The sequence below is a fragment of the Miscanthus floridulus genome, chromosome 12, assembly GCF_019320115.1.
Source record: "Miscanthus floridulus cultivar M001 chromosome 12, ASM1932011v1, whole genome shotgun sequence".
Classification (NCBI taxonomy): Eukaryota; Viridiplantae; Streptophyta; class Magnoliopsida; order Poales; family Poaceae; genus Miscanthus; species Miscanthus floridulus.
In genome coordinates, this window is record NC_089591.1 from 13,044,740 (window position 1) to 13,107,060 (window position 62,321).

General features: G+C 48.3%; 1 protein-coding gene across 1 annotated transcript; it reads left to right on the forward strand.

Moving 5' to 3' along the window:
* The first annotated feature begins 42,234 nt into the window (after positions 1 to 42,234).
* On the forward strand, positions 42,235 to 42,537 carry LOC136495563 (uncharacterized). The gene has a single exon (XM_066491460.1). It carries the CDS (start codon positions 42,235 to 42,237, stop codon positions 42,535 to 42,537), a length of 303 nt encoding a protein of 100 aa, XP_066347557.1.
* The last annotated feature ends 19,784 nt before the right edge of the window (positions 42,538 to 62,321 follow it).

Sequence of the window (62,321 nt, forward strand, 5' to 3'; positions counted from 1 at the left end):
TGTTTATAACAAAGTTGTGAATGGTTTGCTAAGTTTTCTAAAAAGTCTAGAACCACCTGATTTGTGAAAGCTAGAACTCAACTTATTGCTGTCTGAAGTTGCGTGCCAGATTCTATCCATGTTTTGGATAGAATTGTTGCTTTGTGTGTATAAGGCCAAATAACTATTGAATTTGTCGGCACGAAAATGTGGTAGCCACGCTGGGTGGACACACAAGCTGGAATGATCAAGAGATCTACCTGGCTTCAATGCAGGACTAGTCAATCCTGCGAATTCCCAAGGGCAGCTAGTTAATTTGACCTACAATTGACAAGGAGAGAAAAATTTATCAGTAATTTAGGGTGGAACATACTGGTTTTGCCTAGATAGTTCCAAGTGTGCCACTTTAGGAGCAGGCATACGGGAAAACGACTAAATAGCCGATACGAGAAGAAATCAACTGTTAAGGACGGTAACGCACGTGGGTCATGATTGATTTTATCGTAATGAATACAGTGCACCCAGTTTTAATGATCCTTTGCCTTAAGCCATTGACATGTATGCATCAAAGATCCATCACTCGCTAAATTAGATTTGATCAATACATGGTATAGAGCCAATGAATCTGGTGGAAAGGGATTTGCCATGCAAACAATCAACTGTTTGATATAGATGGATCTACGAACCGTCTAGATCTAATCTATTACCATCAACAGTGAGGTTCGATCGGATTGATGCAGCTATGATGATGATGATAGTCGAGAACCAGAAAATCCAAAGAACCGACCATACTTCAACAAGTTCATGAAAGCATGCCATATCTATGAAAGCATAGGCGAATCGCCCAAAATAGTCGATTCAAGTAGAAAAGGGATTACAACATGTGAACAATCGACTGTTTAATATGGATGGATCTATAAACTCATCAAATCTAACCTATTATCCTTAATAGTGGGGTTCGACCGGATCGATGGCAGCCATGATAAAGATAACAAATCAAACCTTTAAAATAAACAAATCTATTCACATTTAATAGAATCATGAAGACACCTATAAGCGTTAAAGTACTGGCAATCGGCTATTTAGCCGATGCAAGCATAGCAAATAGCCGATGCAAGCATAGCAAACAGCCAAGGTCACGCCTAGTTGAAAGCAAATCTTCCAACTAGCATGCTCCGATTTAAAGTGCTAACAGTGGGGATCGACCGGATCATTACAGCCATAATAGCAAACTATATACCAGATTTAGCTAGCTAGTAAACCTTCTCAAGATCAGACATGCCTTAGCCACGTACTATGCATGATCAAGATCAAAGTAGAATGGTCAATAAAACATAATCCATCATTTAAAGTAAGAACCATCGTAATGTGACAAAATAAATGATGGACTAAAAGGATGTGAGAACGATCTAGATTGATCTTGATCGGGCAGGTTGATATTACTGAAACTAATGACAACAAGAACATCAGCAAGATCGGTAACTTAATGAATCTACTCGAAGGATGCCACCTTTATGTTGAGCCAATAACTTGGCCTTAATCTAATTTGAGGAGTGGAGGTTGAACTTAACCGATGCAGCCGTACTTGAACTAGATAAAGATCAATAACTAACTTATACTAGAGCTCATAAGAGGTCGGCCGAACCAATGCAGCCTTACAAATAAAATTATAAGCCATGACGGTACTTATAGACACACCGGAGGTTGATCGGATTGATGCAGCCCTGCTTGTTGAAGAACTTGCTGAGATCTACAGTACTCCTACTCCTAAGGGTTGGCGTGAAGACAAAAAAAGTAATTTGTATTGATTGATTGGATCCTTTTTTTACAATAGTCGGGGTCCATTATTTATACCCAGAACCTAAACATGAATCCTATTCAAGTATGACTCATTACAATCTTTGGTATAAGAGAAAACATTCCTAACTTAAGATAACTTGGACCCTAATCTTTCCCTTTTTGTAGAGTCCGACATGTTTCCCTCTCGACACCATCCGTACGTAGTCCATTGATATTGTCTGCTGACGTCATCTATAAAATAGCCAATTCTGACACTGCATCAAAACTAGTTGATCCTGATTCACACTCGATCAATCCCTTGATGATATAGTTTTATAAGCCTTGTGTTCCCATGTTCTTCTTTTCCAAATTTTGGTGTAAACACATGCCCTCCAATTTTGGGATAAAAGTAATTTTATTCCAAAATTACCACATCTGTACCCCCAATGGGTCCGTAGTCACGGGTAGAGAACCTTGATCTAGGGCCTACCAATGTCCTTGCCTGCTTATGAGCCTACACTTTAAAGCTTCATGAGAGAACTATTGCTTCACAGGCGCTTGGATTCAATCTTCTAGACCAACTATAAATGCTTATCCGACCCTAGCGAGAGCAACCCAATGACTCAATTATGTTTCCCTTTTGCTTGCCTCCTTGAGTGCCCTTAGCTCTGCTAGACCCTCCATGGTCTAATTCCTTATGAGGGTCTTGAGTGGTTAGAAGAATCCTTATGCATAGGGCGATTGTGTTGCTCATTTTAGTGCCTTGTCATGCAAGAGGATCAGCTGCTGTGGTTAGAAGAATTCTTGTGATGGCACCTGAGTTTTCACACCATTAGCGTAGAGCTGTTCTAGTGTTTACAAGGGTTCAAATGTGTGGACACCTTCCCTTTGTTCACTCTATCAAGTGCTCATGTCGGGAAATCAGTTGGATATAAGGGCATTCTTTTAGCAGGTGACCCTTTCTCTCCCCTGATGCTACTTCTATCAATGGGCCGATTTGACTTGGTTCATGATGACCTTCGACCTTCTAGGGATTCAGACTCCCTTCAATCCAAGGAAGTCTTAGTGGGTTGATCGTTGGTCAATGTAAACCCTTTGTATCAATCCCATGGTATATGTAATTATGGGAAGCAATAAGTCTGAATCTATTGTGCTTCTGTGAACCATTCCCTAAATGTTTGGAGTGTTGATCCATTTCCATAACTGACTTCAATTCAATACCCCTGATGAAGTCTATCTTCTCATCTCCTAGGCTATATATAAAGGCCATGGTTGTGGATCAAAAACAACCTGCTTTGTCCCAAATCTTCTGTGCCTTCGGTGCATTTTGCTTTCTAATAGGCTCAAAGACATGGAGAACAGCAGGAGGCTTGCTGAAGAGGCCCTTGACAAGCCTGTACGATGTCCCAAATCATGTCAGAGAAGTTGCCCTTCATGGTGTTCATCATGGTGCTACCATGGCAATGGCTATTTCGCAAGCTTGCTCTAGTCACGAGCTTCAACTTTTTCCCCATGGTTTCCCAGCCACCGAACACCCTAAGGACCATGAGCGCCTGGTCAAGGACTTCTTTAACACCACCAACTCCATAGCCCTCACTTCCTAGGCCAAAGACATAGTGAACAAAGTGTTCTCTATCCCTTAGTTTGTAATAGGAGAAGCTAGTAAACAATTTCTTCATTGTAAGTGACTCCTCTTTTGCCCCATGTGTCAATTTCCAAGCACCCGTTGTGTGTCTCCCCAAGGCTTAGTTGAATAGTCATTTTGGATTAACCGATTTCAACTTGTGATTTGATCTGACTCAATTAAATCTGAAAATGGCTCTCATGGCAAAACTTTTTCAAATTCCTCCATAGTCATCAATCGCCGCTGTTTTCCCTTGGTACTGGCAAAATAGTGTTGCATCTTCCATTAATTGGGATTGCCTTTGCATATTCTGAGATATCGACCATCCTGTCTCCATGGCTATAAATACTGGCTAAGGGCTCTGGCTTCAAGCATACCTACACCTAGAACCACCTATGTTCTCTATACTTCTCCACCTTCACAAACCCTATAGCAGTTTCCCTTCTTCTTCCACGATCTAGGCCAGTATCCATGGTAGGAGAAGATCACCATGGCAAGTGTGCAACAGAAGATCTCCTAGAGGAAAAGGTCCTGGTCAGCCAGTGGCTCTGCCACATGAGGTAAGACTGAATGCTCCCATCCATAGCGAGAATCATCTGCTAATGCATTTGTAGGCTCAGTCCTCAATGATATCCTCTAGATGCTTCCTCCTAGGGCCAGCGATCCCTCTAATGTTGCATTCGATGCCGCCTCTGCACTGGACTCATCGTCGGACTCCTCCAATTCTTACAATGGTGAAGATGCCCGGTGTTTCCTCCGAGAGTGGAGGGCAGCCTAGGACTGTTATTCCAAGGCAACTCGGTAGAACGATTAGCTTGAGATCCGCCTTGGAACTTCTCAAGCCTCCCACCTCACCGCCGAGGAAGAGGCTAGCACTCCTTGGGCGTGGCTGGCCAAGTGTGATGCCACTGGTGGCGGGTAAGATGAACTCCAAGAAAACTCTTCTTCAAATTTCTAGTGTCTTTGCCTTGATATCTTCTTTATTTCTATGATCGCCAGCCCTAACGATGCAGTTGGAGAACCTCCAGCTAGCGGCAAACAAGGCTACGATGGCTATCAATGCTTAGGGGCCCTTCATCAATGCCCATCTCCATAATGTTCTAGCCCATGTCTAGGAGATCGCCCTCCATGGCATCCATCATGGCGCATCGGTGGCGCTAGCTGCGGCGCAGGTTCAGATCGAGTATGAGCTCCATACCATGGAGACTGGTTTCCCAATGGGCGATAGCCCCAAGGAGCATGAAGAGTTGATCGAGGACTTTGTCGATGCAGCGGAGGCCATCATGGACATTACATCCGCTCAGGATGTGATAAACAATGTCTTTGACTAGTTTCTCCTTAGGGCAAACTAATCAATGAATAAAGTCTTCTATTTTTCTATGAGTATATCTCAGTGTACTCTCTGCAATGTCTTGTGTATACCATAATAGTTTTGTGTTGGTTTTTTGCTCTATAGGCGATACATATCGTAACGACTTTTCCCTCTTTTGGGGTAATTTTTTATCTAAAGGCGATACCCTCTGGTACTAGCTATTAGAGCCAATGACTGAATGAATCGGCTGTCAAGTATTAATCCAAATGCTAGGATAATATTCCTTCAGACATTTTCCATTGATCACTTCTTGATGGGTTGCACATGACTCTTTAGACCAAAGAGCATTACAACCCATTCAAATAAGTCAATTGCGCCAGGGCACCTGAAAGTTGTCTTCCTTAGCCATTATATTCTACATGGTCTCCCATAATAACTAATGACCTTGTGCGTAGCTGCTGCATTTATCAACATATTGGCTATCGGCATTGGATCACCATCCATGGGTGTAGCCTTGTATAGATCTCTAAAATCGATGCAAACTCTTAACTTTCCATTTTTCTTATACACAGGAACAACACTCGATATCCACCCTGCATATCGGCATGGTCGAAAAATTTTTGCTCCTAGTAATCCTTCAGTCTCCTTTTTGACACATCAAGAACATTTGTGTTAAATCTCCTCGGAGCTTGTTTAAACGGCCGATATCCAAGTCTGATTGGTAATCGATGTTCAACAATTGATTGATCTAGACTAGCCATCTCATGATATTCCCAAGCAAAACAATCTTTAAATTCCTTTAATAAATCCATCAACTCTTGCTTATACTCAGGGATCAAACTTAGCACTCACATACATTGGCCTAGGCCTGGGACCAATATCTATCTCCTCTAATTCATCGACCGACGTAAAGCCATGTCCTAGTTTACCATCTGTACCATCTATTGGATTATCCATTAAAACAAACTCTTAGAGCTGACAACTTGGATCGGCTGTTGGCTTTCATCATTGATTTTAAGGAAGCCTCCTTCCCATAGCTTGCCAAAAAAACATTCAAAGTCTTCCAGTTCCTAATACATTGGATCAGTTGTTGCTATACTCACAGAATCATTAGCATGAACTAGTTCAACATCATCTCTATGCCACTAAATCAAGCATTGATGCATAGTTGATGGTACACAACAATTTGCATGAATCCAATCATGACCAAGGAGTAAACTATATGAACCTTTTCAGTCAAAGATGAAGAATGTGGTGAGCAAAGTCTTACTTCCAATTGTCAATTCGATGTTTATTGCCCCCCTGGTCTTGGATGCATTACCCCCAAAATCCTTAAGCATCATGTCGGTCTCAATCAAATCTCCTAGTCCCTTGCCAAGCTTGCAAAAAGTAGTATAAGACATAAGATTAACAGAAGCACCTCCATCCACCAACATTTTGCTCATCAGCTTCCCATCAACGAAACCTTTTACATATAAAGCTTTTAGGTGTAGATGCTTTACTGACTTATCGAATATAGCTTGTTGTATAACTGTCAACTTGGCAACTATCTCCTCATACTCTGATTCATCAAAATATGAATAGACTTCTTGGTCTGCTAGAGCTCTAAATTCTAACAGCAACAGAAAAGCCATTTGAATATTTGCCAATAATTGACCCCTATCGGCTATTTGTTTAGCACGCCACACTTGAGGTCTACCAGATGCCTGAGCCTGTTCTAGCTCTCTGTTCCTTAGGCATTGTACATTTCTTTTCTGGCTTCTTATCAAACCTCCTGGATGCCATTGCCCTTCCTGCCAAACATATTCTTCGTCATCACCCTCTTCTTCATAATCAGCCCAGTTTTGATCAACAACTCGCTTCCCGAGCTTATCGTGAACACTTCTATTTTCTAAGTGCCGATTCATATTATTATGATGATACTCATTTTGAGCACAGATAGACCGGCGATTGGCTTGAGATTACCTAAACTCCCAATATTGTTTACTACACTCTGGGAAATTATTTCAGGTAGGCAATTTCAAACCTTCATTCCAACAATGTCTTAAAAAGGACAATTCCAATGTGATTCAGCTTGTTTTATTTCATACCTCTCCTCTTTTTGTTGACGCTAGTATTCTTTCTTTTCTAACCAACGTTGATAATCATTTTCCTTCTATCATTGTCATTTATTCAACAAAATTCAAGATGTGACACACGGCCTTATTGCCTCATTCCTTGACGTCTCTCCCTAGCTCATATCGGCTCTTCTGTTGGTTATGACACCTTTTAATCTCTCTATATTCATCAGCCGATATTTGCATCTTTGGATCGACGGTTCCAGTTTCTTTTGCCCTAGTTGATGTTAGGACTTTAGTCTTTTCTTTGAGCAACTTAACATCAACCATATTTTGATCTCTTGGGAAAGGATTATCATCAACTTTCATCTTTCGAGGTGTATCAAATTTAAGCTTCCATTGTTGAATAGCCCTCTGTATATGTTGCCGGAAAATTCTACACTCGTTAGTAGAATGAGAAGTAGTGTTATGAAACTTGTAGAGCTACTTATTCTTCAACTAATTAGGAGGTAACATAACATGATTGGTGGGCAATTTGATCTGTCCTCTCTCAAGCAAGAAATCAAAGAGCTTGTCTAATTTTGTGATGTCGAAATCATAGCTCTCAACTCCTTTTCCCCAAGGATTTGGCACCATTATTATTTTGTTACCCCATTTCCATTCAGCCGCAGCAATCTCTTCTTCTTCATCAGTCCCCGTCGCTATCATCAACTGAATATGGATTATAGGCTTTAGCAATTGCAGCACTCTTCTAGAATTGGGTATATCTATGCATATTCTAGAATTGGCTATTGAGAGCTGTCACTCATTGAGCCAACTGACCTAAATTGTCAAACTCTTGCCCAAGTAGCTTCTCCCTCTATGTTGGCAACATTCCTTGAACAGCTAAAGCAGCTAGCTGAGCATCAGTTAGTTTCATTGAGAAGCACAAATTTCTGGTCTCTCAGAACTTTTGAAGAAACTCGGCATCTGATTCATTAGTTCTTTGCCTTATGGTCAGTCAAATATATGATTTTCTTTTCTCCTATCCTAGTATTGAAATATGTATGAAACTTCTTGTCTAGGTCAGTCCAATTAGCAATGGAATTAACTGGTAATGATGAAAACCAAGTAAAAGTTGGTCCTGACAGGGACAAGGAGAAGAAACGAACTCGATGAGCCTCTTCAATGGATGCTTCGCCCAACTATGTAAGATACCGACTCACATGTTCTATTGTACTTGTACTATCTTGGCTAGTGAACTTAGCAAATTCTGGGAGCCTATAATTTGTAGGAAGAGTGACAAAATCATACCACTCTGAATATGGACGTTTGTATGAAAAGGTCTACCCTTTTGATTTCAAACCAAACTGATTCTTCATCATCTCAGTCACTCTGAGCAACAACTCATCAGCATTTGAATTTGGATTTCTCTGCAATTGTTGACCCATCTGCGGATTAAAATTTTGGGTACCTTGATACCCGAGATTTGGAATCATATGAAGGGTATTTGTAATCTATTCCCAAGGGCGTGCTAGTCAATTTTACCTGCAATTGATAAGGAGAGAAAAGTTTATCAGTAATTTAGGGTGGAACATGCTGGTTTTGCCTTGACAGTTCTAATTGTGCCACTTTGGGAGCAGCCAGACGGGAAAATAGACTAAATAGCCGATACGAGAAGAAATTGACTGTTAAGGACGGTAATGCTCATGGGTCATGATTGATTTTATAGTAATGAATACAATGCACCTAGTTTTAATGATCCCTTCACTTAAGCTATTTCCATGTATGCGTCAAAGATACATCACTGGCTAAATTAGATTTGATCAATACGTGGTGTAGAGCCAATGAATCCAGTGAAAAGGGATATGCCATGCAAATAATCGACTATTTGATATAGATAGATCTACGAACTAGTCTAGATCTAATCTATTACCGTCAATAGTGAGGTTCGATCAGATCGATGCAGCTATGATGATGATGATAGTCAAGAACCAGAGAATCCAAAGAACCGACCATGCTTCAATAGGTTCATGAAAGCATGCCATATCTGTGAAAGCACAGGCGAATTGGCTAAAATAGCCAATTCAGGTAGAAAAGGGATTACAACATGTGAATAGCTGTGGGGTGTACGACCCCGGATACCCATGGTAGGCCACATGGGCTGCGCCCCTAGGGGTGGCCCTAGCCCACAAGACAAAGCCTTGCGGGGCATGACTCTACTTGGCGCCTCCTACAAGACACCAGGAAGATATCCAGAAGATACTATGAGATCTGTTAGGATATGTATGATCCCAAGATTCCTGTAATCAGTTATTACTTTCCGGTTATCTCTCAGATCTAACCGACTTGTAACCCTACCTCCCGGACTATATAAGTCGGGTAGGGACCCCCTCCAAAATCACAGCATATCATATGATAGCTAATACAAACCAACAGACCACAGGAGTAGGGTATTACATCATACTGATGGCCTAAACCTATCTAACTCATGTGTCTCTATTGCCTTCTTGTTCTTGATCTCGCGCTCCTCTGCCGATCAATCTACCTTCGTGGGATACCCCTCGGAGGACTGCCGATGATATTCTATCGACAGTTGGCACGCCAGGTAGGGGTGTGCGTGCTATTTCCTTGTCGAACAAGATGGCTTTTTCTATAGGCTCTTCGTCTCTTCCATAGCCCGGCCAGATCTTTACGGTTGGATCCATCTCGTGGGTCATCAACGCTGACGGAGTCGGAGAGCTCCTCGAGCCGAGGGAGATCGGTTCTATGCCGACCACCCACGTACCTACAACTGCAAATCCAGTTTCAGAGCCGATTCTAAGGTCTTCTTCAACAACGATTTATTGTCCACTTCCTCTCTACCATAGGAGGCAGATCAACAACAACGATCTGATCAAATCTATCGATTGGGTTGGACTGAAGCTCGCCGATTGTTTCTCCATCGCTGAAGTGGCCCTGGACACTCTGGTTCAGCACCGATCCGCCCTCTGATCTAGATCTATCGAAGGCTGCTCGAGAAACTGCAGGGGTTAGGGCCCTACCCTTCGGGTTCACCAACGCCGCCGCCATTTACCAATACGCCCTGAGGGGCAAACTCGCTGACCAGGTGGACTACACTCGTCTACTCGCCAACGAGGTCACCATCAAGCTTCCACCAACCATCAATATGCTACACTTAGGCCAGAGCCCCGGGTGCCCCTCTAGACCATCCCAGAAGAAACTCCGGGCTCTGAGTCTTAGGGCTCTATGGAGACCCTCGCCTGAAACCTTCTCTGAGCAATTTCTCCTTCCACCCTTCTGGGGTGGTGCAATCTTGAATGTCAGTATCGACAGCCCTCCTTAGAATGGTGAAACCGAGGAGGAGCGTGTTGCTCAGGAGAACTAGAACATCAACCGCGCGTAGCACCGAGAAAATGAGGCAGTCCATTGCGAGGGCCGAGGCTGCTTAGAATAATTGGCTTCGATTCTCGAGGAAGACCGCTCCCGCTCCATTCGCGACCTCGACGAAGAATTTCTCCACATTGACTGGCCACGACGTCTTCAAGACTCCAAGCACCAATTTGGCAGTAGCCGCCAATGAGCTCGCTCGTTTCCCTCAAAGGCTTCGAGCTCGCCAAGATCACCACCATGCTTAAAGCGGCTCACTAGTTAGGTCAATGAGATTCGCAAGGATCAGAGACCTTCATGCTCCATGAGCACTGATTCACTGATCAGCTATGCTGAGATCCAATCGCCGCCCAGTCAAAGCTATTTCACCGACCAGTCGCTACCTCTCTAGGGGGGAGCCGAGGGGCATCAGCACCAAACACTATCGCCAACATGACTAGGAGGTCGAATATGACGCTCGAGTGCATCGCAGCAACCTTCGGGATGCGCGATGGCATATCGAGCAACTGTCGCTTCGGTCACCATGAAGATGAAGTGTGTCGCCGCTAGGAGTACAAAAAGGAGTACGGCAACCCAAACTCAGCCCTCGAGCCTATCCCCAATCACAACGCTAGTAGACGATAGTGTCGACAACCCTGAGGGGCCTCCAGCTTTCACAAGGGCACTCCAAATGCTTTGGTGGCCCCATGGTTTTAAGATCATCGAGGTCGAGCCCTACGAAGGAAGAATGAACCCAACTCAGTGGCTACAGGCTTATGCCACTGCTGTCTGCGCCGCCAGAGGAGACACTAGCAGTCATGGCGAATTATCTCCCTGTCATGCTCATGCCACCCGCCATGAGCTGGTTTACCAGCCTTGCACCGGACTCCATCAGGATCATGGGAAGAGCTGAAGAAAGTCTTCACCGACAACTATATGGCCATGTGTACTTGACCCGACACGAAGCATGATCTCAGCCGCATCAACCAGAAGCCATCCAAGCTCCTCCGTAGCTACATCCAACGTTTCTCCGAGATGAGTAAGTCTATTCCCAACATCACGGAAGCTGAAGTCATCACCGCCTTTATCCGAGGACTCCACCATTGCGAGCTTCGCTCCAAATTCAACCACAATGCTACCCACCGGTATCGGCGAAATGATAACTACCGCCAACCAGTATGCCAACACCAAGGAAGCCGAGGTGCGCTTCAATGAGGATGTAGGCACTCATTGCCCGTCTCACTACTACGATGATCGCCCTGACGACCAGCGCCACAGTGACCGCCGCCCCGACGACCACAGCTACCATCGCGATAGCGGCCATGATTGGACAGGAGGACACAGGCCTAGCCAAAATTGCCGCCACCGGCCAGAACACATCATCACCGCCGTCAGTCAACCTCACGCCAAGCGCAACTACGATGAACAGTACCAAAAGATCCTCAACGGCCCGTGCCCTCTTCATAAGAATGCTAAACACAAGATGAAGGACTACATTGGCCTGGCTAAGGAGTTCTAGGACAAGAGGCTCGATGACGATGCCAACGATGGAGCCGGAGGTTGCCGACCACCTGGGGGCAACAACAATACCTTTTAGGACCACTGATATGGTGGTCACCACCATCTTCGGGGGCCTCGCCTCCACTAAGAGTAGAAGAGAATGGAAGCTCGCCACCCGATGAGTGCTCGTCATCACTTTAGAGGAAACCACCACTAACCCCAGCTATCGCCCATGGTTCGAGGTCCCCATCACCTTCAGCAGGCCCGACAACTGGGCAGACATACCCTACATAGGGTGTTTCCCCCTCAGTCCTCAACACAACCATCCAGAAGGTGCTCTTCAGAAAGGTCCTCGTTGACGGTGGCAGTGCTTTGAACCTACTCTTTGCCGGGGCCCTAAGGGAGTTGGGCCTCACGATAATAGATCTCACACCCTCAGAATCCTCCTTCTGTGGTGTGGTACCTGGAAGGGCATCTAGACCACTTGGAGAGATTACCCTACCAGTACAGTTCGGCATGGCAAACAACTACCTGCGTTGAGCATATCAACTTCTATGTCACCAACTTCGACACCGCCTACCACACCATACTTGGTCAGCCAGCTCTGGCCAAGTTCATGGCCGTATTGCACTACTGCATATCTGGTGATGAAGATGCCTTCACCTGCAGGAGTCCTGGCTCTGTGGGCCAACCTCTCTGTTGCCAATGCCTACGAGATAGAGAGTCTCGCTCTCACCGAAGCCACCGACCTCTCCATCCAGATGGCTAGCATGGTCGTCGAAGCCAAGACAGCACCCGCTGATGATATGGAGATCCTAGAGCTAGAGCTTCCTCGTGCCTTTGCCAAGTCCAAGGAAATCAAGGCGGTCACCCTTAGCCTCGACGACATCTCCAAGACCATGAAGATTGGGGCTCACTGTTGACCCCAAATAGGAAAGCGCGCTCATCTCCTTCCTATGTGCCAACATCGATGTGTTTGCTTGGAAACCTGTAGACATGCCGGGGGTACCACGGGAGAAGATTGAGCACTCCTTGAATGTCTCGCCGATCGCCAAACCGATCAAGCAGAAACTCTGCTGATTCGCTCCAGACAAGAAGGAGGCTATTAGGGTAGAAATAAAAGAACTCTTAGCTACCGGGTTTATAAAAGAAGTGTATCATCTAGATTGGTTAGCAAACCCTGTTCTCAGTTCAAAAAAAGAATAAAGAATGGAGAATGTGCAGTTGATTATACTGATCTTAACAAACACTGCCCTAAAGACCCCTTCGGCTTGCCTTGGATAGACGAGGTTGTAGACTCTACTACCGGCTGTGAACTACACTCCTTCCTTGACTATTACTTTGACTATCATTAGATCTCCCTCAAGGAAGAAGACCAGATTCAAGACTGTCGTTCATTATGCCTTTCGGTGCATATTGCTACACAACTATGTCCTTTGGACTCAAGAACACTAGGGCTACCTATCAAAGGGCCATCCAGATGTGCCTCGACCAATAGATCAGCCAGCAATGTCGAAGCCTACATAGACGATGTGGTCGTCAAGACCAAGATAGCCTGACAACCTTATCGCCCACCTTGAAGAAACCTTCACCAACCTGAACAAGTATCGGTGGAAGCTGAACCCTTCAAAGTGCGTCTTTGGAGTTCCATCCGGTATACTGCTTGGGCTACATCGTCAGTGCTCGAGGTATCGAACCTAACCCTAACAAGGTCTCCGCCATCACTAATATGAAATAGCCAACATGCATCAAGGATATACAGAAGCTTACAGGCTGCATGGCTGCTTTAAGTCGCTTCATATCATGCCTCAGGCGAAAAAGGGCTACCTTTCTTCAAACTCCTCAAGGCCTTCGAGCGATTCTCCTAGTCGGAGGAGGTAGACTCAGCTTTTGAGCAGCTCAAGGTGTTCTTAACAAAGCCTCCGATCATGACGGCACCACGTCCAGATGAGACTCTGCTAATATACATCGCCGCTACTTCTCGTGTCGTGAGCACAGCTATTGTCATCGAACGCTGAGGAAGCCAAGCACGCTTATAAAGTGCAACATCCAGTTTACTTCAATAGTGAGGTACTTAATGAGCCCAAAACTTGTTATCCTCAGGTACAAAAGCTGTTATACGCCATTCTTATTATGTCGCGCAAACTCCACCACTACTTCGAATACTACAAGATCGTCGTGGTCACTAAGTTCCCTCTTGGGGGACATTCTCCACAACAAAGAGGTCAATGGCCGCATCATTAAGTGGGCTATTGAGCTCGGCACCTATTCCATCGAATTCAGAAGCAGACCTACCATTAAATCACAGGCGCTTGCTGATTTCGTCGCTGAATGGACCAAGATCCAAGAGCCCATCGCCGCTACTTGCCCCGAACACTAGGGTGATGTACTTCGACAGCGCCCTTAACATCAATGGTGCTGGTGCAGGCATTCTAGTTTATTATGCCGACTAAGGATAAGCTACACTATGTTCTCCGGATACACTTTCCGGCCTCCAACAATGCTGCTGAATACAAAGCGTGTCTCCATGGTCTCCTGTATAGCCGTCGAGCTCGGCGTCAAATGCCTCATGGTGTATAAGGGACTCCGCGCTAGTTATCAACTAGCTCAACAAGGACTGGTCCTGTTCTAGTGAGAAGATGGATGCATACTACGCCAAAATCAGGAAGCTCAAAGGAAAATTCTACGGCATCGAGTGTCACCATGTGGTACGTGACCAAAATTAGCTCGCCGATCACTTATCCAAGCTAGGCTCTTCTCACGCCACTGATCCTACCAGGGGTCTTTGTTCAAGATCTCCTGGCACTATCCATTAAAGAAGATAAGGAAGTCGAAGAGATCCCCCCTGCCGAGTAGTTGGTACTTGCGGTACCTTCGTCGATCGCCGATTAGGAGGGAGAAATTCATCAAGTACCTCACCAACACCGAGGTACCCGCCGACAAGACTGAAACTGAACGCCTAGTTCATCGAAGCAAACTTTATGTGTTGGTGGATGGCAACTTGATGAGGAAAAGCGCCAAGGAAGGGATATTGTAGAAATGCTTCACCCAAGAGGAGGGAGTAAAGCTACTTCTTGAAATTCACTCTGGTTCCTACGACAACCATGCGGCCTCGAGAACACTGGTCGGCAAGGCTTTCTGAGCTGGTTTTTATTGGCCCATAGCCATCACTGATGTAGAAGACCATGTCCGATGTTGTGAATGATGCCAATTCTTCGCTAAACAAATACACAGTGCCGGCGCAAGAGCTGCAAACCATCCCAGCTTCCTGGCCCTTCACGTGCTGGGGACTGGACATGATCGGCCCTTTCAAACCAGCACCAGGTGGTTTCCTGGTACATGTATGTCGCCATCGACAAGTTCTCCAAGTGGATTGAATATAAACCGCTCGTCTCGGCCACTGCAAAGAAAGCAGTTGAGCTCTTCGAAGATATCATCCACAGATTTGGTCTACCAAACAGCATCATCACCAATCTCGGAACTACGTTTACTGGCCATCACTTCTGGGACTTCTGCGAAGACCATTGCATCTCCGTCAAATATGTCTTCGTTGCCCATCCAAGAGCCAATGGCCAGGTCGAAACGGGCGAACGGCATGATCCTTGATGCCCTCAAAAAGCGACTATATCAGAAAGAAGAAATGCACCCGGGCAGATGGCTCAAGGAGCTTCCAGCTGTAGTCTAGGGATTGCGTACTCAAGCTAGTCGCAGCATCCGGCATGACTCCATACTTTTTGGTCTACGGCTTAGAAGCCATACTACCAGCGGACGTTACTTTCTGAGCACCTAGATTGGAAAATTATGATCAAGAGTAGGCCGAGGCTGTTTGGTCTGAGGATGTCGACAGGGCCGAGGAAGAACACCTAATCACCTGCGTCCATACAGCTAAATATCTGGAAGGCTTGCGGAGGTACTACAACCAAAACGTCAAAGAGGTTATTCATTTGCTATTGTATAGGTTGTTCATTTGCTGTCGGCGATCTTGTTCTCCAAAGAAAAAAAATTAAAGGGATGCACAAGCTCTCTTCCCCTTGGGAAGGGCCTTATGTCGTCAAAGAGGTTACTCGACCAGGTTCTTATCGCCTAAGTGACTTAGAAGGAGTCGATGTTCCCAACTCGTGGCACATCGAACACCTTATATGTTTCTATCCTTGAAACACTCCAGATATGTACTCTCCACTTTTATATTGAGTAAAGTTTTGGTCTCCATAACTTGTCTCCATTTTGCCTCTATTGTGGTTTAACATCCACTCAGTGGTCGCCGAGCTCCATGCTACTTCATAACGAACTCCAATACTGTAATCGCCATAACCACGCCAACCATGTTTCTCCAAAATCACCGAAAGATTTCTCCAAAATCGCCGAACACGATTTCTCCAAACTGTTATCGCCGAACATGTTTTCTCCCAAATCACCGAACACGTTTTCTCCAAATCGCCGAATACTTTTCCCGATCGGAGAGCAACATCCTTTCTTTTATGTTCTCTTCGGAGAAGACCCAGTCTCCGATCTCTCCCTACATGTGCTACTGGGCTCCGCGCTCTGTGTTATGGGTGGTCGGCTGTGGTTCCTTGGTCACACCTGTTCATCCTACATGTCTACGGGTTCCGCGCTCGACGTTATGGACTATGGGTCAGCCACGGTCGAGAGTTCAGCATAGAATACATTGCTCAGACGCCGCTTATGCTACCTTTATCTCCAAGTTCATACAACAACTGCCGAGCAGCACGCGTTCCGTGCTATTTTTTATGGAGAAGACCCAGTCACCCATCTCTCCCTACACGTGCCATGGGCTCCGCGCTCTGCGTCATGGGTGGTCGGCTGTGGTTCTTGGGTCACGCCTATTATTCCTACATGTGCACGGGCTCTGCGCTTGACGTTATGGACTATGGGCTGGCCAAGGCCATAGGGATCAGTAGCAGACCAACTGTTCGGATGCTATTTGAACTACGCATAATCACGTCAGGATTGAAACTTTGAAGATTTTTTTGCCGAAATACAAGCAAACTGCATATATTGCATATACATGCACCTTATAACATTTATTCGATAAATAATTGTTTCTTGCGCTTTCGCGCGTTCTAATTACACTATCAAGATTTTACAGATGATAATCTATGAGCGGATTACTAAGCTCCGCCATTACCATCCGTCTCACCAAATAGATCTATATCGCCGGCCAGCATCTTTGCTGCGTCCTCCACCTCATCCTCTAGCTGCTGGGTCCCCGCATTGCTCAGTCCTTCGGCGAACCCACCCCCTATTGACTAAACATCGATGGTCGGGTAATGGGACCGAACAACCGCGAGGACATGGGTAGCGACGGTCATAATGGCGTCGCGGTTGAAGGTCTTAAAGTTCTCCCATCCTGCCTTGCACCTCTAGATGATGGTGTTGGGACAGTTGCCACCTGCCATCGTGCTGAGTGGTCGGTTCCAGGTCGACGCAGTCAAGCACCGGCTTAATGGTGGCGATTACAACGTCGAAGTTCTCCTTTTGGACCTTGGCCTCCTGCACCAGCATGTCAAACTATAGTTTGGCTTTATGATGATAGCCTACAAGCATTACAACAATCCATTATACAAGGAAGCTACTTCAACAGCAATTCCGACAAGGAGGAATTCACCTTTCAGCTCCGAAGCAAGTTTGCCCGCTCGCTCTGTTTCCTTTGCCTTCTCCTGGCGAAGTTGATCGACGGCTTGGCGCATTTGGCCAACCTTAGCGTCTTGCTCTACAAGCGCAACAGTTGTCACCGAAATGTGGCTGTTTAGCAATACAAAAGTACATTTGTTGATATACCGTACCTGCTTTCTCCTTAGATACAGTGTTAAGATGTTCGGTTTTCCTCTCTAGCTGCTTGGAAGCACTTTTCAGTTGGCTAGAGACGGTGGCCAGCTGCTTGGACTGGCTCCTAACCTGCTCAAACACAGCAGCCAGCTTTTTGGTCAGGACCCCCTTTTGGTATTCCAGGTCCTGCATGTTGGACTCCGCAAGGTCTCATTCAGCGTTGGGCCCTCTAGATATTATTCTCCGAGAGGTTCCTGGCCTCCTTGAGTTTTTCATTATCCTCAGCAAGGGGCTCCATTCGCTTTATCAGCTGGCGGTGCTGCTCAGCAACTCGAGTTATTTCCTATAGATGCACAATGACAGTATCGTTATCCAATTCCAAAAAACAAGCAGGACCTTTCCACATGAAGTACTAACCTTGATCTGTTTCATCACACTAATAAGGGAAGTCTCCAGTCTCCTGAACTCTTTGGTGGTGTCCTCCTCTTCGACAATTACTATTTCATCACCGCACTTTTGGAGGATCTGGACTGATTGGGGTCGAGGTTCGTCACGCACGATCTCCTCCACCTCGTCCTCCTCTGTTGCAGCCAGGGGCACCACCTGAGGGCTCGGTGGTCAGATAGCGGGTCCAACCATGCCCTCTGAAGCATCAGGGAGTGCCGTCTGCTCCTTCGGCACCGAAGGCTTTTCTGCTCTAGATTCTTCCGTTGCCGATGGTGCTATCGCCGACTCGTTCGCCGATGTAGATAGTCGTTCACTGCCACCAAGCCCACCAGGGGCAGCAATTGGCTCTGTCACTGTGCTCCCGAGCACTTGGGGACTCTAGGATGGGGTCTACAGGCATCTCTCCAGCTCCAGGGCTAGTTTCTGGCTGCTGCTCAGTCTGAGCGGGCGGGGCTAGATCTGTCGTTCACCTTGCACTGTATCAAATCAGTTATTCAGTCACCACAGAAGTAAAGAAAATACAGCAAAGTAACTTCAGCACAAGGACACTTACGGTTTGGTCTGACGATTCAATTTCTTGAACCGGCGATGCCGGCCTGAGCCTTCGGGCGCAGCCATGGGGTTGACTCCCATTCTCTATGGGGGAATTCTTGGCTCTTCCTCGGTTGACCTCGATTCCGCCTAATGCTCCAAGTCTGCTTTTGCTTGTTGCTCGAGGACTTCCGTTGCTCGACCCATAGGGACTTTCGTCGTCTGCTGCACAGAAATTCCCTTCGCTCGCTACTTGAGGACTTTCCTTGTTGGTGCCTTACGGACTTCTTCACCTACCTCGAGTTGTTCCCCCGCGTGTGGGCTACGTGGAGGCTCTTTCATGCTCGGGGGAGGATCTGTGCGAATTTCATCATCGTCAGACCAATCGAACACCGTAGTCCTTCGTGTTCGATTGGTCTGATCATCACCAAGTGAGATGCCGCCTGGTTTGTGGGGAGCAATAGCCATTGTTTTCCTCTTCTTCTGGGCTGGCTCATCTGCCGTTGGCCTCTTCCCTCGGATTTTTGCCAACACCGGGGGAGGACTCTCTGTTCGACCAACATCCATACCTCCAGATTCCGAGGAAACACCAATGGAGCTTTCTTCAGGTTGAGCTGGTGGTCGTACATCCACTGTTGGGGGCCAATCGTTTCTTGGCACGCCCGAGAAATACACTGCCCTATCCTGCAAATGGATCTTCACATGAGTAGGATCAGTTTATTGCTCGGCAATGACAAAATAAAAAAAACTTCTCAGAAACACAGTCGGGATATTCACCTGAGGAGGCAGATTCTTGCAGTTGAAGGGCTTTGTGTACCCTGACAACCTGAATGAGGCCAGTGGAGCAAATAGCTCAGCAGTTCACTCTTCAACGACATTCTTGGATAGTATTTCTAGCCTCTCTCAGGGTACCATCAGGTCTCCCCTTTGAATTCAAAACCTAGGTGCGCCCTCTCTTTATAGGGCTGAACACGGCGCACTATGAAACTTGCCACTACCAATCCACCATTGGTCTTCACGCTTTTTATTAAGCCGAGGAGTTCATTCACTTGCTCCATATCATCGTTGCTCGATAGCTCCGACCAACTCCTCTGGCTTTCTAGGGATGTGGTCGACGTTACAGCGAACCGCTAGGTGGCTTTGTTTCATGTAGAACCACCTAGTGTTCCGCCCCTTTAGTGACATGTTAAGCGGTATGGTAAGGTATTCGCTCGCCATTCCATCCCGTAGCTGGAGATACACCCCGCCGACCACCTTGGAACCAGTGCCACCTCTCTTCTTTAGCCAGAATAGGTGACAGAAGAGATTGAAGTGGTGTAGGATTCTGAGGTATGCCTCACAAAAATGGATGAAGATTGAGATGTGCAAAATGGTATTGGGGTGAAGATTGCACAAAGTAACCCCCTAGAGCTCCAATAGATCCCTCAGAAATGGGAGAACAGGAAATCCTAACCCGCACTAGAAATAGTCCTCGAATACCACTACTTCGTTAATATGGGGTGTTGGGAAGGACTCACCAAGGGTTGGTCGCCATCCAGCAGTAGCACGGTCGGGGAGAACGCCAGCTTCCACGATTTGGTTTAGCTCCGCTTCTCCTATTCGCGATGGCACCCACTCCTCGTCACGTCGAGCCACAACGCCCATGTTCTGTGGACTAGTCTTCTTCAATTTAGCAGCTCCCTTCTTTGGTGCCATCTCCCAGATCTGGTTAGGGTTTGGCGGCAGAGGTAAACGTGGTTGCGGATTCAGCGGTGCGAGAGATGAGGAGGAAGATGAAGTGGAAAAGGTGGGAACGGGTATGCGGTGGCACTGTTATATAGGACTTTCCCCACCAGTTCCACATTCAAGGGTTTTTTGGGAACTATTCCCATGATCTACGCTGCTCTAATTTCTCTTGATGTGGAATATGGGCCGTTACGTGGGCTTCTGCGCAACCGTAGCCCATGTCGCTCATTTATCACTGCCATCAGTTGCTACTCGCTGAAATATCACCGACTTCTCCGCCATTTATTGAGGCTCAGTAACCAACACTGTACAGCCATTACTCTAGTTTTTTATCCATGGTTCAATTTCTCCGATGACTCCGCCTGTAGCTCAGGGACTAGGCGGCCTGCTCCACTGGTCTTTGATTGTTTTTCTATTTCTGACCCTGGCACCACGTGACTGTGTCACCTACTATCAGGCTCAGGGGACTAAGTGTTCACACTTCACCTTGTGGTGAATGTGCTTTGTCTCTTTTTGGGCCACGCCCGAGGGACTACCTGCCTGCTCGGCTGGTTTTCTACTATTCTTCTAGTTTCTAACCCTGGCACCACATGACTACATCATCTACTGTTAGGCTCGGGAACTAAGTGAGCACACTTCACCTCGCGGTGAGTGTGCGGGATTTTTTCTTGAAGACTACATGACTATAGAAGAAGATTGACTCCTACTAATTCGTCAAGATTCTAAGTGGGCACACTTGGTCCACGACAGAGAAATTTTTTATTCTGAACTTGAGCTCCTTACACCCTTATGGCAAGCCATACTTGGAACACACTGCTCGGTGACAGTTCACGCTGCTCGGCGACAGGTCATGCATGCTCGGCGGTAGTTCATGCTGCTCGACGATGGTTCACGCTGCTCGGCAATTCATCACAGTGGTTGGACCATGAGTTTGACTGCTCGGCGTTACTCGCACCTGCTCGGATGAGCTCAAGATGGCAGTTGCACAACGGGTACAATGCGCTCGGGGACTAGCTATGGGGTGTATGACCCTAGATACCCACTGGCAGGCCACAAGGGTTATGCCCCTAGGGGTGGCCCAGCCCACAAGACAAAGCCTTGTGGGGCATGACTCTGCTCAGCACCTCTCGCAAGACACCAGCAAGATATCCAGAAGATACTACTGAGATCTGTTAGGATATGTATGATCCCAAGATTCCTGTAATCAGTTATTACTTTCTAGTTATCTCTCAGATCTAACTGACTTGTAACCCTGCCTCCCGGACTATATAAGGCGGGCAGGGACCCCCTCCAAAATCACGGCATATCATACGATAGCTAATACAAACCAACAGACCACAGGAGTAGGGTATTAGTCATACTGATGGCCTGAACCTGTCTAACTCGTGTGTCTCTGTTGCCTTCTTGTTCTTGATCTCGATCGAGCAAGTTGATATTGCTGAAACTAATGATAACAAGAACATCAGCAAGATTGGTAACTTAATGAATCTACCTGAAGGATGCCAGCCTTAGGTAGATCCAATAACTTGACCTTAATCTAATTCGAGTAGTGGAGGTCAAAACCGATGCAGCCAGTACTTGAACTAGATAAGGATCGATAACTTACTTATACAAGAGCTCGTAAGAGGTTGGCCGGACTGATGTAGCCTTACAAACAAAAGTATAAGCCATGATGGTACTTACAGACAAGCCAAAGGTCGACCGGGTTGATGCAACCCTGCTTGTTGAGGAACTCAGCCAAGATATGCAGTACTCCTACTCCTAAGGGTTGGCGTGAAGCCGAAAAAAAGTAATTGGTATTGATTGATTGGATCCTTTTTTACAATAGCCAGGGTCTAATATTTATACCTAGAACCTAAACATGAATCCTACTCAAGTACGACTCATTACAATCTTTGGTATGAGAAAACATTCCTAACTTAAGATAACTTGGACCCTAATCTTTCCCTTTTTTGTAGAGTCCGACATGTTTCCCCCCTCGATGCCATCCATATGTAGTCTGCTAATATTGTCTACTGATGTCATCTATAAAATAGACGATTCTGACACTACATCAAAACCAGCTGACCTCGATTCACACCCGATCGATCCCTTGATGATATAGTTTTATAAGCCTTGAGTTCCTGCTTTCTTCTTTCCCAAATTTTGGTGTAAACAGAATCACCTAAACATGATAACTAAGAAAGTTGTAGAAAACTTAATAAGATTTCTATAAAGTTAAGGATCATTCTTGTTGGATGATTAGAACTCTAGTTACACATTTCTGAAGTTAATATATGTTTTCTGTCCTTATCGGTACAGACCTGAGATATTGGCATATTTGATCATGTTAACCTATGAGATAGCTTTTGGAATGAATAACAAAGTTGTAGACAATTTCATTAGCTTTCCATAAAGTCCAAGTTCACTTTTATTGAATGATTGTGACTCTAGTTATGGTTCAAACACGCAACTGATGTACTGCTGTCCAAATTCTGTGTATGCACTTAAGTTGATTGCCCATTCTTGATGTTGCTGGTGCACGCTCTAAATTATGTAGCCCTAGTTACTGAGTTGAATGACTTGCTCTCTAGTGCTTAAATTAATATGATGTGACCTTTCTTCAAATTCATGCACTTGCATCATGCATCTCATCTAGGTATGCTAGATGAACCATGTGAAGGACTGTGATGTTGGAGCCGAACCCGAAGATGGAGTTTGGTGAATCCATCCAGAAGATGGAAGGACTAAGCAAGTGCCAAGATGGGAGATGCTCGCCAAGTGAGTGTCATCTAACAACACTGACCTAGTGTTGGATCCCAGGCAAGCCCTAGAGCATTCTAAGCCTCCTATGTTTTTACAAATATCACTTGAGTCCTTTATGTTTGATGCATTAGGTTATAAGAGTTGATTGGAACACTTGATGCATAGAACTACCTTGTCCAAATACATATACCTTTAACCCTGTGTAGGTCTAGGATCGAATATATGCTTAGCCATGCTTAGACCCGTAGAAGTCGGGTGATTTCCTGTCACCTGTGAGATATAGGTGGATAACGAAGCACGGTTGGCTATATTTGCTATCATGGAAAAGAACCATGGGGTAATGTAAATGGAGGCTGGGCATAGTCTATGTGTAGGTTGACTCATGGTATTCCATCTATGCCGATTAAGGACCATATCAGTTGCTGGCACTTTTGTTGAGATTGAACGCATGCCTCTCACTTAGCTGGCCGGATAACTCGTTTCGACCATGAAGCCGTGTAGCTCAACTCAGGCCGGGCCCTATTCTGTAAAAGTGCACACTCTGTATGGTAGTAAGGATGTGCGGGGAGCCAGACATGAGCCCAAGGGCAGGGTAGTCCTGATTGTCCTGGCAGCTGGTTGTCCCTGATTGTGCAGCACTGGTCGAACCCATGAAATGTGTACCTGAGTTATACCAAAGGTGACCTATGGCTACCATGGCTGGTAGACCTAGGTTTGGGTTAGGAATAAATTCCTAGCTGGTTGAAATCGATTCAAATTGTCATCTCTCTCAGACAGTGAGAAACTTGGCTAGTCCCAACATCGTAGTAACTGGATTATGGAATATGATGGTTATGATGAACATGGAATTATTACACCGGCTATGGTTACTATTAGTATGCTACTAAATGATATACCACATGTTTGGCACAGGTTAGATGCTAATCTAGAGATGAATAGCTATAATTAACTTGATGACCGAATTATAAAATGTATAGCTGAATTAGTGGCTTTTTATGCAAAATGTTATCAAGCTAGCTCCACTTATAAAGCCTAGCATAGTCCTTGGTGTCACTTTATTTCTGGTTTATGATGGGTAAGTCTAGCTAAGTACATTCGAGTACTCAGGGGTTTATCCCACCATGTTGCAAGTGAAGTTCTCGGCCTGCTGAAGATGGTGGCTAACCACCAGGTGGGCTCGGTGACTATATTTATTTCTCATCTATATGCTTTTATCAGAGGATGTCACTTATACTAGTGTTTACACCAGAATTTGGAAGAAGGATTGCAGGAACTCGAAAGCTCCGAAGATCATGTCATCAAGGAATCAATTGTATAAAGGTTGGTATAAGCTAATTCGATTACAGTGCTGGAATCGGCTCTCTTCAAGATAGCGCTAGCAGATAACTATAATTGCTACAATCAGGCGCAAGGAAAAATATGTTGGACTCTACAAAAAGAGAAAGATTAGGGTCCAAGTTATCTTAAATTAGGAATGTTTTCTCTTAGGCCAAAAATTATAATGAGACATGCTTAAGTAGGATTCATGCGTAGGTTCCTGGTATGAATATTGGACCCCGACTATTGTAAAGGACACAATCAATCAAATACAAGTTACTTACTTTTTTGGCTCTAGCCACCCTTAGGAGTAGGAGTAGAGTAGATTTTGGCTGAGTTCTTTAGGAAGCAGGACTGCATCAGTCCGGTCGACCTCTAGCTTATCTGTAAGTACCAGTCATGGATTATACTTTTGTTTGTACTGGTTGCATTGATTTGGTCGACCTCCACTGCGACTCTGGTATAAGCTAGTTATCGATTCTTGTCTAGTTCAAGTACAACTGCATCGATCCGATCAACCTCTACTGCTCGAACTAGATTAAGGTCAAGTTATTGGCTCTATCTAAGGGTGGCGTCCTTCGGGTAGATTCATTAAGTTACCAATCTTGCTGATGTTTTCATTGTTATTAGTTTACAGCAACATCAATTCGCCCAGTCGAGATCGAATTAGATTGGCCTCATATCCTTTAGATCCGTCATTCGTTTTGTTGCAACACAATGTTATCTACCTTGAATGATGGTTTATGCTTCATTAGTTATTTTTACTTCGATCTTGATTGTGCATAGTATGCGTTTGAGGAATGAATAATCTTGAAGAGGTTTGCTGGCTAGTTAAATCTAGTTTATAGTTTACCATTATGGTTGTAACGATTCGGTCAATCCCCACTGATGGCACTGTAGATTGGGGGATGCTAGTTAGTAGATCTATTCCTAGTTAGGCATGACCTTAGCTATTTGGTATGCTTGCATCGGCTAATATAGCCGATCGCCTATGCGTTAACGCCTACAGTGTGCGTCCATGATTCTATTAAGCATGAATAGATCTGTCTGCTTTAAGGGCTTGATTCATCGTCATTTTCATGGTTGCATTGATCTGGTCAAACCCCACTATTAGGGATAGCGTGTTGAGTCTAAGGAGTCCATGGGTTTGTTCATGTGAAATAGTTGATTGTTCACACACTGTAGTCCTTTTCACCTAAATCAGCTATTTTAGCCGATTCATCCGAACCTTCATGTATAGCATGTCTTTCGAAAAGCCTATCGAAGTACGGATGTGTTTGCGGATTCTTTGGTTTTAGTTTGTTACTATCATCATAGCTGGCATCGATCTGGTTGAACCTCACTATTGGTGGTAACAGATTAGATTCAGAGCATTTGTAGATCTATTCGTGTGCTATATCTTTTCCTGATTAGATTCATCGGCTTAATGGTTTACACTAGCAATATATGTCTAGCTGATGATCTTATTTACATATACGTGTATTGTACCTATCAATATGAAATTAATCGCTACCCATAAGCTTTATAGTCCGTAACAACTGATTTCTGTGCGGATTGGCTATTCAGTCGCTCTTACCATATGGCTGCTCCCGAAGCAGCACACTTGGAACTATCTAGGCCACAGACCGGCATGTTCCACCTTAAATTACTGATAAACATTTCTCTCCTTATCAATTGCAGGGTCAAATTGATTGGCACATTTCGGGAGGAGTACGTAGGATCGATCATCCCTGTATTGAAGCTAGGTGGATCCCTATCTCCATCGAGCAGACCCTTCCGGCTTGCTCATGTGCCTGGCACGAGATGAATTTTCATGCCGACACATGTTCTGGCATGCTTGGTGGGACCGCTACAATCGTCATGGCGGCTCACAACAACAACAATCATCCTTATGGTACCTTATGAAGACCTACCTGATGGAGATAAATATGTCATCAGCAAAGCTATAGAAGAATTTTAGAACAAGTGTTTGTTGTCCTACACCAAAACACATGACAATACAATTGTTCAGAAATATCCACTATTAAGAGTTCTATTGCATGGGCAGACAGATGTAGATGAGACGGAAGATAGGCGTTTCTTTACGGAAGCTATAAATAAATCTGTTCATGATGCCATATCGAACCATAATGAAATTTTCTTGAACACATTCCACAACACCATGAAGGAGGTGTTTCATGGGTTTCTAGTTGATCAGGTTGGGCTGGCTTATTACAACATTCCACATCGTTGACTTAGGGAACCAATCAAGCTGGTACCAGCTATCAAGAAGCAGCACCAGCTGGTAATGATGATGTCTAGGTAGTTTAGAGTTCATCTGAATAAGCTCAAGGTGCTACTACGAATCAGATACATTATAATCCTAGATCGTCAGTGCAGCATGTGCAACAGCTGGCGGGGCAAGGTCAAAACCAGATGATTAATTTTGGCACATCAGGCCACATACCTTTGTTGGCTCAAAAAATAGCACCATCAATTCAAAGGATCCGTAGAGATATAGATCCTCATGTCTATAATCCACTTCAAGTGGCAAACCAGCAAAGGACCTAGTAGATAGAGATTCCACATGGGTATCATTATGGCATAGATTATAACACCATTTACATGAGTCTAAATCCAGGGTATCAAGGCACATGGGATTTCAATCCACAGATGGGTCAGTAGGTGTAGAGAAATACAAATTCAAATGCTGATGAGTTATTGCTGAGAGTGACCGAGATGATGAAGAATTAGTTCGATCTAAAGCCAAAAGGGTTGACCTTCTTGTACAAATACCCATATCTAGAATGATATGATTTGGTCACCCTTCCTACAAATTATAGGCTCCCAGAGTTTGCTAAGTTCATAGGCCAAGACAGCACAAGCACAATAAAACATGTCAGACAATATTTTACATAGTTGGGCGAAGCATCCATTGAAGAGGCCCATCGAGTTTGTTTTTTCTCCTTGTCCCTGTTAGGGCCAACCTTCAATTGGTTTCCATCACTGCTAGTTCACTCCTTTGCCAATTGGGTTGACCTAGAGAAGAAGATTCATACATATTTTTACATTGGGACAGGAGAAAAGAAGATTACTGATTTGACAACTATAAGGCAGAGAACTAATGAATCAGGCATCGAGTTTCTTCAGAGGTTCTAAGAGACTAGAAATTTGTGCTTCTTGTTGAACTTGGCTGATGATCAGCTAGCTGCTTTGGCCATTCAAGGAATGCTACCAACATGGAAAGAAAAGCTACTGGGACAAGAATTTGACAACTTGGGTCAATTGGCTCAACGAGTGGCAACACTCAATAGCCAATTCTAGAATATGCACAGAGATACCTGATTCCAAAAAAGTACCACAGTGGCCAAAGCTTATAATCCATATTCAGTCGATGACAGCTATGAAGACGATGAAGAAGAAGAGGTTGTCGCAGCTAAATGGAATTGGGGAAAAAAGACAGTAATGGTGCCAAATCCTTGGGGAAGCGGAGTCAAGGAGAGCTATGACTTTGATGTCACAAAATCAGACAAGCTCTTCGACTTCTTGCTCGAGAAGGGACAGATCAAGTTGCCCGATAATCATGTTATGTTGCCCCTTTGATTAGTTGAAAAATAAGAAGTTCTGCAAGTTTCACAATGCTACATCTTATTCTACTAATGAATGCAGAGTTTTCCAGCAGCATATACAGATGGCTATTCAGCAAGAAAGACTCAAATTTGATACACCTCAGAAGATGAAAGTTGATGATAATCCTTTCCTAGGAGATCAAAACTTGGTCGATGTAGGCTGCTCAAAGGGAAGACTAAGGTCCTAACATTAGCCAGATTAAGAGAAACTAGAATAGTCGATCCCGAGATGCAAATATCGGCTGATGAATACAAAGAAATTAAAAGACATCGTGACAAGCAAAAGAGCTAATATGAGCAAGGAGAAATGTCAAAAGATGGGGTGACAAAGCCACGGGTTACATCTTGAATTTTGTTGAATAAATGGCAGCGGCAGAAGAAAAGGGATTATCAGCGTTGGTTAGAAGAGCAAGAATACCAGCATTAATAGGAAAAAGAGAGGTATGAAAGAAAGCAAGCTGAATCACATTGGAATTGTCCTTTCTTCTGACATTGTTGAAACGAAGGTTTGAAATTGCCTACCAGAAATAACTGTCCAGAGTGCAGCAAATAATATTGGGAGTTTAGGCAATCTCAAGCCAACCGCCGGTCTATCCATGCTCAAGATGCGTATCATCATAATAACATGGATCGGCACTTAAAAAATGGAAGTGTTCATGATCGGCTTGGAAAACGAGTTGTTGATCAAAACTGCACTGATTATGAAAGTAATGAAGAAGGATGTGTTTGGCAGAAAGGCCAATGGTGTCCAGGAGGTTTGACAAGAAGCCAGAAGAGAAGGGTGCAACGCCTAAGGAATAGAGTGTTTACACCAAAATTTGGAAGGAGAGGCATAGGGACCTAGAAGCTCCTAGGATCGTATCATCAAGGGATCAGTTGCGGGTGGATCAGAAATAGCTGATTTAGATGCAACGCTAGAATCGGCTTTCTTCAGATAGCGCCAGCAGATAACGACAGAGGCTATGATCGGCGCTGAGATGGGACATGCTGGACTCTACAAAAAGGGAAAGATTAGAGTCTAAGTTATCTTAAATTAGGAATGTTTTCATTATGCCAAAGATTGTATTGAGTCATACTCGAGTAGGTTTCATTTTTAGACTCCGGGTATAAATACCAAACCCCGGCTATTGTAAGAATCAACCAATCAATCAAATACAAGTCAATTACTTTTTTTGGCTCTGGCCACCCCTTAGGAGTAGGAGTAGAGTAGATCTCGGTGAGTTCTTCAGCAAGTACGGCTGCATCGATCCGGTCGACCTCCACTGCTTATTGTAAGTACCGTCATGGTTTATATCTCTGTTCGTATGGCTGCATCGATTCGGTCGACCCCCACTGTGGCTCTGGTATAAGCTAGTTATCGACTCTTGCCTAATTCAAGTATGGCCTGTGTGATTCTGCCTCACACCCCACTGCTTGAATTGGATCAAGGTCAAGTTATTGGCTCTATCTTAGAGTGGCAGTCTTTGGTAGATTCATTAAGTTACCGATATTGCTTATTACTTTCATTGTTTATCTAATTACAACAATATCACTCTGCCCGATTGAGATTGATCTAGATCGGCCTTATATCTTATTTAACTCATCGTTTGTTAATCTAAAACTGATCTAATCTACATCTTAAACGATGAGTTATATTTTTATCGGCTGTTTTGCGTCAATCTTAATCATGCATAGCGTGCAGTTAAGGCATGTTCGATCTTGAGTAGATCTATTAGTTAATGAAAATCGTTCCATGGCCCGTCATCATGGCCTATGGGATTCTGCCTCTCACCCCACTGTTGGCAATGTGGAGTGGGGATCATTGGTTGGTAGACCCATTCCTGAGGAGGCATGACCTTAACTGTGCACTATGCCTGAATCAGCTGTTTACCCGATATCGAATGCTTTCACGAACTGTGCACATTACGAGATCATTGAAGTAGAGATAAGTTGAAAGATATGTTAGCCCCATGATCTTGTTATTGTATTATGACCGGCATGATTCTACCTCATGCCCCACTGATATTAGTAATGAGTTAGGGTCGTCGAGTCTATTGTTGTTTCTACGGCCTGCATGATTCTGCCTCATGCCCCACTGGTCATGGTGATAGATGAGATCTGACATGTTCATTAGATTTATCTTTATTAAATGGTTAAGTGGTGTTGAATTGTTTCTTTATTTAAAAGGAGTTCGGTTACTCATAATCATTGGCTCAGTATGGACCGATCATCATTGATATCTTATTGCCATTGATTAATATTCATTTAAATGATGTTTATCTTGAATGATAACTGATTCTCCTCACACGACCCCATGAGCTCTAACTGACTTATTCTCATGAATATACTGGAATCGGCTATTTAGCCGATTTCCTTTCATATTGGCTCTCACAGCCATACATTCGGGACTGTCTGGCAACACCAGCAAGTTCCGCCCTTAACTACTGATGAACTTTCTCTCCTTGTCAATTGTAGGGTCAAATTGACTGGCACGCCTCGGGAGGATTGCGCAGGATCGACCACCCCTACGCTGAAGCTAGGCGGATCTGCTCCATCGAGTGGACCCTTCTGGCTTGCTGCAGTGTGTCCTCAGCACAGGATGAAATTCTGTGTCGACACATGTTTCTAGGCACGCCCTGGTGGGACACCACAGTTGTCATGGCGGTTCACAACAATGACAACATCCTTATGGTACATTATGAAGACCTGCCTAATGAAGATAAGGATACCATCAACAAAGCTATGGAAGAATTTCAAAAGAAGTGTTTGTTGTCCTACACCAAAATACGTGGTGAAAGAATTCGAATTGCTTTGAAAGAATGTTTCACTTCCATTAGCCATTCATTGATGGTTCTACACTAGGGGGAAACTTCCTCATGAGGATTGTGCCAAAAGTGTTTTGAGGTATTGCCATAATCCTTGAATTTGATCAAGAACTCCGAAGGATGAATTACTCATTCCATTGATGTTCGTGGTTTGGGTGAGGGCTCATAAGTCAAACCTAGGGATGGTATGTGGTTGGTTTTGACTGATGAGGATTCCTCAACACTTGACATGACTTTGGCCTAGAGCGGTTTGGTTCTTATGACGGAAGAAACATGTTTGGCTATGAAGTGCTCAAGGAATTCTACTTGTTCCATCATAGGTTTGTGTGTAAAATGGCCTTCAGCAGTCACGTCTAGGCATAGGTCAGCATCTATGTCAATACCCAAACAAAAGAGATGCAACAATATGCCATCGGGTAAAGACAAGTCTAGGCTAGCATAAATTAACTTTGAAAACCTAGCCCAAGCTGCACCTATATACTCCTTCTCATACTAGTCAAAGTCAATGATCACCCTTGGTAGAGAGATGATAGAGGACATGAGGAAAAATACAAGACAAAACTTGTTCTTAAGTTCATCCTAGTCCCTATTCGAACTTTCTACGAAGTGTGTGTACCATTACCACACCTTCCCCACGAGGGAGAAGGGAAACAATGTCCACCTTAAGGTTTCCTATGCCATGCCTGAGATACTCAGGCATGAATACATCTCCTCGAATTCTAGTAGGTGTTGGCAAGTGTTTTCACCATCGTGCCCTGAGAAGGGTAGTGCCCGAACCATGGCTATTAAGCCAGGGTGGAGTTCATAGCCAGATGAATGGTTTGGTTTTGGAGAAAGTGGTGGCTCATGAAACTCCCCCTTTGACATTGGACGGTTTTTGATAGGAGTTGTGTTCATGGTAAAAAAGGTAAAAGAAGATATTTTTGTTTTTATAAAAAGAAAAGATACAAATACGAGGACAAACTAGGTTCGAAGAAAATAACAACCGTTCCTCAACAACGGCGCTAGAAATGCTTGTTGGTATTTCTTAAGGCATATAGAAATAATGTGCAAGTGCACGGAATTACCCTTGTAGCACTTCACCTGGAAGTATTCAGGGTATCGTATTTTCCATAGGGAATGGAGGTACTCTTTTAGCTAGTTCATCTAAGGACAACACAAGGGTAGAATTAGCAGAGGTTGAGATAGATTTCGATGGTTTTACGGTCTAAGAATACATAAACATGACTCCTACTTGCTCACTTTGGGTGCCAGGCTTACACCTAGTCTGCCAAGCAATACTAGCCTTCGCTCTACATCGAACCCAGACGTGGGGGAGTATGAGGTACGGACAGGGCTGTCGCCACCTGCCACCTACCACTTAACCGTGGGGAATGAAGCAAACAAAGATATCTTCTAGCCTAGACACCACGTCTATCCTATCAACTATTACTCTAGCATGAATGCAAGGTTATCCACCATGGGGATAGATGATGATCCCGCAAACAAGTAAGAGTATAGCTTAACTAATCAAATACTTTATAACCAAAAGAATCACTGAATACTCACTTAGCGGGAAAACCCAAAGAGGCATAAGTATTCATTGACGTGCATGGCGGGGAGACACCGACAAGCCCTGGCTCTTCCCCAAACTATCCCTCACATCTCTCCCTTACAACTTTAGCTAGCTACTAGGGCCTAAGCCCTTGGAGTGTTGCTCAAAAGTGGAGAAGCTCTTTGCCTTGTTGTCGTGTCTTGAATGAGGAGGGGGAGGCCTTCTTTTATAGGTGGAGGAGAGGGAATGTCCCATGGCATATTCCCTTGATTGCTTCCTATCTTGGGCAAACCACCATTCTTTGGACCAATTCCTCCGTGAATACCTATTCCACCAATGTTGGAGAGCCAGTGGGAGACCACCGACCAAAGTTCGGGCCAAACGGAGCTAGTGGGGGGTCGGTCACCCTTAGGGGTCGTTTGCCCCAAATGAACTCTAATTGAGCCCAATTTTGGAGGGTGTCTTCTTGTGGGCTTCTTGATTAGGCCTATGAAGTTTGACACGACTTGGAGGTGGTTTTCTTCAGTTTTGGCCTTTTTATCGATGTGATTGGGCCCTGATTTGCCTGGTAAGTGGGCCTTCTCCCCTTGGACTCATGACGGGTGACGTTACACCTTGTCTTATTGTGTCTTTTTAATGTATTTTCTATGTATTCCATGAATGTCCTCCTGCAAATGGTTAAACACCAAAACTTGTTGAAATTATTAGTTTCAAAGCCCTATGTCTAAGCTTGGTGTTATTTTAGTAGTTTTTATATGAAAGTTGGCTGTTAGAAATGTGAGTTAAGCACCACATCACAAGAGCACCGCATCACCTGGTTGTGCCATATGGGGGTCCAAGATCACTAGTATACCTTTTTCTCACATTAGAATGGGTTATATGGCCCTTTTACACAAATAGACTAACGAGCCCACTCCACAACACAAGAGCATGCATAGGTGCTAGAAGGTCATAAACTCTATTATATCTAGCTCCTTTAATTCTTTCTTGTCGGGTTCATAGTAAAGTTTTAAACGTTGTCCATTCACATTAAAAATGTTGCCTTCATCACTTTCCAGCGTGATGGCTCCATGGGGTGAAGTGGCAACTATTTTAAATGGTCCATCCCATTTGTAACACCCCAAGTGTTAAGCTTGCATTCTTGCACTTGCATTGCATGAGCATAAGCATCATCCATTCATTTGCACTCATGAGCATGAAATGATACATTTACTAATTGTGATTCCTTCCATAAAATGCTTAAATTGCCTTGTGAATGCTTAGTGATCATGCTTGATAATGCAAGTGGGTGTTGGTTGGTCACCAAAACAACTTAGACACACTTAGCATAAAAAATGGAACCAATTTTATATTCATGAGTTGGTCCAAAAATGCTTCTAAGTGATGGTATTAATAGAAATGCCCTTTATTAAGTTGATTGTTTGACCTATCTTGACTAATTACTTAGAAGGCTTGCATGGCAGTGGGGCTTAAGTAAAAGTTGTAGCTTAGATCATGTAGAACAAACTTTATTTAAGGGTCAAGAGCTGAATTAGTTCCTAGCTTAGTCAAACAAGGCTCACAAAAATCAACTTAATGCTATTTTAGAACTCCAAAATTTTTCTAAGTCCTACACTGCTTTACAGTTTCAATGTAGCCAACTTTGGGGATTTTTAGTTTGAAAACCATTTGGAATTTGGCCAAACTTCTTTAAGCAAAGTTGGAAGTACTCATGTAGCTCTATAAAATGGTGAAATTGGTTTACCAAAACACTACACGGATTAGGAGTTATAGTGGAGAGAAAATTGAGTTTCAGTTGGCATTTCAAGGACACAAACCAGCTTCAGTCGTGGCCGACCAGGCATAGGCCACGGCCGCCGCGTGGCTGCCATACGCTGGTGCTAGGCCCATGCCATGGTCAGGGTGGTGCTGAGGACAGCACAGTGCCTGCATGCCCACTCTCACTCTCACTTGCGCTCTCCATCTCCCTCTCACCTACTGCGCTGCTCTAGAGCGGAGAAAGCCAGCAATGCCACCACTTTCACACCTTCATAGGCTGCACTAGCAACCATCAGCGCACCCCCGCTAGATTCATCTTGCCCCTAGCTCTGCCACGTCATGCCCTACCTCATCGACTCGATACCAACATCTCTTGAGCCGAGGTGAGGCCCTATTGAGCCATCATCGCGCTCGTCATGGCCGTAGTGCGCCACCGAGCTTAAGCTTGCCGTGGCCAGGCCACCTTGTGCATCCTGCTCTCTCTCGCTCCTATTCTGTAGTTGTTAGGTCTCATGGATGCTATAGTCGCTGGCTTTTAGCCAATGCCAGTCGTACCAGAGGAAGAACGTGCACCGCACTGCCATGAACCGACCGCACCGCTGCCATGCGCACCACTGTGGTCATGCTTGCTTCGTCTTCTTCCTCTCTCACTTTTAGGTGTTAGGGCATAGCCTTAGGATGGTGAAACACACAAGAAAGATGAATGCACAATGCCATCACCTCGCTCACCAGAACACCATAGCGCCGCTATCATGCTCACGCCGCTGTGTCGCCATGCACGTGGTCGTGCTTCACTGCCGCCTCTAAGAGCCCAAATCCTAACCCTAGATCTCCGCTAGGTCACCCTCAAGCTATAGTCACACTCATCCGAGCTTGCCGTGGCCGGAGATGGCTGGAGCACCACCACACACCACCGCCAAGCCACCATTAGTGCTGCCGCTATGCTTAACTATCGGTAGAGCTTCAACCACCTAGCTCATTGAGGACGAAAGGACAAGAGGGAGCTAGTGGTGATGCCCTTACCGCTGGAGGCCTCACCGTCGGCGAGCTCTTGCCAATGAAAACTGCACCCCTGCTCTCTGTGTCTAATGGGTGAAGCCGGTTGACCGCGGGGCCCAAGCGCCATTCACAGTGGGGTGCGCTGTGCTCAGGTGTACCTAGCGTTTAACAGAGTTTTGATGATTTCTTTAATTGTTTTACAAAAATAGCTGTAAAGTTGTAAAATTCATAACTAATTCTAGGAGTGTCCAATTTGAGTGAACCAAATTTTGTTAGCTTCATGTTGATGAGTACTATCTATTGAAAATATGAAACTTGGTATGTGCTACCGTTATATACCTTGTTTAAATTATCTTGTTTATTACCTATTTAATCTTGTAAAATGCATAACCTTCGTTTGGAAGATGCTAAAAATGTGATTTCAATTTTGCTAGTCTTGTTTTGACATGCTGTAGCTAGAAAAAATATTAAACCTACATTAAGCATGCTTGGAATTTGACTTCTCGTTTTAGCTTGATTAAATGCTAGTTTCTTGTGAAATTAATTGTGGTAGATTTATGTAACCTATGGGCATGAATTAATTTCCACAGTATTCTTGTGTTATGAGGACTATAGGAAAAATAGTAAATCTGTTGCTTGACACTCTTCACCATGCTAAACATATTTAAATTGCTATAAACCATTTAAGTTCTCATTTTTGTAGAGGTTGTTGTACTTGTCCAAATGCAAGAAATTTTAATAGTAGTCTCTTGGGAGTATTTGTAGCCTGCTGTAATTTTTCTAGAATTTATTGAGCCCTAGAAGTAGCAGTTCCAATTTTCATCTAAATTAATTGATAAATTAATAAAGGCTTATATAAAATTGATTTGGGTCCAACCAATATACTTTTTAACATATTGGTGATATATATAACCTACGGGTATAGTTGGTTATGCCTAGTTTTGATTGGTTGTATGCACTTAGTTATTTATTGCTCTATAATTCACTTGTATCTAATTTCTTGACTTGATTGCTTTGTGTGAACTTGATGCTTGTTGTTTAGATGCTTAGGCTAATTAAGATAAGTTGTTAGTTGTAGGTTTTAGGCCCCTTACTAATGATGAACAATTTTATCTTAGGTTGCTAGAACATGGTGAGCATATATTTGCTTTGCAAGAAAGGAGATATGCACCTACTTAATAATGCAAAGTAATCCTATCATCATCTTGTTATCTTGTTGCTAAGGATGCGTATGTATATGCATTTTGGCATACCATACTTGCACTTCATTGCTTGTCATTCTCTATATTTATCTATATCTTCATGCATATAGGATCATCGGAGGGAATAACACTTATAGAGTTCGAGGCCATGGGAGAGGAGGACCAGCAGGAGATCTAGCAGTAGGAAATTCCAAAAGGCCAAGAACATGTCCAGGAAGAACTGCCTGAGTGCCCGGACCATAATCCCTCAGACTACTTGAAAGGCATGCCTCGGAGCATTCTAAGCCTCCCATGCTTTATAAATATCAACTTGAGTTCTTTTATGTTTGATGCATTAGGTTATAAGAGTTGATTGGAAACACTTAATGCATATAATTTCCTTGTCCAGAAATATACGTTGAACCCTATGTAGGTCTAGGATTAGATAAATGCTTAGCCATGCTTAGTTTGGTAGAAGTCGGGTGATTTCCTATCACCTGCGAGCTATAGGTGGATACCTGGTCACGGTTGGCTATATTTGCTATCGTGGAAAAGAACCATGTGACGATGTAATTGGATGTCGGACGGAGTCTATGTCGTAGGTTGACTCATGTGATTCCATTTGTGCCGCTTAAGGACCACATCGTTGTTGGTCCTCGGTCATTTTAGACACAACCTCTCACTTAGCTGGCTGGATAACTCATTTTGATCATGAAGTCGAGTAGCTCAACTCAGTTCGGGCCTCATTCTATACGAGGGCACACACTAGGGGTAGTAAGGATGTGCGGGAAGCTAGATGTGAGTCCAAGGGTAGGCTAGGCTTGATCGTCCTAACAGCCGATCAGTCCTTGAGTGTGCGGCGCTGATCGAACCCATGATATACGACCTAAGTTATACCAAAGGTGACCTAAGTCTACCTTAGCACAGGTATGTCTGGGTTTGTGTTATGATTTCTACCCAGCTGGTTGCAATCGATTCGAATCGCCGTCTCTCCTGGATAGTGAGAAACTTGACTGAGCTTTCTTCTATCGTAGTGAGAACATGAAAGTGAAATGGCTATGATGATGATATAATAAATGGCTATGGTTACTATTGTTATGCTACATAATTGTATAACACATGTTTGGCACAGGTTAGTTGCTAATCTAGAGTTGAATAGCTACAATTAACTTAAAGACCGAATTATAAAATGTGTAGTTCAACTAGTGGCTTTTTATGCAAAATGTTGTCAAGCTAGCACCACTTATAAAGACTTGCATGATCCTTGGTGTTGCTTTATTCTTGGTTTATGATAGGTAAGTCGAGCTGAGTACATTCTCATACTTAGGGTTTATTTTCCACTGGCTACAGATGGTACGGTGTACCATGGTTATTGCAAGAACTGCTTCTCTCTAGCTTTGGACGAGGAGTGAGGCCGCGGACACAGCCCTTCTATGTTGTCTTACCTATGATGCTTTTGTTGGGCTTGATCATGAACTGGCATGTATTTGAACTATGTGTGTGATGATGGTTTCAAAACTATATTGCTTCCGCTACTATAGTTGAACTTGGTGTTGTAATATTTATATTTGAACTCCGATATACGATGAACTATTTGTGAACTTTATGTAACATGTGATGTGTGTGTTGAATCATGTATGATCTTGGTTGTATGTTGGTGATTATTCAAGATCCTTCGTGATACTCAACGGACTACCGGGTTTATATGGGCTCAAGTAGGATAGTGCTATCGCTCCGGTGGTTGCCATTATACTTGTGCTCTTATAAATTGGTCGGTCTTGCCACTCCATTGATTCCACAACTTTCCATGCCCAAAAAGTCAGACCCTAGAGTTAAAGAGTAATACTTTATCTCCCGAGTTAAACTCTGTAGGGTACCATAAAAAGGGGTCCCCTAAGCAAGAGCCGAAAAAATCACTTAGACCCTTTAAAAATCAAATCCAAGAGACAACTACTAGCTAACCCCCACCTTGTCCGAGGCTACCGATTCTCCGCCTCGCTCGAGGCCTCTCACGTAGGGCCTCGGATAGGGAACCGATTCTCCGACTCGCTCGAGGCCTCACACATAGGGCCTCGGACAGGGATCTGATTCTCTGACTCGCCCGAGGCCCCTGCCCGGAAGGCCTCGGATGAGTTGCCGATTCTTTGCCTCACTCGAGGCCGGCTCGGCAAACAACCATGTCGCCTCTGCCTTGACCCACTTCTCTGATAGGATGTCACATCCAACCAACACGTTCAGCTGCTCCTGCGATATTAGCCGAAGCGATGGCTCGACACAGTGGAGTGGCCGACGAGACGTAGGGTCACATCGACTGCCATGCCGTCCTAGGACAGGATGGAGTAGGGGTTACCGGCCGCTGTGCTTAGCATTATGCCCACGACTGACACCCATACCACCCTATGCTGCCTAACCCCAACTGCTCCGAGGGTAGCGCAGGCATGGAGAGTCAAGTTCGGGTCCCTGTAGCCTCAGAATCAGTGTACAGGACCAACTGCTCCCTCTGAGCCTCGGCAATCCGCTTTAGGGTCTCGATAGCCTCGAGATTCGCTGCCCGCCAAGCCCCTGCACGATGGCTTGGCCTCGGCACTGACTGAGCCTCAGCTTTTCTCACTATCAGCGCACAACTGACCAGGCATGTCGTTCGCCATGCCCTGCATCAAGCTATTACTGGAGCTCCCACGTCGCACAGGATCAAGGCATGACCAGCACATCGCTCCAGTATATCAATGGACAGGACCAGCTCCATCGACCATGCCACCATAGTCACAAGCTACAGGGCTCGGACATGCCGCCTCTGCTTATAGGATGCTGCGTAGCGAATACATGTATCACCCCTGTCCCCCCTTCAACTATAAAAGGGAGAGACCGGGGCTGTTTCTAGGGACGGACTAACAGAGGCTGAGGTTTAGGCTAACACTTACGCTCATAGAGGACGAGCTCATGAGTTTACGAACTCACACATAGAGCTCAGACGAACACACGCACTTCCCCGCTGCCTGAGATCAACATCTCAAGCAATTCACACCATTCCACGCAGAGACCTGGGGCTAGCTCCCTCTCTCGCCCAGCTTGTAAACCCCTACTACAAGCACCTTGGTGCAAGGAATACAAGATCGATCTCTCGAACTGGACATAGGGCACCTATTGCCTGAACCAGTATAAACCTTGTGTCTCTTTGCATCATCATCCGGGATTAGGAACATGCAGTACAAATTTACTAGTTGGTTGAGGGCTCGCCGGCCCAAAACACCAATAGTTGGCGTGCCAGGTAGGGGCACTACTACATATCAGCTTCGTCATCCCAACAAGTTCTAGATGGCAGACCCCGTACGACCGCTACATCTCGGCACGGTGATCTGGTTCAAGAGCCTAGAGTTCATGTCTCTAGGATCTAAGTACGACATGGTACTCCTCACACCCCGAGCCCCACTGACCGACGACGACATCACACACTAGCAGCCCAGGCGCAGGCGGCGCCAGGGCTGCCACCATCGTCACGCCTGCCAAGTGCGACGCGGGTGGGATCACCCCGACACCGCGCAAGCACAGGGCCATGCGCCGCGCTCCGCCGGAATCCCATGCCCAGCTGTTGGCACCAGGTCCCTAGATGGGGACCTGTCTAGCCTGAGCCTAGATAAGGGAAAGACGCCGATGGCGTGCAGTGATGCCCCATCATCAAGCTCTGCCCCACCACCTCCTGAGGGGTCGACTTCGGTGGAGCAAGACCCAGCAATGGCACCATCCCCGTACCCTTTCGGGTTGCGTAATGCCGCCGCCACCTTTGCTTCCGCCTACACTTCTGCTCACACGGAGCCCTCAGGACGCCACCAACACTTCGCCCTCAATCTTGACGCCACTACTTCGACCCACACCCATGCTGACTCCTCGAAGGATGAGGCATGGACCAGAGCAGACTTCTCTGGGCTTCGCAACCCTGAAGCCATGCACAGCTTCCTAGCCACGAGCGACTACTGCTTCAGCTTCTCCGACTCTGATGATGAAGGCACTTACGACCCCACTCGTGAGTGCTTCCACATCGGGCTCAGGATGCCAAGCACGGGCGATGAGGATGAAGGGACAGGTTTTTGCTCCCTGCACCCCGTGGGGGTGAGCAGCGCCGCACCTCCATGGAACTAGCACCCTACGGTGCGGAACGAGAACCTCGCCCCTAAGGAACATCGACGCCTTGACTTGGAGCAGCTCTGTGAGCTTCAGGCCAAGGTCGAACAAGACTGACTCCTTCTACAGTAGCTTCGAAACACTCTCGAGCAAGAGCAGTAGGGTCACGGTGATCATGGAGTAGCCAGGCGGAGGGCCCACAACGTCCACCACCTCATCAACAATGACATAGGGGGCGAGCAGCCCCCTATCTTCAATCATGCTAGCCAGAATGTCATGGCAGTGGCGATGCTTCATTGAACGATGCCCGAGCCCTCTACCATGACCGCGCGATGGGTCCACGGCGAGCTCTGGGACCTCCTCGAGACCGCCGCAGTGCAGCAGGCCGAGAGCTCTACCTCTCGACAGCATGGGGGCAGCTCGGAACTACCCACGGCATCACTTTGGTAGGATAGAGAGGCCTTGGTTGGTCCCAAGCTTGCCCGGGCACCAACAGCCAATAGAACCCTCTCGGTGCACGAGCGCCTTGGCGGCCGACGCGAGGGACAAGGCGACCACAATGTGGTTGGCAGGCGATGGCGCCACGATAACGAGGGGCCCGCCCATGGGTACCAACCGCACTAAGGCCATCGCTACGACAGCGAGGAGGACCATAGTCCTTCCCCTGGGCCACTTGGTCCTCGAGTCTTTAGCAGGGCCATCCGCGGCGCTTAGTTCCCGACCCTGGTTTCACCAACCGGCCAACCTCATGAAATACAGCGGTGAGACCAACCTCGAGCTTTGGTTGGTCCGATTACCACCTGGCTTGTCAGCTAGGTGACTGTGGACGATGACCTGCTCATCATCCACAACCTCCCCTTGTTCCTGTCAGAGCTCGGCATGAGCCTAGCTCGAACACCTACCTCCCTCACAAATCCACAACTGGCGTGACTTGGTGAGGGTCTTCGTCAGGAATTTTTCAGGGCACATACATGCGCCCCGAGAACTCCTAGGGACCTCAAGAGTTATCGCCAGAAGCTGAATGAGTCTCTCCGAGACTTCATCCAGCGTTTCTCCAAGCAATGCACCGAGTTGCCCAGCGTCGGTGACTCAGAAATTGTCTAGGCTTTCCTCTCTGGCACCACCTATCGAGACTTGGTTCGAGAGTTAGGCCAGAATGTGCCGAGCTCGGCTACCGCGCTCCTCGACATCACCACCAACTTCTCCTTGGGCGAAGAGGCTGTTGGGGCCATCTTCCCCGACAACGAAGCTAAGGGGAAGCAGAGAGATGAGGCCCCTGAGGCCTCGGCTCCCCACCTCCCCAAGAAAAAGAAAAAGGGTCACCAGGGCAAGTAGGAGGTCCTCGAGGCCGATCTAGTCACTGGCCGTAGAGCGCAAGAATCCCTGGGTCCCCAGAGGCCCCGGGCTCTTCGATGATATGCTTAAGAACCCCTGCCCCTACCACCAGGGCCCAGTGAAGCACACCCTCGAAGAGTGCACCATGCTCCGATGCTACTACACCAAGCTCGGGCTCCCCTACGATGATGCCAAAAAGAGGGACGTCGGCGATAGGGACAACGACAAGGATGACGGGTTCCCCAAGGTGCACAAAGCCTTCATGATCTTTGGCGAGCCCTCAGCATGTCTCATAGCATGCTAGTGGAAGAGGGAACGCCAGGAGGTCTTCTTAGTGAAGGTGGCCACTCCCTAGTACCTTGACTGGTCTCAGGAGGCGATCACCTTTGATTAGGACGACCACCCCGATTATGTCCCAAACCTCGGGTAGTTCCCACTCATTGTTGACCCGATCATCGGCAACACCCAGCTCACCAAGGTGCTGATGGACGGAGGCAGCAGCCTGAACATCATCTAGGCCAACACCCTAGAGCTCCTGGAGCTCGACCGGTTGTAGCTCTAGGGCAATGCCGTGCCTTTCCATGGCATCATGCTAGGGAAACACACGCAACCCCTTAGGCGCATCAACTTGCCCGTTTGCTTCAGCACTCCCTCCAACTACCGCAAGGAGGTCCTCACCTTCGAGGTGGTTGGATTCAAGGGAACCTACCACACCATCTTGGGGCGGCCGTGCTACGCCAAGTTCATGGCGGTCCCCAACTACACCTACCTTAAGCTCAAGATGTCGGGTCCCAGTGGCATCATCACGATCGAGTCCACATACGAGCATGCATACGACTGCGATGTCAAATGCATCGAGTACGCCAAGGCTCTCGTGGAGGCCGAGACCCTCATCGCCAACCTCGACCGACTTGGCAGCGAGCTGCCCGAGCCCAAGTGTGGTACTAGGACTTTCGAGCCCGTGGAGGCCATCAAGCTCGTTCCGGTCGACCCCACCTACCCCGACGACCGAGCGTTGAGGATCAATGCCACCCTCAACATCAAATAGGAAGTCGTGCTCATCGACTTTCTTCGTGTGAATGCCGATGTATTCGCGTGGAGTCCCTTGGACATACCAGGCATACCAAGGGAAGTCGCTGAGCACGCCTTGGACATCTGGGCTGGCTCCAGACCAGTGAAGCAGCGCCTACGCTGATTCGATGAGGAAAAGCATAGGACCATCGGCGAGGAGGTGCAGAAGCTTTTGGCGGCCAGATTCATCAAGGAAGTGTCCCATCCGGAGTGGTTAGCTAACCCTGTGTTAGTCAAAAAGAAAAATGGGAAGTGGAGGATGTGTGTAGACTACACCGGTTTGAATAAAGCCTGTCTGAAAGTCCCTTTCCCATTACCTCGAATCGACCAAATCAGTTGACTCCACTGCGGGATGTGAAATCCTATCTTTCCTTGATGCGTATTCCAGGTTACCATCAAATCAAGATGAAAAAGTCCAACCAGCTCGTGACTTCTTTTATCACACCATTTGGCATGTACTGGTATGTGACTATGCCGTTCGGCCTTAGAAACGTAGGGGCCACATACCAGCGGTGCATGACCCAGGTCATTGGTGAGTACATTGGGCGAACCGTCGAGGCCTACGTGGACGACATCGTGGTCAAGTCCAGAAAAGCTGGGGATCTCGTCGATGACCTAGGAGATAGCCTTCAAATGCCTTAGAGAGAAGGGCATCAAGCTCAACCCCTGAGAAGTGTGTCTTCAGGGTCCCCCGAGGCATGCTCTTGGGATTCATAGTCTCAGAACGCGGCATCGAGGCCAACCTAGAGAAGGTCTCAGCTGTAACCAGCATGGGACCAATCCGAGATCTCAAAGGAGTGCAGAGGGTTATGGGATGCCTTGCGGCCCTGAGCTGCTTCATCTCGCTGCCTTGGCGAAAAAGGCTTGCCTCTGTACCTGTCTCTTAAGGAAATCAAAATGCTTTTCTTGGACCCCCGAGGCCAAAGAAGCCCTCGCCGAGCTCAAGGCACTGCTCACTAATCCTCCCGTCCTGATATCGCCAGCCGAAGGCGAAGCCCTCTTACTCTACGTCGCCGCAATGACCCAAGTGGTCAGCGTGGCCAGTAGTGGTCGAGAGGCAGGAAGAGGGGCACGCTCTACCCATCCAACGACCTATTTACTTCATCAGCGAAGTGCTCTCCGAGACCAAAACATGCTACCCCCACATCCAGAAGCTGATCTATGCCATAGTCTTGGCTCGACGCAAGCTGCGTCACTACTTCGAGTCCCACCCAGGTGACCGTGGTGTCGTCTTTCCCCCTGGTAGAGATAATCCATAACCGGGAGGCCTCGGGTAGGATAGCCAAGTGGGCCATCGAACTCATGGGGGAAGCCCTAGCTTTTGCACCTCGGAAAGCAATCAAGTCTTAGGTCTTGGCCGATTTTGTGGCTGAGTGGACCGACACCCAACTGCCACCTGCTCAAGTCCAGGCGGAGTGCTAGACCATGTACTTTGACGGGTCCCTGATGAAGACTGGGGCAGGCGTGGGTCTGCTCTTCATCTCACCCCTCGGAGTACACATGCGCTACATGGTTCGACTCCACTTCACCACCTCTAACAATGCAGTCGAGTACGAAGCCCTTGTCAATGGCTTGTAGATCGCCATCGAACTTGGAGTGTGGCGTCTCGACGTACGGGGTGATTCGCAGCTCGTCATCGATCAAGAATGAAGGAGTCGAACTGCCATGACCCTAAAATGGAGGTGTACTGCAAGCTGGTACATCCCCTAGAAGGCAAGTTCGATGGTCTCGAACTCAACCACATCACGTGAAAATTCAATGAGGCCGTGGACTGAACTGGCAAAAATAGCGTCAGGCACGAGCCCTAGGTCCCCCCAAACGTCTTCGCTAGAGACCTCCACAAGCCTTCCATCGACTACATCTCGGTGATGGAAGAGAGCCCACCGGTCGAGCCCACCACAGGGCCTAAGGCCCCCTCTATCACCGAGACCCCTTCGGCTGAGCCCGAGGTCATGGAAGTCAACACGGAGCCTCCTAAGGCCAACCTGAGCACGGACTGACGAGTCCCATTCCTTGATTGCCTCATTCGAGGAGAGCTTCCTGTAGATAGGACCAAAGCCCGATGGCTTGCAGCGATGAGCCAAAACTTACGTCCTCAGCAATGGCGAGTTGTACAAGGCAAAGTCCATCTGGCGTTCTCCAACGATGCATCACCACCGAGGTAGGCCAAGCCCTACTTTGGGACCTACATGCAGGAGCCTGCGGGCACCATGCAGCGCCTCGAACGCTCGTCGAAAATGCCTTCCGCCAAGGATTCTACTAGGCCAATGGCAGGTTGCTGATGCCACCAAGCTCGTACGCTCCTACGAGGGATGCCAGTACTATGCATGGCAGACTGCACCTCCTAGCCCAAGCCCTCCTAAACCATCCCCATTACATGGCATGTTCGCCATGTGGGGGCTCGACATGGTTGGGCCTCTGTAGAAGGCCCCCGAAGGCTACACCCATCTACTGGTAGTGATCGATAAGTTCTCCAAATGGATCAAGGCTCGCCCGATCAATCGAATCAAATCTAAGCAAGCGGTGCTATTCTTCAATGACATCATCCACAGGTTCAGGGTTCCGAACACCATCATCACCGATAATGGGACGCAGTTCACCAGGCCACAAGTTCTTGACGTTCTGCGATGACCACCACATCCGTGTGGCCTGGTCGGCCGTAGGACACCCTAGGACTAACGGCCAAGTAGAACATGCCAACGGCATGATCCTACAAGGCCTCAAGCCAAGAATATACAACCGGTTGAAGAAATTTGGCAAGAAATGGCTCACCAAACTCCCGTCGGTCATCTGGGGCCTGAGGAACACCCCGAGCTGAGCCACGGGGTTCACACTATTTTTTCTGGTCTATGGAGCCGAGGCCGTCCTCCCCATTGACTTGGAATACGGTTCCCCGAGGCTTCAGGCCTACAACGAGCAGAGCAACCACACTGCCCACTGAGGATGCCCTTGACCAACTGGAGGAAGCCCGAGACATTTACGCTGCTACATTCAGCCAAATACTAGCAAGCCCTATGATGCTATCAAGCTCGGCGCGTTCGAAGCCGAGACCTGAAGGTGGGCGACCTAGTGCTGAGGCTGAGGTAGAGCAACAAGGGCCGTCACAAGCTGACCCCGCCATGGGAAGGACCGTACATCGTCGCCCAAGTGTTGAAGCTCGGGACCTACAAGCTAGCCAACGAGAAGGGCGAAATCCTCACCAACGCTTGGAACATAGAATAGCTATGTCGCTTTTACCCTTAAATTTCCAAGCATTGTATATATTGTTTCTCGAAATACAATTAAGAAGCGTTCTTTAGTTGTTCTAATTTTTCGAGAAACCCCCCGAGCCCATCGCGGGCCTCGGCATTACAATAACACCATAAGGGAGACTCAGCTCTGCCTCTACAGAGGTGCCCACTACAGGGCTCGAACAGGACACAGCTTTGCCTCTGCAGAACCAAGCCTCCCTCGGGGGCTAGAAGGGGGAATCCCCCCTAAGTCCCACGTACCATTTTTTAGTCATTTTTCAAAAAAATTTCTACGCCTAACTCTCTAGCGCGCTCTGACAAATTGGTTGTGAAAAACCTAAGGACTGAAAGTCTGTCTCAAGGCCAAAAGGCCGGTCGAGTCGTGAGATGGCCTATGCCTCCGGGCTACGGCACTCCCTCACCATCTTTTGCCCGAGGGGCAGCTTAGGCTCCAAGGAAGTTTTTTGCAAGAAATTTGTTCAGAGATGAGACAAAGGGTAGAGGCTCAGAAATACAGTAAAAAACGATTAAGAAGCGTAGATGCATAAGTACTTTAAAAAAGGCCTCGACAGGCCACAAGCGTTATGGTACAAAAATAATCCTAATCTATTTACATGGTGTCAGTGTTTTGGACCGGCGAGCCCTCAACCAACTAGTAAATTTGTACTGCGTGTTCCCGATCTCGGATGGTGATGCAAAGAGACACAAGTTTTATACTAGTTCGGGTAATGGGTACCCTACGTCCAGTTTGAGAGATCAATCTTGTATTCCTTGCACCGAAATGCTCGTAGTAGGGGGTTACAAGTAGGGCAAGAGAGGGAGCTAGTCCCAGGTCTCAACGTGGAGCAGCATGGATTGCTTGAGATGTTGATCTTAAGCCATGGGGGAGTTCGAGTGTTCGTTTGAGCATTTGTGCGTGAGTTCTTTGTGTGGGCGTAGGCCTAATCGTCCGCCTCCGATCCCTCTAGAAATGGCCCTGGTCCCTCCCTTTTATAGTTGAAGGGGGGACAAGGGTGATACATGCGCTAGCAACACGGCGTCGTGCGAACGGAGGCGGCATGTCCGAGCCCTGTAGCCTATTCCTGTGGTGGCGTGGTCGATGGAGTGGTCTCGTCCTTGAAGTACTAGGGTGACGCGCTGGTCACATCTGATCCTGTGTGTCGTGGGTCTCCAGTGCCATCTTGAGGCGGGGCGTGGCGGTCAATGTGCCGGTTACTGTGGGTTGACTACGTGGGAAGCCGAGGATCAGTTGGTGCCGAGGCTGAGCCATTGTGGGAGGCTCGGCAGACTGTGAATCCCTGCGGTTGCCGAGACCCTGCAGTAGATTGCCGGGGCATGGAGGGAGTAGTTGGGCTCATACGCTGATTCCGAGGCTATGGTGACCCGGACTTGACTCCCCATGCCGCGTTGTACCTGGGCAGGGGTTAGGCGGCACAGCGTAGTGCAGGCGCTGATCGTGGGTACAGCACCAGAGCACAGTGGCCGATAACCCCTACCCCAGTCCTATCCTAGACGGTGTGGCGTCGACGTGACCTCCCGTATCGTCGGCCGTTCCGTACTGTTGAGCCGTCGTCCTGCTGATATTGTGGGAGTAGTGGGCACATTAATGGGACATGACGCCTGGTCGGGGGGACTGGTCAAGGTAGAAGCGATGGGTTGTTGCTGAGCCGGCCTCCAGCGATACAGAGAATCTTCGTCCGAGGCTTTACGCGCGGGGCCTTGGGCGAGACGGAGAATCAGTTCCCCGTTGAGGCCTCCCATGCAAGGCCTTGCGCGAGGTAGATATTTGGCAGGCCATCGAGACCTCCTGTGCGAGGCCAAAGGTGAAGCGGAGAGCCAGTGGGCTCGGACGAGGCCTAGGGTTAACCGATGGCTTACCTTTTGGCTTTGTTTTTATGGGGTTTGAGTGATTCTTTCGATGTATGCTCGGGGTACCCCACTTTATGGTACCCGACACATGGCCTCTTGGGCCCAAGTCAAGGCTCAGGGTCTCCAACGTCGGCGGACGGTGTGGGAGGGACCACCTCCTCTTCGAACTACTTGGCCAGCGCCATGCCAGGGCCCTCAGCCACCTCCAGCAGCTTCGTGACCTCCTTATTGGCCTCCTCGTCATCCTCGGCCAGGACATAGCCATCACTAACGGCCTCGAGGTCGACGCCGGTGTAGTGCAAGGCGATGACGGCCAGGGCACGCTTGACTCTCGTGTGCAGCGCCCCTCGGAGTCGCTCGCGCACTTGGCCGCTCAACGCGATCAAGCGGCTCCCAAGGGAGCTGCCCGACTAGACCCCCTCAACCTCTAGGGCCTCACAGGCGGTATGAGCATCGCTCTACAGCCCGGTGTGCTCCCCAATCTTAGCCTCGAGCACTGCCTGCACCGCAATAGAAGCCTCAGCGACCGGGAGACCTCCTTCTCCAACCCTACGCCAAGACAAGCAGAATAGGGTTAAGCGCAAAGGAAAATAAGCCGAACAGGGGCTAAGGCCTACGGGACTCACCCTCGACTTTCTCTTCCCGGCACTAGGCCTCGACCCAAGAGGCCTCGACTTTCTCTTTCTAGCGCTAGACCTCAATCTGAGAGGCCTCGGCCACCATAGAAGCCTCCTTCTCTAACTCTGCACCACATCGGGAGTTAGAGGTCAAACGCAAGAAAAACAAATAAAACAAGGGGGACGGGACTCACCCTTGGCCTTTTCCTTCAAAGCTAGGGCCTCGACCCGGGAGGCCTCAGCCACCTTGAGCGCCTTCGCTAGGGCACCTTTCATCAGCAGGTGCGCACCTTGCTCTGTCCCCAGCTGCCTAGCGATGGCCTTGGCAGAGGCCTTTGCTTCTTCAGCCTAGGGACCTGAAGGTGTCCCGCTCGCTGGCCGCCTAAGACAACTCCTCTAGCTCCTTGATCCGCGCCACCAGGGGGGTGGCCTACTCCTGAACCGTAGCCACCTCGGCCTTTGCATCGGCACAGCAAAGGCAGGAGGTCCTCCACCTCCGCGCTCCGTGCTGATAGAAGCTCGTTGGCCCCAGCAAGCAGGTCCCTCTACTACTGGAGCTGGTCCCTAGATGCCCCTCTCTTGCTGGAGGAACAACAACTTCCTGAGGGACCGGGTCTCGAGCTCCTAGATAGGCAGAATAGGGGGTCATTCAATGCGAGAAAACTCAGAAAAAGACGACACCACATGAGAAAAGAAGGCGTGAACCTGGGTGACCCCGGGCAGATCGTCAGCCATGACGAACAGCGTTGTCCACAGCGACCACTCCGCCAGCTGGCGGTATTACTCGAAGGTGTCCTAGCGCCCCCCTCGGTCGCATCCTCAAGAGCAAACAGGGGCTCCCCTTCGGGGTCATCTCGGCTCCACCACAAGACACGCGGGTGATCCCACCTGGGGGGCTCGGGTTGTACCCGTATGAGGGCCGAGCTTCCCTCGCCAAAGGTCAGAGCAGGCTGCTCCATGGTGCTGGCCGCCTTGGCATCCGCCACCTCCTTCTCCTGGGAAGTATCATCGGAGGAGATCGAATGGACCTCCACTTCCCGGGCACTCTCCTATGACAGCGGCGGGCCTAGGATTGGGGGCAGTGTTGAAGCTTGCCCTGCCCCCATCTCCACTTCCTAGGCTGCCAGGCTTCGCCACGCTCACGCCGATCTCCACCACCCTAGGCCTCGATGGTCCCTAGGGGCTCTGGCCTCCGCCACCTCTGCCTTGGTGGTTCCAGGGGCTCTGTCCCCCACCACCTCGGCATCGGTGGTCCTAGGGCGCCCCGGCCTCCGTCGCCTTGGCCTCAGGAATCTAGGGGGCCTCGGCCTCACCCTTGGTGGCCTCGGCGACTGAAGGTGCCTCAGCTCCAGCCTGACTCGTGGGCCTCGGCCTCATGAGGCGTAGGCTCCTCCTCCTCCACTTGCTCCATGGATGCCTCGGCCGCCCCTTCTTGGGTGTCCGGCTCCTTCAGGTCGGCCCCGGCCGAGGCCAGCGCCATGCTCACCTTGGGCAGTGGAGCTGGCTGCTCACCTTGAGCGCCTTACATGGTGCTAGGGCGGGCACTTCCACATGACGCATCCAGCTGAAGGTACAGATTCACAAGGTCAGCATACTGGCCAAGGGATGAGCAGGAGGTACTACAACTCCACCGACGAAACACTCACCTTGAGCGGGGATGCAACCGCTTTGGCACAGCGAACCCTCCTCTACAAAGGCGGTGGCGGCGGCGGAGGCACGGCCTCTGTATCCATCGGTGCCAGCCGGTCCTCGCCGGACTCTGGTGCCCCCTCGACCCTCTATGGGGGCAGTTGTGTCACCCCCACCGCCACCTGCTCTACCTCCGCCGTTGAGCCCACTAGGCTGATGGCTCGCTTCCCTAACACCCGTGCCTCGGGCGTGTCGGCCTTGGCCCTGGGGCAAGTGATCGCCGGCCTCGAGGCGTCCTCTCCTCCTCCTCTTGGAAGTGCTGGGTTGCTCACCAACGCCCCGGGCGCCGTCCCCCTGACATCGGGGAGATGGTCTAGGGGACCCCGCCCCATCTCGCTCTCATCATCTCCACCCGAAGAGTCTGTTGATAGTGATGGTGACAGAGACGCCTCCACCGAGAGACCGTCCTACCTCTACTGCCGGCGGCGCTTCTCTAGCTCCTCGCTGCTCAAGGATCTTCCTCATGCGCTTTGCCTCCTCGGCATCCTTCTTCTTCTTCTGTGCCTCGGCGTGCACCCGGTGCACCGCCCAGCCGCTTTGCGTCCTCGAGAATGGGCGATGGGGAGGCTCGCACATCCCTCATCCCCTGTAGGAACTGGTGAACACAAATAAGGGAATAGGAAATGGTGAGGAATGAGGAGGCCTCAGGGTTGCAGCGGCGCTGAGACTTACCAGAGAAAGGTACCCCCACGATGGGCGCATCACGATGGGGGTTAGACCACCGCTCCTCAGCTTCCCCTCCACCATCTCCCTCACCTGATGTAGAATCTCCTTCATCGGAAAGGGTGTCGGTGGACATCCAGATGCCCTCGATCGGCTCATCCGGTCTCATGTCGAATAGGCGCTGCCACCGAGCCATCAGCAGCAGCACCCTCCGGCGGTGGAAGGCAGCCATGACCACAGCCACCATAAGGCAACGGCTCCATAGCCTCTCCAGCCCCTCCAGGAGCAGCTGTAGCTTAGGTTGATCCTCCTTCGGGACACCATACCTCCACTTCTCCGGCTGACTCTCCATGACCCGCTCGGTGTAGGGGGGAAGTCCGCCGTCATCGTTGCAGAGGTAGAACCAGCTGTTATACCAGCGGCAGTTGGACGACGCGAGCTGCACCGGGATGGAGAGGTGCTGCCGGTCTTGGCGCACTTAGAGAGTGCAACTGCCGGCCCTCACCGCCTTCCTCATGCCCGTCGTGCCCGTCGGCTTGGTCGTATGCCCCACCCGGAAGAGGTGAAGCCACAGCTCCCAATGAGGGGCAATCCCCAGGTACCCCTCACAGACGGCGACGAAGATGGCCGCCTGCGCAATGGAGTTGGGGTTGAAGTTGTGAAGCTCCACGCCATAGTAGTGTAGGAGCGCCCGCATGAACCGGTTCCGCCGGTAGGTTGAGACCGCGCTCATGGAAGGGCACAAAGCTCACAACGTAACCATCGCATGGCCTCGGCTCCTGGCTCACCCCCCTAGAGCAATCCACTCCTGGTCTACTGGGGTCAGTAACCGGGCAGAGGAGGCCGTCGTCGACGAGCGACTGCAGCGTCTTCACTGAATACGTCGAAACCGACCCCAAGGATCTGACGGAATGACAACAACAGTGCCGACCATGAGTGCGGTGGAGAATGCGACTACGGCGGTAAGCCTCGCTCTCTCCCTCTCTTCCTCTCCCTTCTCCCTTCTTCTCCCCGGCGCTCTCTGTTCCTAGCAACGGCTCGAGGGCAGCAAAAGCAAAGGTAGACAAGGTATGGAGGAGAGGGGCGAGGCTTGTCACGTATTTATGCAGGAAGGGGGTGAAATGGACGGGCGACAGAATCGGGGAAGTTTCCCTAAGATCTGGCATAGTTAATCCTGGATCCAATTTTACTGCCCACGCGCCCACCTTTTCCTTATTAATCGCACAGCATAGTTATGTCCCGTCCGCTGACACCAGCGTCGCATCCAACCATAGCAACGGCAGGCGCCGTTTTGTCTCCCTGAGAAACCACCTCAAAAGGCGCTTCTGTCGTTGTCAGCCGATGGGAGGGGAATATCCCCCACCCGATTCCTTTCAGACGAAGGAACTGGGCACCGAGCCCGTTACAGTCTAGAGGTTCGAAGGCTGGGCGCCCGAGGGTTTCGATAGCCACCCCAGGACAATAGAGTCAGGGACGACTATGGGCGAGCCCATACATGGCCGAGGCCCAAGCAAGCGAAACGCTTGGGATGCCCTAAGTCATGTTCGAGACCGGCAGGGAGGTCTCCGAATGGGATCCCACCGTAGGGAGGCATCGAGCCCCCGGGGCCAATCGAACGGCCCTATGACCCACTAGAGAAGGCCCTCTGGTACTTTTGGAGTGCGTCTCTAGACCACTAGCTGACCCCTATCGAATGGGACATGGGCCTCCACTCAGACTTACCCGATAATAGCTCACCGGAAGTGTCACCGCTCGTGCCCACCTAGGGTAGCCTGGCATATTCCACCCCTCCTTTCGAGCGAAAAGGATGCACGAGGGTCACACAAAAAGCCAGGGGAACTCATATTCGCCCTCTTGATCTGTGAAGAGGCTCGGGGGCTCTTCTTGCAACCTTGCCAAGACCCAGCGACCTAGGCTCACACTCGAGGGGGCTCGGCAAACAACCCCTCCTTCTGAACTGAAAAGGATGCGCAAGGGTCGCATAAAAAGCCAAGGGAACTCCTGATTGCCTTCTCGCTCTGTGCAGAGGCTCGGGAGCTCTTCCTACAGCCTTGCCCAAACCTAGCGACCCAGGCTCGCACTTGAGGGGGCTCGGCAAACAACCCCTCCTTCCGAATGAAAAGGATGCGCGAGGGTCGCACAAAAAGCCAGGGGAACTCCTGATTGCCCTCTCGCTCCGTGCAGAGGCTCGGGGGCTCTTCCTACAACCTTGCCTGAAACCCAGTGACCCAGGCTCGCACTCGAGGGGGCTCGGCAAACAACCCCTCCGTCCGAACGAAAAGGATGCGCGATGGTCGCACGAAAAGATAGGGGAACTCCGGACCGCCCTCTCGCTCCATGCAGAGGCTCGGGGGCTCTTCCTGCACCTAGGACAAAGACAAGCAACCCAAGCTCGCACTCGGAGGATTAGAAAAATGTGATAAGGGGCACCGAGCCCGTTATGGTCCAGGGGTTCGAAGGCTGGGCCCTAGAGGTTTTGACAGCCACCCTAGGGCAACAGAGTCAGGGACAACTATGGGTGAGCCCGTACATGGCTGAGGCCTGAGCGAGCGATCGCTCGGGATGCCCTAAGTCGTGTCTAAGACCAGCAGGGAGGTCTCCGAATGGGATCCCACCGTCGGGAGGCATCGAGCCCCCGAGGCCAATCGAACGGCCTTGGGACCCACTAGAGAAGCCCTCTAGTACTTTTGGAGTGCGACTCTAGACCACTAGCCGACCCCTATCGAATGGGGCATGGGCCTCCACTCGGACTTACCCAATAATAGCTCACCGGAAGTGTCACCGCTCACACCCACCGAGGGTAGCCTGGCATATTCCACCCCTCCTTCCGAACGAAAAGGATGCGCAAGGGTCACACAAAAAAGCTAGGGGAACTCCTGACCACCCTCTTGCTCCATGCAGAGGCTCAGGGGCTCTTCCTGCAACCTTGCCAAGACCCTAGCGACCCAGGCTCGCACCCGAGGGGGCTCAGGCAAACAACCCCTCCTTCCGAACAAAAAGGATGCGTGAGGGTCACACAAAAAGCTAGGGGAACTCCTGATCGCCCTCTGGCTCAGTGCAGAGGCTCGGGGGCTCTTTCTGCAATCATGCTGAGACCCAGTGACACAGGCTCGCACTCGAGGGTGCTCGGCAAACAAACCCTCCTTCCAAACGAAAAGGATGTGCGAGGGTCGCACAAAAAGCCAGGGGAACTCCTGACCGCCCTCTCGCTCCGTGCAGAGGCTCGGGGGCCCTTCCTGCAACCGCGCCGAGACCCAGTGACCCGAACTCGCACTCAGTGGGCTTGACGAATATGATAAAAACCCTCGCTCAACGTGAGAAAAAGCCCCTGAAGGAATAAATCCACTCCTCTAGGGCCTCAGGGGGCTACACCCGCCGAGGCTTCGAACACGCAACACCATCCTGCCAGGAGCTCCCATGAGCCAAACCTCAGTCAAAACCTCAGGAAGAGCGCTCACACTCTCCCCGAGGCTCGGGGGCTACTGTCGGGTACCATAAAAAGGGGTCCCCTAAGCAAGAGCCGAAAAAATCGCTTAGACCCTTTAAAAATCAAAGCCAAGAGACAACTACTGGCTAACCCCCACCTTGTCCGAGGCTACTGATTCTCCTGCCTCGCTCGAGGCCTCTCACGTAGGGCCTCGGATAGGGAACCGATTCTCTGACTCGCTCGAGGCCTCGCACGTAGGGCCTCGGACAGGGATCCGATTCTCCGACTCACCCAAGGCCCCAGCCCGAAAGGCCTCGGACGAGTTGTTGATTCTCCGCCTCGCTCGAGGCTGGCTCGGCAAACAACCCCATCGCCTCCGCCTTGACCCACTTCTCTGATAGGATGTCACGTCCAACCAACATGTTCAACCGCTCCCGCGATATCAGCCGAACGACAGCTCGACACAGCGGAGTGGCCGACGAGATGTAGGGTCACATCGATGACATGCTGTCCGAGATAGGATGGAGCAGGGGTTACCGGGCGCTGTGCTTAGCACTGCGCCCACGACTGACACCCATACCGCCCTGTGCTTAGGAGGTTGTATGATTGGGGCCTAAATTAGAGTCTTTTTCAATATATGAAAAGAATTCATACATTCATCATCAAAGTTGAAAGGAACATCCTTTGCTAGCAAACTAGTTAAAGGTCCAGCAATTTGAGAAAAGTCTTTTATAAACCTTCTATAGAAACCAGTGTGGCCTAAGAAGCTTCTAATTCCCTTAATATTAGTGGGAGGTGGAAGTTGCTCGATCACATCGATCTTTGCTTTATCCACTTCTATCCCATGTTCTGACACTCTATGGCCTAGAACTATCCCCTCTCTAACCATGAAGTGGCACTTCTCCTAGTTTAGGACTAAGTGCTTCTCCTCACATCGTTGAAGGACTTTATCTAGATTTTCTAGGCAGTCATCGAATGACTTGCCATAGACAGAGAAATCATCCAGAAAGACTTCTAGGATCTTTTCAATCATGTCAGAAAAGATGGATATCATGTATCGTTGGAAGGATGCAAGAGCATTACATACTCCAAAAGACATACACCTATAGGCATAAGTTCCATCTAGACAAGTAAAAGTGGTTTTACTCTAATCTTAAGGATGGATGGGTATTTGGTGATAGCCTGAATATCCATCCAGAAAGCAGAAGAAAGAGTGATTGGCTAGCCTTTCTAACATTTCGTCTATGAAAGGTAACGGGAAATGGTCTTTCTTCATGGCTTTATTTAGCTTCCCAAAATCTATGCACATCCTCCAACCCGTAACAGTCCGTTGAGGTATGAGGTCATTCTTGTCATTTTGAATGACTGTCATTCCACCCTTCTTAGGGACTACTTGCACGGGGCTTACCCATTCTCTATAAGGGACCAGATAAATAATACCCACGTGCAAGAGCTTTAACACCTCTTTCTTGACAACTTCACACATAGCGTTGTTAAGTCGTCTTTGAGGTTTCCTAGTCGCGATATCTTGTACGATGTTGTTGCATGTGTATATTCTAATTATTTAAGACACGACAAACTTCTAGTTATGAATGAATCAATTATTATTTTTAGTTGGAAGTACTATCTTCGTCCTCAAAAGAATGCAACTACAGGTTACGTGCCACGAAAAGTGGTTCACGTTTGACCAAGTTTTCAGTGAATAATATTCACAATTATATCTTTAAATTAATTTATTATAAAAATATATTTCGTAATTAATCTGATGGTATTTATTTGATATCATAAATATAAATAATTTTTTATTTATAATTAGTTAAACTTAAGATACTAAAATGTAATACCGTGCTAGAATTGTATTTTTTTAGAGACAGAGGTAGTAATAGGTATTGATAAAAGTACTTTCTCCGTTCCAAACTCCGGTGAAGTTAAGGCTTGGCCGAGGTCGACAAACAATGCAGCTCATTCTCTCTCCCTCTTTTTAACTGTCACATATGAGGAGGCGGTTGGCGAGTGGCCACAGAACCAGCTGCAACAGCGTCTTTTTCATTCACGTTAAGAAAAGAAAGAAAAAAAACTGCTACACCCAGAACACGAATTGGCCGTGAGCTGCAACCTCACGCGTGGCTTCCAGGGCACTCCCCATCTAGATCCTTCCGTCTCCAGAAAAAAAGGCACCCATGCCGCTGTTTCCGCGGACGCCGATGACTCCGAGCACCGGCCGCGATGACTTCAGGGTGTGCCCACGGCGCCGCGCCATCTTCGTCAGCCTCGCATGCCCCGAACGCCGCAGTAGACCGCCCTCCGAACGCCGCCGCAGACCGCCTCCCGAACGCCGCTGCAGACCTCCCGCCCGAACGCCGCTGCAGACCTCGAGCCGATACCGAACCTCACCACCGGACACCTGCCTCCTCGCCGTCATGCTCCACCGCCGGCTGCGCCACCGGACTGACCGCGCCAGACACCTACATCCTCGTTGTCGTACTCTACCCGCTTTGCTTCCCTCGTCAACATGACGCGCCGCCGTCCACGACCTCGTTGCACCACTGCCTCCATTGGTGTGGATTTATATTGGTTTTATTTGAGGATTGAAGAGTTATTGCCTTGTTGAGGTAGTCTGATTTGATTTGCAGTTGGGCCTTGTTTAGATCCCACCAAAGTTCTTTTTCACTCTCTCTTCATCACATCAATTTTTAGCCGCTTGCATGGAGTATTAAATGTAGGTAAAAAAAATAACTAATTACACAGTTTAGTTAGAAATCACGAGATGAATCTTTTAAGCCTAGTTGGTCCATGATTAGACAATATTTATCAAATAAGACGAAAGTGGTACTATTTATCAGGTTAAGAAAAGTTGCAATCTAAACAAGGGCTTGTATCGTATTTTGGACTCTAGACTCTACTATTTGGGACGGGAGACGTCGTATTTTGGACTCTAGATTCGTATCCTATTTGGGATGGGAGACGTCAGCGAGTTGGAGCACCGAGACTCGTCGTGGGAAAGAGCGAGAATGCGGAGGCCAGACCAAACCGACCAAACAAAAAAACGACCGAAATTTTACCTTTTTATTATCAAGGAGGGAGGTATAGATATACATATAGAATTGGGAATAACAAGTTTTCTGCTCGCGCACTTGGTGGGCCCAAGGAATTTTCCCAAGAGTGTTCCCAATTGTTGTTCCCAAGAGTGCGATTAGGAAAAAATTTTCTTTATAATAAGCTACAACCTCTGAAGACTACTATTGTAGAAAATAACTATTTTAACAACATATTGCACAACCTCTGACAACGTGTTAAGGGAAAGTTACATGTTTTTGCAACGTTATGTTAAGATAGTTGTATGCTTTTATAAAGGTTATTTTTTTGCCACATGTGTCTACATAATTCTAAGTTTTACAAATTTACATTTTTTGTTCAAAATGTAATGTGCATCGTTTCAAGGGCGCTGTATGTGTCAGCGGGCCCTATGCCAAGCGACGCATGTCGGCAGGCCGTGCAGTGGCGGTGCCCACATGTCATCGTTCCACTGCTCTTGCTCCACCTAGCAAGTGTCGCCCCCGGCCAGCAGGCGCCGCTCCCACCACCGTTGCCGGCGCCGCAGCTCCGAGAAGTCGAGGAGGAGCTCACCAACCTGACCAAGCGCGTCGCCAGCATAATCTCCGACCGCTTCAGTTTCTGCATCCACTACGGGAAACAGAGGCTTTGCCGAGTGTTTCTTACTTTGCCGAGTACCAAATGTCGGGCACTCGGCAAAGATAGACTTTGCCGAGTGCCGCACTCGGCAAAGCCAAACACTCGCCATATCCATCTTTGCCGAGTGTCAGGCACTCGGCAAAGTGTAGCACTCGGCAAAGCGAAACACTCGGCAAAGGCTAACCGAGGCGACGCGCGGCCACCCACCGTTAGCCTTTGCCGAGTGGTCGCCGTCAGACACTCGGCAAAGCTGTTTTTTTATTTTTTGTTTATTTTCTTTGCCGAGTGCCCTGTTTCTGGCACCCGGCAAAGACCCCTTTGCCGAGTACCTGGCACTCGGCAAAGGAAAAAAATTTTATTTTTGCTGCCAGATTTTTTCTTTAGGGTTTCTACAGTGATTTGAAGTACATATTAAAATTTGGTTGAATTTTATGACGTTTTACTATACTTTTAGAATTATTTTTGTTTTGTTGATTTATTTCGCAAAAAGCAAGTTTGAACTGCAGGTGTATCGAATAATGAAATCTAATCATTCGAAAAATGATTGTCATGCTAGTGAGTGTGTTTTGAGGCCGTATAAGTTCCTGGATACGGCCTCAAAACACACTCACTAGCATGACAATCATTTTTCGAATGATTAGATTTTATTATTCGATGCACCTGTAGTTCAAACTTGCTTTTTGCGAAATAAATCAACAAAACAAAAATAATTCTAAAAGTATAGTAAAAAGTCACAAAATTCAACTAAATTTTAACATGTACTTTAAATCACTGTAGAAACCCTAAAGAAAAAAATCTGGCAGCAAAAATAAAAAAAAATTCCTTTGCCGAGTGCCATGCCAGAAACAGGGCAGTCGGCAAAGAAAATAAACAAAAAATAAAATAACAGCTTTGCCGAGTGCCGGCCCGTGGCAGTCGGCAAAGGACCTAACATCAAAATGGGCCCCGGCCGGCCCACCCCGGCCAAACCCTATCCCCAACCGCTCCCCGCCACCTACGCACCGCCGCCCATGCCCGCGCCGCCCGCCCGCCCGCGTCCGCACCGCCGCGCGCGCCCGCTCCGCCCACGCCCGAGCGCGCTGCCCCGCCGCTCGCGCGCGCTGCCTGCGCAGCCCGCGCCGCCGCCGCGCCCCACGCGTGCTTGCCCCGGCGCCCCGCCCCGCGCTGCCCCGGCGTCCCGCCCCGCACCGCCGCTGCACGCGCACGCTACCCCGGTGCCCCGCCCCGCGCCGCCGCTGCACGCGCGCGCTGCCCCGACACCGGCATCAAGCCCCGCCCCGACCCTCCCCGCCGCCGATTTGCGCCGCTCCGCGTCCGGCCCTGCTTTCCGCCGCCGCGACTGGCAAAGAGCGCCGCACCGGGCCCTGCCAGCCGCTGCCCCGCCGCTCCCCGCCCCGACACGCCCCACCGAACGACCGGTGCAGAAGGAGGAGGCCGGGAGGAGAGTAAAGAGGAGGTTGCCTTCCCGTTCCGTTCCCGGCGCCATCTTCCCCGTGTTCCCATCTCATCGACGCCTCTACCGCCAAGGTATAATGATGTGCCATTGTGATTGTCGGCCTTTGAGCCGTTGTGATTGTCGGTCTTCGAGCCATTGTGATTGTCGGTCTTCGAGCCATTGTGATTGTCGGCCTTCGTGCCGTTGTTTTTTGTAGGTTTTGAAAACCTCCCCGTGCAGGGGAGGTGCTGCCAAAATTTAGAATTGACCCAAATCTATTTTTTTCATGCAGGTGAAGGAACTGCCTGAGCGGAGCCGAAGCACCTTGGCTACACCGATCGTCTTCCTCGGCGTTGCGGGTCTGCCTGCACCACGTCGCCTCGCCACTGCACCGACTCGCCACCGCCCCGCTAGCCTGACTCCACCGACACCCTAGGTATAACCCCTCTTTTGCGTACCTTGGTCGTAGATCGCGTAACCAAGTTAGGCGTTTCCCGTCCGAAAGAGATACGGTTGGTGGTATGCATATCTTTGCATATCTACGACCGTATCTTTTTTAGATTATCCACGTTATTTTGACAACCCGTGGATGCGTAGATGAGTTTAGTTTCCATGGTCCGCTCTGATCCGAGACAGGGTTTCAGCATTACCGTCCCCGTTGTTCTCCGGATACACACTCTCCCTACCAGGACGTGTATCGGGAGAACAGCGGGGAGGTGCTACCGAAATTATGTCTGGGATAGGAGTAGACCATGGTAACTAACCTCATCTACGCATCCGCGGGTGGGATTAGGACCTATCCTCACCTATTAGACAGTATGAAAGTCGTGTAGATGTAGTTGATGGTTGCATTACTCGCTGGCATTTTAGAGGATGGATGACCGTCAGTGGATGTACACGGGCTGGAAAAGTCAAATGGAGTACACAGATGAATGGTTTTGCAAGACCGAGGCTTTTTTGAACAAGGCATTTGGCAAGGCTTCGTCATCACATCTGCTAGAGCCATGTCCCTACTCCAAATGTGCAAACAGGAGAAGGATAAATAGGGTCAACATGGGTAAACATCTTGTGAAGAATGGATATATGCTGGGCTACACCCGGTGGATCTACCATGGTGAAGCCCATCGTACGAGAGAGGAGGTGGTGAGACCACGCGTCGAAGCTTTTGATGATGATGCCAATGTACCAGACTTATTAGATGATGTTCACCAAGAACTCGGCGTTGATGAACGCGAGAAGGAGGAGATGGAGGCAGCCACAAAGGCTTTCTACGAGATGATGAACTCTGCTCAGAAGCCCCTTTACGATCGGTCCTCGGTGTCTGAACTTGACGCCATTGGACGCTTGATGGCGTTGAAGTCCAAGTTAAACATCAGTCGAGATGGCTTCGATAAGATGTTGATCGTGATTGGCACCCTGCTTCCGGAGGACCACATTCTGCCAAAGAGCATGTATGATTCACAGAAGCTCCTTCGGGCACTTAAGATGCCGTATGAGCAGATACATGCTCGTCCGAAGGGATGCGTCCTATTCTGGAAAGAACATGTGGACGCAAAGTACTGTCCAAAGTGTGAATAGTCTAGGTACCTGGAGACAGACTCTAGTGATGGTCAGAAGAGTTAGACGATAGTCCTAGTGAAGATCGTACGACGCCTTCCATTACTATCGAGGATCCAACGGCTATTCATGAATGAGGAATCCATGAAACAGATGACATGGCACAAAAATGGAAAATGGTACAGTCCGGAGAAGATGGTGCATCTAGCCGATGGTGAAGCATGGAAACACTTCGATGACATATATCGTGAAAAAGCTGGAGAGGCTCGTAATGTACGTGTTGCGTTGGCAACAGATGGGTTCAATCCTTATGGAATGATGGCTGCCCCATACACATGTTGGCCCGTGTTCGTTATCCCCCTCAATCTCCCCCCCCCCCGGTGTCTCCTTTGAACGACATAACATATTCCTGTCGTTGATAATTCCTGGACACCCGGGGAGTAATATGGGTGTGTTCATAGAGCCAGTGATTGATGAATTGATCCATGCTTGGGAAGTAGGGGTATGGACATACGACAGAACTACAAAGACAAGCTTCAAAATGCACGTTTGGTACCAATACTCCATGCATGACTTCTTGGCGTATGGGTTATTCAGCGGTTGGTGTGTTCACAGGAAGCTCCCATGCCCAGTATGCAAGGAAGCTTTGAGGTTCATCTGGTTATGGAAGGGTGGCAAGTATTCGTCGTTCAATGCACATCGGCAATTCCTCCCTTCTGAGCATCCATTCAGAGAAGACATCAAGAACTTTATGAAAGGTGTCGTAGTGACAGACCCTCCACTACAGATGATGACTGGTGCCGAGGTTCATGCATAGATAGATGCTCTCGTGTCCGCTCCAGATGGTGGGTTTGTGGGATATGGTGAGCAACATATATGGACACATAAGTCAGGCTTGACGAGGCTCCCCTATTTCGATGACCTTCTTCTACCACATAACATCGATGTAATGCACACCGAGAAGAATGTCGCTGAGGCACTTTGGGGAACACTCATAGACACTGAAAAGTCTAAGGACAACACTAAGGCTAGAGTGGACCTGGCAACGTTATGTGATAGACCAAAGCAAGAGATGCAGCCTCCTAGAGACAACAAGACATGGAGGTGGCCTAAGGTCAATTTCGTCTTGACCAAGGCTCAGAGGAGGGAAGTACTTCAATGGATCCAAACGCTAATGTTCCCTGATGGGTATGTTGTGAATCTGAGGAGGGGAGTCAACTTAGGCACTCTGCGAGTCAACGGGATGAAGAGTCATGACTTCCACATCTGGATTGAGCGGCTTCTTCCAGCGATGGTTCGAGGCTATGTCCCTGATCATATATGGCAAGTGCTTGTAGAGTTGAGCTATTTCTTTCGCTAGCTTTGTGCAAAGGAGCTTGACTGGTCCGTCGTTCGTGACTTGGAAAAGGCGGCATCTGTGTTGGTCTGTAAGTTGGAGAAGATCTTTCCACCCGGCTTCTTCTTGTTGATGCAGCATTTAATTGTGCACCTCCCCTATGAGGCACATATGGGGGGGCCCGTGCAGGCCCGATGGTGCTATCTAATCGAGAGATGTCTGAAGACTGTTCGAACAAAATGTAG

Excerpts from the sequence above, each read along its gene's own strand:
- LOC136495563 (XM_066491460.1), top strand. The coding sequence starts at position 42,235 with ATGGCGGTCCCCAACTACACCTACCTTAAGCTCAAGATGTCGGGTCCC.